We start from the raw sequence: 72,089 nt of genomic DNA on the forward strand, positions 1-72,089 counted from the left end.
GTAATATTTACCTGCTTTATCGACCAGCTTTGCAGTCCAGCCTATTTATCAGGGATGAGAAGGCGTTTGGATGCCCCATGTGTAGGCTGCCCTGCATGAAAGGTATGTTTGTGTGGTGTCAGTGTGCTTTATTGACCTGCTTTGCATGGCAGCCTATACATCAGGGACTAGAAAATGGTTGCCAAGCCCCTGATATGTATGGTGTCCTACACAACAAGTGTGTTATGAGATTAGTACGAGCTTGCCTTATGGATAATTTTCAGTGGCTGCAAATGCTAATGCGAATGGCAGAACAGAGAGAGGGTGGATAACACTGACAATAAGAAAGAAGATAAGGTGGATAGAGAAATGGAGAGGAGGAGATAGACAGATAGAGAGTGGGGAGGAAGTGTTGTACAGAGAGATGGGGAAGGAGGAGGTGGATATAGATAGAGGGAAAGATGAGGTGGAGAGAGAGAGGGTGGGGAGGAGGAGATGAGCAGAGAGAAAGAGTGAGTTGATGAACACAGAGAGGAGGGTGGGAGGAGGAGATGTGTGTGTAATATGTGTGTTGAACAAGGACACAAGTAAAACTCTGGGGAAAAGGCTAATAATGTATAAAGTTTTAATTTGCCCATGTTATTGAAATATGTTTGCCATTTAGGTAGCAAAGTAATCTTCAATCAAAATACTATGCAGGTAACTAAGAATATTTTGAGATTCAGTAGTTTTTGTGTACATCTTGTCAAAGTTAGTTATTGGGTCATCACAAGTTTTCATAGTCACTAAATCAGTTATAACAAAACAGGTAAGTTTAGCTGTGGTCTGTCATTAGCCTTATCTTGCCTCAACGATATCCATGGGGCGGTACATGGTGGGCTCAGGAATATTTCTGCAGTCTAGATTCACCCTGTAATACTCGTTCTTGAAATTTTTCCAAATAGGCTTTCCTGCGATTGAGCCTATGTGATCACTTCACTTCATATGAACACCAATTGTTACCACTGGGTATTTGTTTGTGCCGCCTAATTACAATTGTGACTCCCTGGTGTAATAGTCATAGACAACCACACAATTGTAAATATCCGAACATTTCAACAAATTGGCAATCTTTGTACTATTTTGAAAACATATCAAAATCTGATAAGATATTTGTGCAGATTTTTCCAGATTGTACTTCTCTAAATGAAGATCATTCAGTACGTAATGCCCCAAATTTTAGCAACCTTTAATACTCATATGAAAAATTCCTTTTAGGCGCTTCAAATTTGATCTGTTTTGTACACATGTGAGAAGTTTTGAACAATTCCGAAGGGCACAGGAGCCACAGCCATCGTAATGGCGCCCATGCACGACACTCGCTTCAAGCAACGTACTGTGAGTGAATTCTTGACTGTGGAAAAAGAAACCGTGATGAACATTCATAAGCGCTTATGCGTAGTGTATGGTAGTCGCGGAATTCGTAGGATTACTTGTGGACGATGAGCAGAGAGTTAAAGCGTCAGTAAGTGCAGAAACTTTTTTCCGTGATCGGCCAAGTTCGGGCCTTCCTGTAACAGCCACTGCGGCCGACATAGCGAATCGCACGATGCCATTATTGGTGGAGAACAGCGCATGACAACTCGCCAATTGGCTCTAGAGTTATCGGTGTTGGAAGTACGTGTGTAATGATTGAGGCTCTTGGATGTTCAAAGTGGTGCTGAAGACGGATTCTACGAACGCTCACATCAGACCACAATATTCAGCGGTACATTCAGTTCATCTGAACTGCCGCAATAGTTTGAGGCCAACGGAGAGTTCTTCATGTCACCAACCGCTACAGGTGACGAAACCTGGGTGCATGCCTTTGGTGCTGCAAACAAAAAGTCAGTCACAGGTGAGGCATCACCAGCAATCATCAAAAATGAAGAAATTCAAAGCAGCTCTTTCTGATGGCAATCTCATGATGACTTTCTTTTGTGGCACTAATGGTGTCATTTTCATGGATGTGCTGCCAAAAAGGTTAACTATTTATTGACAGACATATGTGATACGCTGAACAAACTCAAGAAACGTTTCCGGCGTATTCGATCTGACAAGAATCCAAAGGAACTATTGCACTGACACGACAGTGCATGCCCACGCAAAAGTCACAGAACCCGCAAACATATCGCCAAATGGGGTTGCACACCATTGCCTGATCCACCCTGTAGCGTAGACCTGGCAGCCTCACACGTCTCTCTGTTTGGGCCACTTAAGGATTCTTTACTTTGGACACATTTCGAAGATGATGAGAGTATAATTCATGCGGTGAAAACGTGGACAGGACCAGAGCTTTCAACATGATGAAACATATGCTTTTGCACAACCCTGACATAGGGCCATAGAACGTGATGTACATTATGTAGGAAAACAGTACGTATAAAAGAAATGTTGACTTATACTGCTACAAAATTTTAATTCTTAAGCAGAAATATGTTCTGAGATAAACGTTGTGGGTCGTTATTTGTTAATCGACCGCAGTAGATAACTGCATCGTGAGTATAAAAGCGTCAGCTCGTTATTGATATTGTCTATTCCTTAATTAAAATACACTCCTGAAAATTGAAATAAGAACACCGTGAATTCATTGTCCCAGGAAGGGGAAACTTTATTGACACATTCCTGGGGTCAGATACATCACATGATCACACTGACAGAACCACAGGCACATAGACACAGGCAACAGAGCATGCACAATGTCGGCACTAGTACAGTGTATATCCACCTTTCGCAGCAATGCAGGCTGCTATTCTCCCATGGATACGATCGTAGAGATGCTGGATGTAGTCCTGTGGAACGGCTTGCCATGCCATTTCCACCTGGCGCCTCAGTTGGACCAGCGTTCGTGCTGGACGTGCAGACCGCGTGAGACGACGCTTCATCCAGTCCCAAACATGCTCAATGGGGGACAGATCCGGAGATCTTGCTGGCCAGGGTAGTTGACTTACACCTTCTAGAGCACGTTGGGTGGCACGCGATACATGCGGACGTGCATTGTCCTGTTGGAACAGCAAGTTCCCTTGCCGGTCTAGGAATGGTAGAACGATGGGTTCGATGACGGTTTGGATGTACCGTGCACTAATCAGTGTCCCCTCGACGATCACCAGTGGTGTACGGCCAGTGTAGGAGATCGCTCCCCACACCATGATGCCGGGTGTTGGCCCTGTGTGCCTCGGTCGTATGCAGTCCTGATTGTGGCGCTCACCTGCACGGCGCCAAACACGCATACGACCATAATTGGTACCAAGGCAGAAGCGACTCTCATCGCTGAAGACGACACGTCTCCATTCGTCCCTCCATTCACGCCTGTCGCGACACCACTGGAGGCGGGCTGTACGATGTTGGGGCGTGAGCGGAAGACGGCCTAACGGTGTGCGGGACCGTAGCCCAGCTTCATGGAGACGGTTGCGAATGGTCCTCGCCGATACCCCAGGAGCAACAGTGTCCCTAATTTGCTGGGAAGTGGCGGTGCGGTCCCCTACGGCACTGCGTAGGATCCTACGGTCTTGGCGTGCATCCGTGCGTCGCTGCGGTCCGGTCCCAGGTCGACGGGCACGTGCACCTTCCGCCGACCACTGGCGACAACATCGATGTACTGTGGAGATCTCACGCCCCACGTGTTGAGCAATTCGGCGGTACGTCCACCCGGCCTCCCGCATGCCCACTATACGCCCTCGCTCAAAGTCCGTCAACTGCACATACGGTTCACGTCCACGCTGTCGCGGCATGTTACCAGTGTTAAAGACTGCGATGGAGCTCCGTATGCCACGGCAAACTGGCTGACACTGACGGCGGCGGTGCACAAATGCTGCGCAGCTAGCGCCATTCGACGGCCAACACCGCGGTTCCTGGTGTGTCCGCTGTGTCGTGCGTGTGATCATTGCTTGTACAGCCCTCTCGCAGTGTCCGGAGCAAGTATGGTGGGTCTGACACACCGGTGTCAATGTGTTCTTTTTTCCATTTCCAGGAGTGTACAATATGAACAGCAAGGGTTCTACACTATTCTCTGGAGCACACCAGAAGTTGCTTTTACTTATGTCGATGACTCTCTATTGTAGATAACATGCTGTGTTCTGTAATCCAGCCGGCCGCTGTGGCCAAGTGGTTCTATGCGCTTAAGTCTGGAACCGCGCTGCTGCTACGGTCGCAGGTTCGAATCCTGCCACGGGTACGGATGTGTGTGATGTCCTTAGGTTAGTTAGGTTTCAGTAGTTCTAAGTCTAGGGGACTGATGGCCCCAGATGTTAAGTCCCATAGTGCTGAGAGCCATTTGATCCATTTCTTCTGCAATCCAGTCATAAATTTCCTTTGATATCCCACATAATCGTCATTTTCTTAATAAATTAGTACTGAGTCAAATCCTTTTCGGAGGTCAAGAGCTACTACATCCACACGACAGCGTGGAACCATGAATTTCAGGATTTCATGCGAGAAAAGGACAGGTGTATACATCTGAATTTAATGTATTCGGTCAGTTCAAAAAAATAATTAATCATTTTTTGTTAGTCGTCACTATATCAAAGTGTGCTACACTGCTAGAGTCTCGTTTGGTTTTCCAGGTCGTAAAACTTAAATGAAAGATGGTACAGTGGTTCAAATGGCTCTGAGCACTATGGGACTTAACATCTATGGTCATCAGTTCCCTAGAACTTAGAACTACTTAAACCTAACTAACCTAAGGACATCACACATGGCCCAGTCATCTCGAGGCAGAGAAAATCTCTGACCCCGCCGGGAATCGAACCCGGGAACCCGGGCGTGCGAAGCGAGAACGCTACCGCACGACCACGAGCTGCGGACGATGGTACAGTGTTCGTGATAATTTTAGTATTATTTGTTATACGGGAGCAACGATACAACTTGAAATTTTTCGTGGCAGTGGGATAAAACATTTACAAAAATTTTGAATATCAGAAGGTCGAATGAAGTTTGCGAATGATGGTCGTGATTCAAAGAAGCCATCAAAGAATCGACCGAAGACGACTATAGAAGGAAGATCTTCGACCTCAAGTTCAGAAAATCAAGTAACTTATCTGTTGGACGCCAGGTGTCAATTAAGTGTCTGATGACTTGGAGAAGATGTCGAACTCTCAACGTGAACCTGTCGTGTGAATTTAGCTGAAATATTTATCATGCATGAAGTTTCTGAAAATTGTATCCCCGTTTAATGACCAGAGATAAAAAGGAAAATCGATGATCGCTTGTCAGGATCTCCTTGAACAAACTGAAGGTGACGAGACATTCGTGCAAATCATCGTCTCAAGAGCCGGGAGCTGGGCTGCAACGCCATCACGATCGATTGGAAAAATATCGCTGAAAAGAAAAACACGACTGTCTCATTACAAGGTAAAGTGATGCAAACAGTTTCTATGTACCAATATAATTGCGCAGTTGGAAATTTTTAATTTGGATCGAACAATCTACTGCATTACTATGAAAAGAGCCGAAACCAGGGAGGGTAGCGATATTGGACGCTGAGGTATTGTGCGAAATAGCCATTCTAATTCATTCCAAAGGTGTTCCATTGGGCTCTTATCGGGACTCTGGGCAGGCCCATCCATTTCAGGATCTCACCGGCCACTAATCGTCCCTTACAGATGCTGCTTTCTGACAGGGTGCATTGTCATGCTGATACATTCATCATCTCCCAACTGTTCCTCTACTGTATGCCGCACAGAATGCTGTAAAATATGTTCATATACTTCCATATTTAACGTTTTGTTTTTGAAACACTGTACGGGGACCACACAGTGACCAGGCACCACCTTCTCCATACTTCACTGTCCTCTCGACACTTGATGGCAGATAATGTCCTCCCGGCACTCGCCAAACCCAAACCTCTGTCGTACTGTCACGGAGGACGGCGTGATTAATAGCTCCAAATCACTCGTTTCCCGTCGTTCACTGTGCCATGGCGTAGCTCTTTACACCACCAGTGTCGTTTAGCACTGAGTGCAGATGTGTGGCTTATTAGGAGCCTATCGGCCATTGTTAACTCTCTATGCACCGTAATTGTGCAAGATGGACTGATGGTAACACTTTGAAATTCCTGGGTGTTCTTCGACTGATTTCATGTGGTTTTTTTTACAACCATCATCCGCAATGATCGATTGTTCTTGTCAATCCATACATAATGTCATCTGCTCATCGTTTAGCTGTGATAATTCTTTCGTGTTTCCATTTCACGAGTAAATCATTAACAATCGACTTGGGGGACTTAGAAGCTTAAAATATCCCTGATGGATTTGTTACTCAGGTGGCATCCAACGACTAGTCCACGCTCAGAGTAAATGAGCTCTCCTGACGGAGCCATTCTGCTGTTACGACTTTTCTGCAGGCAACACAATATGCCATAGCCTACTTACTGGCACATCTGCTTTTCATGACATCTAGTGGGCAATTCCTCATCACATAAGGGTGTCCAGATACTTTCTACATCTACATTTATACTCCGCAAGCCACCCAACGGAGTGTGGCGGAGGTCACTTTACGTGCCACTGTCATTACCTCCCTTTCCTGTTACACTCGCGTATGGTTCGCGGAAGAACGACTGCCGGAAAGCCTCCGTGCACGCTCGAATCTCTCTAATTTTACATTCGTGATCTCCTCGGGAGGTATAAGTAGGGGGAAGCAATATATTCGATACCTCATCCAGAAATGCACCCTCCCGAAACCTGAACAGCTAGCTACACCGCGATGCAGAGCGCCTCTCATGAAGTCTGCCACTTGAGTTTGCTATACATCTCCGTAACGCTATCACACTTACTAAATAACCCTGTGACGAAACGCGCCGCTCTTCTTTGGATCTTCTCTGTCAACCCGACCTGGTACGGATGCCACACTGATGAGAAATACTCAAGTATAGGTCGAACGAGTGTTTTGTAAGCCATCCCCTTTGTTGATGGACTACATTTTTTAAGAACTCTCCCAAAGAATCTCAACCTGGCACCCGCTTTACCAACAATTAATTTTATATGCTCATTCCACTTCAAATCGTTCCGTACGCATACTCCCAGATATTTTACAGAAGTAACTGCTACCAGTGTTTGTTCTGCTGGTATATAATCGTACAATAAAGGATCCTTCTTTCTAAGTATTCGCAGAACATTACATTTGTCTATGTTAAGGGTCAGTTGCCACTCCCTGCACCAAGTGCCTATCCGCTGCAGATCTTCCTGCATTTCGCTGCAATTTTCTAATGCAGCAACTTCTCTGTATACTACAGCATCATCCGTGAAAAGCCACATGGAACTTCCAACACTATTTATTAGGTCATTTACATATATTTTGAAAAGCAATGGTCCCATAACACTCCCCTGTGGCACGCCAGAGGTTACTTTAACGTCTGTAGACGTCTGTCCATTGATAACAACATCCTGTGTTCTGTTTGCTAAAAACTCTTCAATCCAGCCACACAGCTGGTCTAACATTCCGTAGGCTCTTACTTTGTTTATCCGGCGACAGTGCGGAACTGTATCGAACGCCTTCCGGAAGTCAAGGAAAATGGCATCTACCTGGGAGCCTGTATGTAATATTTTCTGGGTCTCATGAACAAATAAAGCGAGTTGGGTCTCACATGATCGCTGTTTCCGGAATCCATGTTGATTCTTACAGAGTAGATTCTCGGTTTCCAGAAATGACATGATATTCGAGCAAAAAACATGTTCTAAAATTCTACAACACATCGATGTCAGAAATATAGGCCTATAGTTTTGCGCATCTGCTCGACGACCCATCTTGAAAATTGGGACTACCTGTGCTCTTTTCCAATCATTTGGAACCTTCCGTTCCTCTAGAGACTTGCTGTACACGGCTGTTAGAGGGGGGGGGGGGGGGGGGGTGGGGGGGGGGGGTCAAGTTCTTTCGCGTACTCTGTGTAGAATCGAATTCGTATCCCGTCAGGTCCAGTGGACTATCCTCGGTTGAGTGATTTCAGTTGATTTTCTTTTCCTTGGACACTTATTTCAATGTCAGCCATTTTTTCATTCGTGCGAGGATTTAGAGAAGGAACTGCAATGCGTTCTTCCTCTGTGAAACAGCTTTGGAAAAAGGTGTATAGTATTTCAGCTCTACGCGTGTCATCCTCTGTTTCAATGCCATCATCATCCCAGAGTGTCTGGATATGCTGTTTTGATCCACTTACTGATTTAACGTATGACCAGAACTTCCTAGGATTTTCTGTCAAGTTGGTACGTAGAATTTTACTTTCGAATTCACTGAACGCTTCACGCATAGCCCTCCTTACGCTAACTTTGACATCGTTTAGCTTCTGTTTGTCTGAGAGGTTTTGGCTGCGTTTAAACTTGCAGTGAAGCTCTCTTCGCTTTCGCAGTAGTTTCCTAACATTATTGTTGAACCACGGTGGGTTTTTCCCGTCCCTCACAGTTTTACTCGGCACGTACCTGTCTAAAAAGCATTTTACGATTGCCTTGAACTTTTCCCATAAACACTCAACATTGTCAGTGTCGAAACAGAAATTTTAGTTTTGATCTGTTAGGTAGTCTGAAATCTGCCTCCTATTACTCTTGCTAAACAGATAAACCATCCTGCCTTTTTTGATATTCCTATTTACTTCCATATTCAGGGATGCTGCAACGGCCTTATGATCACTGATTCCCTGTTCTGCGCTTACAGAGTCGAAAAGTTCGGGTCTGTTTGTTATCAGTAGGTCCAAGATGTTATCTCCACGAGTCCGTTCTCTGTTTAATTGCTCGAGGTAATTTGTTCAGACAGTGCGTATGTGCTGCACGAATTCGTCTATAGATGTCGTCCCCATTCACAAACCACATCAGACACTAACTGAAGCCCATCCGATCTTACCTCTTTTCCGCCACACCACCAACAGACTGAGAAAAATGACGACCAGAGTCTGCTTTCACTTGTTGACCCACAGTTTTTGTTAGTCTTAAAGAGCTTGCACTTCCTTTAGGAGAAGGGAATTAAGCGTTAGAAGTAACTGATGCTACGATGCCACTGCTATCGTTGAGAATCCAGCACCACAAAGCAATTTTTCTGGCACGCTGGTTATTCGCAGCACAGACACGTGGACACGGTCGCTCTCAGGACGCTGGCACGGTCGCCAGTCCCGAACGTCTCCCCGCCTCTTAAGATGCCGCCACGACCCTGCCAAGTCTGTCTCCTGCAGCGCGTACTTCACACGCGGGTGAATGTTTGCCGCGTTAACGCATTCCGCCGCGGCTTTAATGATGTGACAAGCACCGGAATCGCTCATTCAGACTCTCCCGCCAACTGGCTCGCCGCCAGTGCCGCGATATGCGTTCCCACATACTGTCCCCGCCTCTACATATGCATATGCACACTGAGGAGGAATAAATTGAACAACTACCAAGAACCTGCAAGATGCACATCATAAGTCACTCGACATTATACAAGTCGGTTAGCCACACTGAAGGCTTAAAGCTACAATTGTAAAACCACCATGACCTACAGTAACAGCACTCTGATTCTTCTGCCATTCATGGATTTGGCTTTAAGACCGTCCCATTTTCGCAGACTGACTGCTACCTCTTCTCCCTACATGTCTTCTACATGATGACTGTAAGGCTTGGCTTGTTATGAGTGTTGTATGAGGGTCATTCCGAAACAAGTTCCTCCTGCTCTTTTGTGATGATTCCCAGTGACCAAGTGAGTTTATGTAGGCGTAGCGCCCATTTTAGAATTTCCTACTAGTCTCCTGGCGGCGTAATTTTCGTGTGCAGCCACCAGCACCACGGGAACGTTCCAACACAGCGTCGAACATCGACTTGCGTATAACGCAGAAACATATCATTGAATTCCTTACCACTGAACAAATTGCGCCAATTGGGTACTCCGTTTCGGCAGATGAAAAAGATGTGCACAACAAGCCACGTCCAGTCGACCCTGCTCAGGTGTTATGGTTCGTAATCAACGGCGTCTCGATCAACTCGTCCGTCACAATCGTCAGACAATCATCTAGGAACTGTGTGCACAGTTGAATGTCGGCTGTATTGCCTAAGATGAGATGTTTAGCAACTTCAGTTATTGGAAAGTATATGCGGTATGAGTTGCCTGGTGCTTATAAAAGAGCAAAAAGAAATCATGGAATCGAAATTTGTCGTTACTGATAGACCAATAAAAGGTACAAGGTGACAGCCTTCTGAACATCGTCGTCTCGGAACAGTGAGACGTGGTGTCACAACTGCGAACCAGAATTCAAAAGCCAGAAAGTCCAAGGCTCGACGACATGTGAATTCTCCAACGAAGAGAAAGTTCAAGACACCGTTATCTGCATTTTTAAATGACGCGACGTGCCCAGTCATTTGGGATAGGCAGGGTGCGGATGTTTTAGATATCTTGGAGCCTAGAGCAACTGACAGTTCAAATCGCTACAAGACAATACTGACTAGAGGCAAAGCGCGAATTTTCAGAGTCATGTCACAGTAGAAGACGTACTTCCGTTTGCAGCACGATGACTTCAGCCCCCACAACAGTGCTTCGACAGTTATCCAAACAAGCATGGACCGTCTTACCACATCTACCGTGTAGGTGTGATTTAGCGCATATGGACTTCCAACTGTTTCAGCTGACTTAGATTACACATTTGCTGTGTGCCAGGCATTTAATAAAATTGGGTAAGGAATCAAAGATTTTGATTGCACCCTTATGCACCCATTTGCGACCTAACTTCAGTCTGTTTATTTCGTGTCACAAAATATTTGATAAGGCGAACATCTGCAACTGACGAACATAGAATAAATACCACTTCAGTTGCAAGTAACTACCTTTTTCTACGACCGATTTCGAAGCTTTAAGTTTCATCTTCAGGCGTTATCAAATATTATGAGAACAGAAATGTCTGACGGTCGGGCCAGTCAGTCACGCGGGATCACACCCACATCAACGCATGGGAGCGCAGGACCAGCAACCACAGCGAGGTCTAGGCAGCACGACACGGAAGCGACTAGTACAGACTGGCCCGGAAGCCGGCTGACCGCGCTGACGGAAGCGAATGACTCCCTCAGAAGAACATCCAAAAACTCTGCCAAGTAATGCCAAGCCGAATAACTGCTTTCATAAGAACTAGATGTGAAGCAATGCTGTATTGACTTGCTCAATCTGTGAAGCTTTTTCTCTTGAATAAATCATCCAGTTTCTTGTGAAATTGTAGTCATGTGTTTATCGGCACGTGTACATCACCTCTGCCGCTTTCCGTTCCATTCGGATAACTCCTCCGTGGTACTTGGTTTTTCGTCTTAAGAGCGTATATCACAGCAGGTGGCACAACAGAGAGAATGTAGAAAATACGAGTTACCTCGACATCCGTCCATAACGCATGGTGTCAGAAACAAGAGTAAAATCAGGATGCACCCTCAATGTGTCAATAGAAAAAGGTGACACGGGTAAATGTATAAGTTACAGAAATGAATACCTTCCAATGAACATAGGTTCGCAAACTTCTATATGAAATATTTTTCTAGTTGGCAGAAATGAATTTAAAAAGCAAACTTTTTACCCGTGGACCGTGCGTAATGTTTGGAAATGTGCAAGGTGCATTGAGCCTCACTGGCACATTTTGTAGCTGATGTAAGACGACATACTAACATGCTCCAAGATGGGTAGGTCCAGCAGGATTTCCACCTTGGCCGCGAAGTTGACGTGACAACATTATCAGAATTTTTCGTCTGAGGTCACCTCAAAAGATGAACTGCGTAGCGCTCGTCGTTTATCCGGTTGTAGAACTGTAGCAGTGAACGATACATCCCTGTCAAGCTTTGCGAGGAGATTTTAGGGAGGAGAGGTTTGAAAAAATCATAACTTAACGCAAAGACGGGTGCAGTATTGCATTCAAGTGCGAGGACGACACAGGGAAAGCCTTCTTTAACACTCACGAGTGAACAGTAAGTTGTAAACGTAACGTGCTGCAGTAATATTGTGTTCCTTTGAAGGTAGGCTGTGGTTGGTATTTCAAGCTATACAGGTTTATATCTCATCGAGAAGTCTAATCTTCAAATACCAGTAACCAGCTACTGAATGACGACCAGTGTGGGCTGTAGTCATTGTATGACAACCAAACTTGCTAGACATTCTAATGCGTTAGTGCAGAAGAGATTAAAGCGGGGAAAATTGGCCTCAAGGCGCAAATCAGGCTCTGTGAATGCAGAAAGATGTCAAGAAATGTTTGCATGTGCAATGAATTAGTAGCGGGAAGTGGGCAGGAAAGTTCAAACAACGGAGACAGGCATAATGTTGATTTTATTACTAACCATCGCCTACATAATTTGTTCAATACGAGCACAGGAGACGTCGACGAGATGCTACATCCGTGAAACGATCAATAGTGATTTAGTGCAGTACCGGAGAGATTACACTACTGCATACGTTTTAGCACTTTATTTTCTGCCGTTTTGACAGATCACCAAAATTCTACAGCTGTCTTTCCGTATGGGTCGAAGCAGGGGGACTCCGTTGATGCTCTGTTGTTTTCCCAGATCGTGTCCTCAAGATCAGACTGCCTCGAGACTACGCGGAACTGTATGCGATCTCGCGGGCACTGGAGCAATGAGGCGTGCTTCGAATTCCTTGTATGTTCTCTGAGTGCCCTTCACTCCCTACAGCGCTTGTATCCAGAATATCCAGGATGCCCTTCTTCAACAAAAACGACTGTTTAAGGAGGTGTCTTTCTGCCGAGTAAAAAGTGATTCAAGTGGCTCTAAGCACTATAGGACTTAACATCTGAGGTCATCAGTCCCCTAGACTTAAAACTACTTAAACCTAACTAACCTAAGGAAATCACACGCATCCATGCCCGAGGCAGGGTTCGAACCTGCGACCGTAGCAGCCGCGTGGCTCCGGACTGAAGTGCATAGAACCGCTCGGTCACAGAAGCCGGCCTCTGCTGAGTACCAGGTCTAATGAGTGTTGTCGGGAACGAAACAGTGGATGTAGCAGCAAGGGGGTGTAGCTTCGTCTAGTAAAGCGCACGACGCGATCGGGGCGTAATTTCTTACAGCCTCGAAGACAGGACCTCGCCTTTCTTACCCGTATCTTTCTTACTGAGCATCTGTACACAAACATGCCTCTATCGACACGAATTAGTAAAATACTAGTCACTTAGATTTCGATTGGGTCTGTGTCTGACTGGTATGCTGTGTCATACTCAAGAGGTATGCAAATGTGGCCTTATGACACAGGGCTTCTTGCTACTATGGTGACCCTCCAATGTGTGGTGCTTGTGGCGCACAGTTCACCGTGCGCCACATTTTGCTGGACTGTGTTTTATTTTCGGACCGGAGGGCATCGGTGGATTTGCCGGCATTCCTACCCTTTATTTTAACTGACACTGAAACGAATGCTGCTCGAGTTTTGAGGTTTTGTGATCTGCCCAACTTGTTTCCATAAATTTTTGGGAGATGGTCTTAATGTGTTAGCAGGGAGCCGGCCACTGTGGCCGAGCGGTTCTAGGCGCTTCAGTCTGGAACCACGCGGCTGCTGCGGTCGCAGGTTCAAATCCTGCCTCGGGCATGGATGTGTGTGATGTCCTTAGGTTAGTTAGGTTTAAGTAGTTCTAAGTCTAAGGGAGTGATGACCTCAGATGTTAAGTCATATAGTGCTTAGAGGCATTTGAACCATGTTTTTGTTAACAGGGTGACTGGTTCACCTACGTTTTTTTGTAAGTGGTCATCCAGTCACATTCCCTGTGCCTTTCTGTAAGCTCTTCTGTGGTGTTTCTTCTGTTTTATTCCCATGAATGGCAGCACATTTCACCCTTCTCTTTTGTATTAAGGCCTATGAGTGATTGTGTGAGTTTGACAACTATTTAAGTTATTTTACCCACATTTGTTTCTTTTAACAAGCGTAAGGGCTCTGACAACCTCGGCGTTTAGCGCCCGTAAGCAGCAAACTCGCACATGCTAGCGCGCGCACACACACATACCCACGCACGCACGGACCCACACACATGCGATCAATAGCTTCTCGCAGCAGTATTGGTGGAATCAGAGCAACATGGTGCTGTATACTGGCCTTCAGATCAGGTAGAGAGCGAACGTATCCGTGGTAGACGCGTTCCTATAGATATTCATAGAGGCAAAAGTCACATGGATTCAGCTGATATGAACCCCAGGTGATCTTGCAGGCCATGCATCTGGGTTATCTCTGTAGATAACACGTTCTTGGAAGGTTGCATTAAGCAGACCTTTTATTGGACGAGCAATATGAGGTATTGCCGCATCTCGCGTGTAAACTGTCGTTTCAACAGAGTTGCGCTCTTCCAAATCGGGAATCATTTGCTGTACATGGAGATCTCGATAACCCGCAAACGTCACGGTATATCTGACAGGCCATCTGGATGTATTCTGTTCAAAGAAGAACGGACCGAGAATAAACGGGTTTCTGAATCCATACCACACAGTCACATAGGGCGAGTGCAGTGGCTCTTCGTGCGCAACCCGCAGTTTAACAGTATCACAGTTTCGGCAGTTCTGCGTATTCTCTGCACATAATGTGCAGGTAAAATGTGCATCGTCACTCCATAGAATATTTCCCGGCGACCTGTCATCAACTTCGATCCGTAACAGAAAACGAAGAGCAAATTCAGAACATTGTTGCACATCACGAGGTTTCAGTTCCTGGCCCTTCTGGATCCAGTAAGAGTTCCAGTGTAATAGAGACCGCAAAACTTTCAGTGCTGTTGACCCTGAGATGGACAACCCTTGTGGTACTGCCCGGGCACTAGCACTGCCCATGGAGCGTGCTGCATAGTCAGTTACAGCAACAGCAACCTTTCCAATAACTTCCATCGGGTAGGACGCCTTCCTTTTCTAGGTGCCTCATCAAGTTCATGCGTGTTTTTTAATTTCATTTTCGTCTTCTTTAAAAAGTTTAATGAAAGCGGGCTCCTCCTTTCAGTCGGCGATACTCTCTCAATGCAGCTCTGTAATTGCTGCCGCTCACGTAAAACAGTTCCACTAACAGCGGACGGTCTCCCCTGTTCTCGGTAGGCAGACCGTCCACCCATTTTATGGCAGCGTGGATGTCGTACCGTCGTGCAAAGAGTGTAGGGTGTTAGATTTGCAGCTAGTGGGCACAATTTGAACTATGAATTTTCCAGGTTTAATTGGTTCCGCAATAACATTTCCATCAAGTTTCACTACCATACGATAACTAAAGCCCACATTGACCACTGTCGGTAGCTGTACTTCAATTATAACCACTGGTACATGGTACCAACTAGTAGAATAATTCACACGGAATCCTGTGGTGGTCCCCAACCACACTTCCGCAATTATCTCGCAAACCTCTCGTCTAGGAACCTACGTTTATTATAAGGGGCAGTCAAATGAAACCCGGTCACTAGTGTAAAGCAACAGTAATGATTTTATTAACTCAAAAATTTAATTATACACAGTACACACACTCAAAAATAGTCACCAAAACTGTTGGCACATTTATCCAATTGCGACGCTAGCCGGTCGATTCCATCCTTGAAGAAGCTAGTAGGCTGCTGTCGGATCCAGGTCTGGACCCAATCACACACTTCGTCGTCCGTTGCTAATCGATGTCCTCAAATAGCTTGTTTTAGGGGTCCAAACACATCAAAGTCACACAGTGATCAGTCGGGACTATATGGTGGATGTTTCAGCGTCTCCCAGCGAAACTGCTGCAATGTCGTCTTCTCCCCATTGGCCGTGTGTGGCCGGGCATTATCATGCAGGAGGATAACGCCATTGGACAACATGCCTCGTCGTTTCGACTTGATGGCTCGTCTAAGGTTCTGATAACGCTAGCCATTGATAGTGGTTCTCCGTCCCAAAAACTCGACAAGCAATGGGTCCTTGTAGTCAGAAAAGGACATCATGACTTTACCAGAGCTGGTTCGCACGGTCTTTGATATCTTTGGAGGCGGTGAAGTCGAATGTTTCCACTGCTTGCTCTAACGCTTGCTTTACTGTTCAAAATGGTGACACCATGTTTCGTCACCTGTGACAATACGGGACAGAAAGCCGTATTCCTCCTCGTGATAACGTTGCAGATGACCCAAAGACAGCACCATTCGAGTATTGCGCTGTTCTTTGGTGAGTTGGTGGGGAAGCCACTGAGCACAGATTCTTCGAGAGTTCAACTGTTGACGCATTACGGTGTGGGCGGAGCCGATGCAAATACCTAATAACCGATGAATCTCGCCCACGGTGTTTCTGCGGTTGTCCAAGACTAAAGCATTCACCTCGCCAACCATTTCCGGTGTGATGACACGACGAGCTTGTCCAGGACGAGCATCGTCTTGCAGTGACTCGCGCCCCTCAGGGAATCGTTTGCGCCGTTCCGCAACACTTGAACGACTCAGACTGTACCCACCGTACACAGCCTTCATCCGTCGATACATTTCACTGCCTCAAACTCCCCCCGCCGCCAAAAATCGAATCACTCCTCGCTGTTCCTGCTTACTCGCCTGCATGTTCGGTAGTGGACGATAACTTGTGTGACCACCATCTCTTCGTCGTGAAACCACACTGGCGCTATGCAACATCAAACGGTGCGCCCGCGTCAGTCTCTCTGCCAGTAGACGGCGCCACCATACCCGCAGTTACGTGGTCCCACATTACGTGAAATGCAGAGGTAGACGCACTGACCTCGTTTCATTTCAATGAACCTCATAAACAGTTTCACGTATAATGTCGTCTACTTTGATCTGTATCAGATTTCGCTCTTAATTATGATATACCCTGTATATTTCGTGAACAGTACTGGCCATGTCACACTCCATTGGGCTACTCCCGAAGTTAGTTTTACGTCTGGAGATTGATCTCCTTTCAGAATAACATGCTGTGCCGAATATCCTAAGAACTCTTCAGTCAGAGAGCTGGAATGATTCGTATTTTATTCACTGGGTGACAATGCGAAACTGTTCGGTACGTGACTGGTAAAACCTGATGCGTCAGTTCCGACGTTATTCCACTACAGTGCTTGCACATTGCAATGCCAGGTTATGTAGGATGGAGGTGGTGAATACAAACATTCGAAGTAATAACTGGTTGCAGTGGCGAGACAGAGAGGGTGAGATCCTGTCTTCTGAGCATGCTGTGAACTCTGCTGTGTGCACGGAGGTAGCGACAAATGACGATAACACAGAAGACGTCAGAGCAATAATGATATTGGATCGTTGCTTGGCGACAGACTCAGGCTGTCTTCTGTTCGTCATGGCGGCTACACGAGCAAGGCGGCTGTAGGAGGGAGTCTGTTCTCTCCAACACCGCTACAATATAGATCAGCTCGGCTTTGACATGCTTGCTCACCACAGTGTAATTCAAAACCAGCGACGACGCAGTTGCATCTGGTGTAAATCTTCATGGTTCATGCAAGCAATGGTACGACAGTAGAAGATGGACGTGGCAGTCCAATGTGACAACTGTCGTGTTTAGAGGTAAGGAAGTACTTCTAAAAAATGCTCAAATGTGTGTGAAATCTTATGGGACTTGACTGCTAAGGTCATCAGTCCCTAAACTTGCACATTACTTAACCTAAATTATCCTAAGGACAAACACACACACCCATGCACGAGGGAGGACTCGAACCTCCGCCGGGACCAGCCGCACAGTCCATGACTAAGAATTTCTCACTTGCTGGTAATGAGCGTGTTAAACTGCTTGTCTCGAATTGTTGGCTCGTTTAGTTTGCCACTAAATGTGCCACATTATTAAAAATTACTCATACTTGCAAACTACATATGTTTTGTTGAGATAGACTTAGAGTACAACGTAAATAAGTTAGCACATAAGATAGCCAGTGACTTGAGCATCTGGTGTGCAGAAAGCAGGTGGTGACTTAGAAGAAACACGCGCGTGTAAATTCCGACACAGAACTACTTCAAAGAGACCTTTTACTGCAATTACACTGTGCTATCGTCAGTTACGCTGATCGTTTACTGATTTCTTCTGCATGGTGCTATTTTATACGATAACGGAGTGCAAGCAATTCATGCAAAGAATTTAGTCACCCCCAGTCACGATAGTACCTCGCAACATGATTTCCAGCTTTGATAGTGTCCACAAGTTTCTTCACAGTGTCCACAAGTTTCTTCAGGTATGGCACATCCAGTCTAAGTCACTCATTAATAATCAGGCAGCGGACAGCTACCTGATTGCGGGAATGTTGGTTGCTACGTTGCACCCACTGCTCCAAATAGTCCTAGACATTTCATATGAAGATGAGGTGATTTATCGGGTCAGTGGAGCTGCCACAGGTTGCCTGAGTGTTCATCAAGAGGAACGCGTGTTGGATGCTAAAGAAACTTGGTAGGGTACTCAAGAATATATTTTTGGTATCCTACACATTTGTGTTTTTCACAATATATCCTGTCAACTCACCAATTTACAGATTTTGTGTCCTACCAATTTGTCTGTTTTACAGCCAATTTTACGACCTATTCTGCCAATATGCCAGTTTCCGGATTGGTTGTTCTACTAGTTTATCAATGTTACAGATGGTTTTACAACATATCTTGCCAGTTCGCGACTTTAATAGCCAGTACTACAAATCTCACGATTTGACACCACTGGACTAACTTTTTCTGCAATTTTATAGAACATCTAACATCTCCTAAGAACCAAATTTCGTTTGTCGTGTATATGTCTCCGTATTCCACCTTACTGCACTGATTTTCCACCGTTTTGCAGAATATGGCTAAATGTCATTTATTTAGACACACACCGCAATGTCAAAATTTTAGTGTATGTTAGTGTTGGTTTAGATAGTTAGCATTGTGCACTGGATTCTAAAGAAACTTGTAGTGTCGAGACAAAACTGTGATATTCCCTTACAAGTGGGAGATACTGTATTAGCAATATGTGTACTGTAAATGGCCAAGTCACGTAAAGAGGCTTGGCTCGACATTGTTCTAATTAATCAAGTGCCAGGACTATAGCATCAACTTTGTGTAGGCCGTTGTCACTTTATGGATGTGCAGATAACGCAAGACTTTTCTTTAATTTTCCACCGAAATGAGGGACCTGTAACTAGCTAACAACGGCTCACAATTTATGTGTGCAAAAGGAGGGATAGTAGTGGAAACAATATTCTAAACAGCGCTAAGAGTGTTAGATCTTCTTTGGCTAAAGATCATGGTATTACCATACTAGACACTACGGCTTCTAAGTATGGAATGGATTGTGTGTTTTACCCTGTGAAGGCCTCTCTGTATTTATTAACGGCTAACGATTTGGGGGTGTTATATTAAAGCCAAAGAGACACTTTTTTTCAATCCAGAGCATTGTTCGCCGTAATACCATCAAATATAGGGATATTATCAAATTATAAAATGGATGCATGTGACTATGTAAGACTGAGCCACAACTTATTTGTGCAGTGATACGGATATGTCATAATAACCAACAGAAGGCTGTTTAACGTGAACGAGATCCACTTAAAGAGAGGCTTACAAAGTACTTTAAATACGGATTATGAAAAAAATCTGAATACAGCAGAGGATGGTTTTCAGACAAGAGCTATGACTGAATGTGGCAGTTGTCATTTATAAAGGGCTGTATGGAGTAAAGTGATCAGGTTGCGGAAAGATAGCAATTCATACCCATTTATGACGGTTTCAAATTAATTACACAAAGTCAAAAAACAAAAACTGTTAGGGTCTCCATTCATCACACTCAGTCACAATGCTTTATCCGACGTACAAGTAAGTAAAATGGATATCACCTTTTTTAGCTGGATATCCCGTCAGACTAAGTTGGTGGTGGTCAGGATGCGAGATTTTGTAAGAATCAACGTTGCTTACAGGATGGTTAACTGCCTACAGCAAACGAATGACCGTTAAATGTAGTAATTCATTATGTTTTAAAACTCTGCAAATTGTTTTGCAGATTTTAGACACAAACTGGAAAAAATATCAGTTCTATAGATGACCAAGAATTTAAAGTCCTGGTAACACAGAGATGTAAATATATAACCTGCCCAAATGTACCGGTTCTGTTTCTAGAAGCCATTTTACTCAAATCACCGCTAGGACAAATATCCAGCCGGAATTGCGACGTTCTGATAAGGTAGACATGTAATTGTAAAATGATCAGGATGCAACTGTACTACATATAGGGAGACGTAGGTGATAGGGAGACAAGAGTGTGGGAAAATGTGTTGTATCACATATCGATACCACTCTATGGGTGTCAAAGTTGTCAACAGAATTATGCATTGAGTGTGCTAACATGAGGCCGTTGAGATACTCGCCATTTACTGGTTTACACACAGTAGTAGATGCAATGTCCGCTGCAGTTTCTTATCGACTAGTTTTAACAAGCTGGTGAAACATCACTTAGTGAGTCAATACTTTAGCCCTCACGAACTCACTAGAAATGCATTTGTGCTTTTTGTCAGGACAGGTTCAGGCTTGCAAGAAAGCGTAAGTATATCTAACATTAAAAACTTCCTGACAGATTAAAGCTGTGTGCCGGACCGAGACTCGAACTCGCGACCTTTGCCTTTCGTCGGCAAGTGCTCTACCAACTGAGCTACCCAAGCACGACTCACAACCCGCCTTCACAGCTTCAATTCTGCCAGTACCTCGTCTCCTACCTTCCAAACTCCACAGACTAGCACTCCTGGAGGAAAGGATATTGCGGAGACATGGCTTAGCCACAGCCTGGGGGATGTTTCCAGAATGAGATTATCCGCGAAAGGCAAAGGTCCCGAGATCGAGTCTCGGTCCGGCACACAGTTTTAATCTGTCAGGAAGTTTCATATCAGCACACACTCCGCTGCAGAGTGAAAATCTCATTCTCGATATCTAACATTACATTGACAGATCGTGAAGTTTTTTCCATGGGTGTAAGAAAAAACCTGCAATATTTGCCCACCGCCACTCGGTAGTATATGTGAATGGGTGTTATAGAGACGTCAAGGCGTAATAAAAATAGATAATATTGCATTTTTCTATATGGAGACAAAAGTATCGTGATGTGAAACTGCCAGCGCATGTCGCGTGCTGCTTTTTGACACCTGATGATAACACTCTTGTCTGTTTCTGATTCGAAGTCTGCACGCTGGACCCAGTTCGTTGTGGCAGTTCCTGGGGGAAAGTGTTTCAGATAGTAGTAGTCCCCCCGTCAGCCATCCAAGGTAACAATAAAGGAGGTAATGTGATCATTCATGAGTGCACTTACAAAAGGCTGTATTTGTCTTCCGTTTTTTCCGATATGTCTATTCCTGATTCAATATGGTTCACGTGCTCATGTTCGTCTGTAGAACTGCATGCTACCACTCACACCCACGTGTGAGAAAAACTGCTTGGGTGTTTCCTCCAGACCAGTCTTATGATGGTGATGAACACAAAAAGAATTTTAGGGGAATGTTTGCTCGTAGCAGTAGTTTTATTTGTTATACTTAGAGAGGATATTGTGGAGTGCTCACAGAAAAATACCTGATACTCTACTGCTAATTGCATTGGTTAAGATACAGCACTTGAAAGTGGGCATTATAGTAATACTGGCTACAATTTTTAAGTAGGGTAGCGCCCATTCTCTCACAACTCGAATAGGAGATGGATGGAATAACATTTTTCGCCATTTTGTAGAATATGAAGTGAAAAAACGTCTAATAATTTTCAAGAACCAAATTTATAAGCAATGTGATGCTTTGTAATGAATATTTGGAGTCTTCTACATTGCCAGACAAATTTGCCGCCATTTTGCAGATTATGGCATGTCTCTCTCTCTCTCTCTCTCTCTCTCTCTCTCTCTCTCTCTCTCCATCCCTCCCTCCTCACACACACACACTCACACACACACACACTCGCGCACTCGCGCACTCGCGCACGCACAAACTGGTAATAGAGGGGGGGGGGGCGTAGATTAGTAAGTAGCAAGAGTTTATTTGTTTAAATATCGCTTTGTGCTCTGGCAGATCAATTATACTTACACGTTTTCTTACTCTTTTTTTATTCTACCTGAGAGCACTGGCTGGCTGCATGCAATCGCATTTGCACACTCGGCGTTAACTGGTCTTTCACATAGCGGTTGGTGGAATATGCCTCTGCTAAAAAATCTTAACAAGCTGGGGCTTAGCGTGTCAGTACTTCAGCAATCGCTTACTTGGCAAAAATCCATGTGTGCTTTGCTCAGAACAGGGTAAGGCTTGCAAAAATACGAGTTCATCCTTGCTGCTACCTAACTGACATGTATGCCATATTACTCCAAACTAATATTTTCTTCAAACTCATGCTCTAACATACCCATATCAGCAGTTCAGTCTGTCTCGCTAACACACAGTTTAGATTACAGAACTCAAATATTTAATATAAATGCACACAGAATATAGAGGACAGAGATCTTTATGGCAATGATTCAGTCGTCGTACTTAGAGTGGGTACATGCGTAAATATGTAAGTTACAGTTACACCACGTTACACAAAATGTCCAGTACTTTGCTTGTAATTTTATTAATTAAGTTATGAAACTTGAAGGTAGCCATTAGCTATGACAATAATGTCTAGCATCTTTAGGTGGAATATCCCGGAGTAACACAAAATTAGCCTACACTTTTGTAGAACGTACCATGATATCGTATACTTAATGGTCAAAGTACATAATATTAAAATTTGCTGCCAGTTTACAGAATATGCTATGATGTAATTAATTTATACTATCAAAATGTCTTACCTCGTAATATTGGCAAACATTTTTTAGGTCTGCTGTTAATGTTCCTCTCACTACAGTGAATAATATGACTCACATAATTAGAATAATAGTAATAAATGATCCCCTCACTAGACCTAGACTGGAAAGCAAACTGCATGAGAACAGAGGCCTCTGTGCTTACCCGCCAAGCCCAGCAGTGCATGATGATTCGTACATATAATTCAGACTGTTTAGATGCTTTTGACGACAGGCTACATTGTGACTCGCATGTGTTTGAGAGCAGTTGGGCGAAGACATACACCTAAGGTGAGATAGCTAATTAAACACATCGAAAAAAAGGTTTGCATCACCTCGATTCCGAGAGTTCCAGAACCTGTACAGAAAACTGGAGCAGAGATCAACACAAACATCATTTACACCCTTTTTATTGCTCATGAAAATCACACATTGCATGTTGTACCACCATACAGCGAGACCTTCAGAGGTGGTGGTCCAGATTGCTATAGACACCCCTAATACCCAGTGGCACGACCTCTTGCATTGATGCATGCCTGTATTCGTCGTGGCCTACTATCCACAAGTTCATCAAAGCACTGTTGGTCCATATTGTTCCACTCCTCAACGGCAATTCGGCGTAGATTCCTTTTCAATCTATCCCAGGCATGCTCGATAGGGTTCATGCCTGGAGAACGTGCTGGTCACTCTCGTCGAGCGATGTCGTTATCCTGGAGGAAGTCATTCACAAGAATTGTCGTCCATGCAGACGAATTCCTCGCCAATATGCTGCCGATATGGTTGCATTATCGGTTGGAGGATGGAATTCACGTATCGTTACGGCGCCTTCCATGACCACCAGCGGCGTACTTCGGCCCAACATAATGCCACCCCAAAACATCAGGGAACCTCCACCTCGCTGCACTCGCTGTGCAGTGTGACCGGGTTACCTCCAAACAGGTTTCGACGATTGTCTGGTTGACGGCAAATGCAACACTCATCGGTGAAGATAACGTGAGCCAACCCTGAGCGGTCCATGCGGCATGTTGTTGTGCTCATCTGTACCGCGCTGGATGGTGTCGTGGTTGCAAAGATGGACCTTGCCATGGACGCCGGGGGTGAAGTTGCGCATCACGCAGACTATTGCGCACAGTTTGAGTGGTAACACGACATTCTGTGGCTGGACGAAAAGAATTGTTCAACATGGTGGCGTTGCTGTCAGCGTTCCTCCGAGCCATAATGCGTAGGTAGCGGTCATCCACTGCAGTAGTAGTCCTTGGGCGGGTTGAGCGAGGCATGTCATCGACAGTTCCTGTCTCTCTGTATCAGCTCCACGTTCGAACAACATCGCTTTGGTTCACTCCGAGACGCCTGGACACTTGCCGTGTTGAGAGCCCTTCCTGGCACAAAGTAACAATGCGGACGAGATCGAACCGCGGTATAATTGAACTACATACAACACGAGCCGTGTTCCTCCTTCCAGGTAGCATGACTGGAACTGATCGGCTGTGAGACCCCCTCCATCTAATAGGCGCTGCTCATGCATGGTTTTTTACATCTTTGGGCGGGTTTAGTGACTCCTCTGAACAGTGAAAGGGACTGTGTCTGTGATACAATATACACAGTCAACGCATGTCTTCAGGAGTTCTGGGAACCGTGGTGATACAAAACTTTTTTGGAGTGTGTATTTACAATGTGCAATTTCACTTTCTTTGCCAGCATCTTTTTCTACAAGACTGGATGCATTGAACATATTGGGCAGATGCACACCTGCATTAAGCGTCATGATGTGATGTGTCACATGCATGTAATGTTGGTATGACTTGTGTGACATCAGTATGATATGGGCGCAACGTTGGTACGACTTAGATATGAAGCACATCAACATAAAGTGTTCAATGTTTGGACAAGTACATCAGCATTTCTTTGCCTAAACTGCCCATTTTAGAAAAAATTAATAAATTAATTATGGTCTCCTCGCTACAGAGGATAGACCTAGAATAGAGCACAAATTGTCTCAAGGTAGTGGTGCTCCCCTGGCAATTCGCCGTCAGCACGATGATGTTAACATTTCACAATTGGCCAAGAGCAAAATAAGGAGGCCGAGGCCTTGAATATGCCACGTACACCTACCTCAGCACCAGAAATGTTGATACAGTAATGTACGCACATCACGGGTCTGTGGAATGTTGTCAACAAAAAGTGCTTACACCAAAACACAACGGCTGTATTTGGAGTGGTGCTGTAACCGTCAATCAGGGACTGCACATAATATCATCGCACTATGTTCAGCAATGAATCGCTGTTCCAAGGTAATCACTATCTTTGGGGAGCATGGAAGCGACCTGGAGAGAAGTCCCGTTCTTCCAGTGTTTTGGAGAGGCGTCGTGTTGTGTCGTCGTCAGATATGACTTCACGTACAGGTTGGCTATAGGTAAGAGAATTCTGATGGCACAGTAGTATGTCATGGACATACTGTGTCCTCATGTGACACTTCTTATGTGACAGCATTGTGGTGCCATTTTTCAATAAGGCAGTGCTTCTCCGCATATGAATTGTCTCTATGAGCTGTCTGTGTGAAGTTAAAATAATCCTGTGTCCATGAAGATTCCCAGGTCTGTCTCTGACACACCACATGTGGGACTGGCTTGGAGGTCAACTCCTTTCCAGCGCCATTACCCAGGATATCAAGCACCAGTTAGAACAGTTGTGTGGCAGCTTGACTCATGAGAGGATGCAGTGGCTTTACGACACTCTTCCTAACCAAATCAGTGCATGCGTTCAGGCCAGAGGCGCTAAAATGTTGTACTGATAAGTTGGCTCATAGTGCTAAGTTCTGTGTAAAGTAGCCTCGATGTTGTATTCACTGAAGTAACATCACATAGCATCTATACCAGTGGTGTTTCGTTTTGTTTTCTTCTCCTCTTCTGGACGCTTCACTCTTTTTGTCGAGCGATGTGTGTTGCCCGACTGTTCTTGCAACGTATGCTATTTCAATGGCAAACGTCTCCACGATGCACAACATCTCTTTGTAGCATCTGTCGCTGGAGTTTGTTGAGCACCTTGGCAATGCTCTCGCGCGTACGAAACGCTGCCGTGACGGAACACATCGCGCCTCGTTGGATCTTTTCTATCTGTTCTGTTAATCCTGCTTGTAAAGGGTCGCAGTTTGCTGGATAGTACCAAAAAGCGATGCAACGAGTGTTTTGTAGGTAACTTCTTTTCTTAAGATTCTTCGAATGAATGTCTGCCTGGCACCTGCTTTTCCCTGCAGTTTGTCTTATGTCGTTGTTCCATTATAGGTCGGTCGGGATGATTGTTCCTAGATATTTCATGGCAGTCAGTTGTTTCCAGTTATTTGTCACCAATAGTATAATCGAACAGTATTGGATCTCTTCCCCTTTTTATGTGCAATATGTTACGTTTATTTACTTTCAGAACAAATGTAATTCCCTGCACCAATCGTCCGTCCTCTGCAAGTCTTCTCCGATTTTACTACAGTTCTCTTGCGTTGCAAATCGTCCGTCCTCTGCAAGTCTTCTCCCATTTTACTACAGTTCTCTTGCGTTGCAGACTTCCTTTAGATTGCAGCATCGTCCTCAAACAGCTTCACGGATGCCTTAACGTCTAGATCACTAGCTGGTACGCATGAGAGGTTCTCTGCGTTTTCCTGTCGTTTTCATGTAACAGGAAATTTTAGTTGATCGAGGACCGTGACCACATAGTGAAACGTACACAATGGTGTGGCTAGAGACCTTGTCTTAGGAAATTGACACATATACACTCCTGGAAATTGAAATAAGAACACTGTGAATTCATTGTCCCAGGAAGGGGAAACTTTATTGACACATTCCTGGTGTCAGGTACATCACATGATCACACTGACAGAACCACAGGCACATAGACACAGGCAACAGAGCATGCACAATGTCGGCACTAGTACAGTGTATATCCACCTTTCGCAGCAATGCAGGCTGCTATTCTCCCATGGAGACGATCGTAGAGATGCTGGATGTAGTCCTGTGGAACGGCTTGCCATGCCATTTCCACCTGACGCCTCAGTTGGACCAGCGTTCGTGCTGGACGTGCAGACCGCGTGAGACGACGCTTCATCCAGTCCCAAACATGCTCAATGGGGGACAGATCCGGAGATCTTGCTGGCCAGGGTAGTTGACTTACACCTTCTAGAGCACGTTGGGTGGCACGGGATACATGCGGACGTGCATTGTCCTGTTGGAACAGCAAGTTCCCTTGCCGGTCTAGGAATGGTAGAACGATGGGTTCGATGACGGTTTGGATGTACCGTGCACTATTCAGTGTCCCCTCGACGATCACCAGTGGTGTACAGCCAGTGTAGGAGATCGCTCCCCACACCATGATGCCGGGTGTTGGCCCTGTGTGCCTCGGCCGTATGCAGTCCTGATTGTGGCCCTCACCTGCACGGCGCCAAACACGCATACGACCATCATTGGCACCAAGGCAGAAGCGACTCTCATCGCTGAAGACGACACGTCTCCATTCGTCCCTCCATTCACGCCTGTCGCGACACCACTGGAGGCGGGCTGCACGATGTTGGGGCGTGAGCGGAAGACGGCCTAACGGTGTGCGGGACCGTAGCCCAGCTTCATGGAGACGGTTGCGAATGGTCCTCGCCGATACCCCAGGAGCAACAGTGTCCCTAATTTGCTGGGAAGTGGCGGTGAGGTCCCCTACGGCACTGCGTAGGATCCTACGGTCTTGGCGTGCATCCGTGCGTCGCTGCGGTCCGGTCCCAGGTCGACGGGCACGTGCACCTTCCGCCGACCACTGGTGACAACATCGATGTCCTGTGGAGACCTCACGCCCCACGTGTTGAGCAATTCGGCGGTACGTCCACCCGGCCTCCCGCATGCCCACTATACGCCCTCGCTCAAAGTCCGTCAACTGCACATACGGTTCACGTCCACGCTGTCGCGGCATGCTACCAGTGTTAAAGACTGCGATGGAGCTCCGTATGCCACGGCAGACTGGCTGACACTGACGGCGGCGGTGCACAAATGCTGCGCAGCTAGCGCCATTCGTCGGCCAACACCGCGGTTCCTGGTGTGTCCGCTGTGCCGTGCGTGTGATCATTGCTTGTACAGCCCTCTCGCAGTATCCGGAGCAAGTATGGTGGGTCTGACACACCGGTGTCAATGTGTTCTTTTTTCCATTTCCAGGAGTGTACGTTACACGAACAAAATGTGAAAAATAGTGGGTACAAAGAGGTAGTTGAAACGCCCCTAGACAGTATTCCAACTGTGTACTAAAGTGCGGTAAAATCTAAGATACGGAATTGAAAATCAAGTTTCAGAAAAGAGATAGAACGATGTGCGACTACATTGATATTATTTACACGGAGGATACAGAAAATACGAAAGCCATGGTGTGCAGAGTGTTTGTATAGGAAAATATTTATTTTCCGTCATGTAGAAATAGTTGTCTTAATTTAAAACAAAACCAAGTTTTCTATGTAAAGATCCACTTAACAACTTATGAAAAATAATTTTGCATTTACAATTTCGCTCTATTATTTGTACCTAAAACTTAATTGAACAGAGGGGAGAAAGGTTTTCACGTGATGATGGCCTAAGATACTGAAGGCTTGTTGGTGAACAAATAAATATAATTTTACAGAACATTAGGAAGTGTTTCTTATTTAATGTTATAATCATGTTGTACCAAGCACCGACCAAAAATTCGGTTAATATTTCATAAAAGAAGTCAGAAGGGTCCATAACTCTCAAAACAACAGAAAAGGCAGTGAATTGTGTAAAGCAACACCATGGTGCTGATAAAAAGTTAGTTTTGCTGTGGTCATCATGTCCGCCTGGCTAGCGGCGCCGTCTAACGCTCTGCTTCACGAGCGGGAAGGTGTGCCCCTGCGCGGCACGAATCAGCCCGACTTATTAGTGTCGAGATCCGGTATGCCGGTCAGCCTGTGGATGGTTTTTAAGGCAGTTATCCATCTACCTTGGCGAATGCGGGCTGGTACCCCTTACTCAGCCTCAATGACACTGCGTCGGCGATTGATGCACAAGCACTGCTTCCACGTACGTGTACACCATAATTATTGCACCACGCAAACATTTGGGGGGGGGGGGGGGTGGAGGGCTCCACTGGAGGCCGAACCCCACAATAACCCTGGGTTCCGTGTGAGGCTGTGGTGGGGTGGGTGGACTGCTGTGGCCTGCTGCGGGGTTGTGAAGCACTGAGGGCTACGGCGAGACGAAGCCTCTCCATCGTTTCTAGGTCCCCAGTTTAATACATAGATACATGGTCATGATTGTATTACCCATGACTGCGTTACATCCATTATTGTACCCGTATTACGAATTACTTCGGATTTTAGAGATAGCCCTCTTCCTAGTATATCGACCCTTCGCAATTCTCGGAGAAATTCCCACGATTCTGAATCAGATCTACAAGTCTGGAATGTTGCATTTCGTCAATCCATTTTTTGATCTATTTTGTGCGATTTTTTCTTTCGAAAGATATACGGGTGCAGAGCGTAGCAAAAGCCAGCGTCTTCCACAGTTTTCCTCCTACCCCTTAGGGCCGGCAACCGATATTACACCACAGAGGGCGGGGTTGTCTATCCAAGGCGTAATAAAAGCTCCATGGTAAACACCAGCTATTTACATAAAGAGATAATGGAAACAGACATTCCGAGCACTACTTCCTGCAGGGGGAGCTCGAGCCACGGCCTGCAGGAAGTATCACTACGCCAAAACCTGATTCGCTGGAGACAGCTGTTTAGGGGCTAGAACCAGCCCTGAAGTTCAGTTCACTCCGGAACCCGACCTCATGGACTTCGACCGCGGAAGATAACATTTTCGTCTCTGAATTGGACTTTTCCTAGTGTGTGTGTGTGTGTGTGTGTGTGTTACCACGAACCTTTGTGGAAAATTAGAAGTAAACTTCTGTTTGCCTCAATTAGGAGACTTTTACTGGCATCGTTATTGTTACCTTTCTTTTTGTTGTTCAGTCATCTACCTTGTTAACTTACATAAATAAAAGTTGTGTTTGTGAGAAATTGCGAATTTCCAGTCACAACACATCCTGTTAACGATATAAATGAATTTCAAAATCTTAAACTGCAACAAAATAATATTTAAAAAGTCCTCATCTTACAATGCACATCCCGTGACAGGCCGAAATCCGTCACCTGTGGCCTGTCGAGCGTGCACCACAGTCCTTAGTCCGTGGATAATTCACAAATATTCGTGATTTACCCCACGCACACGAAAAATACCCGGCATTGGGGCATATCTGAGAAGCTATATCTCATGGGCGTATCCTGTACGTCATTGGGAGGCGAAGGGCCTGAAATCAGAGGGTCGGATCTGTCAAAAATTTCCGCATAACTGGCCCACAGTTCTGCCCCACCACAAAAATCAACTGCTCGTGTACTGTAACCAATAACGGCCCTATAAGACTTAATTCGGGTATTCCCTGAAATTACTCTTACATCTTAGATTTTTTTTCTCTGATATACTGATCACTGACGTCTTTGAGCCACTCTACATGATTGGCGGCTGGTTCACATGCTGAGACATGACGTGTGCCTGGCATGTGTAGTCGTTTTTGAGCAGAAAGTCGTTTATGTGAATCGTACTTTGTGCAGAGCTTTACTACCAGTTACGGCGCGGGTAGCTTCTAGACATCACCAACGGAGCGAATATGAGTGTAGTGTTGAGGGTTGCTTAAACAGAAAATCAAGACGCCCCTGTCACGTCAGTGCTATACAGGCTTCCCTCCCTCCCGCTGTAGTTCCTCGAGTATGGCGATTCTGAGGAAAGTGATGCTGCAGTTCCATCCTACTCATCGACTGGTTCTCCTTTACTGAGGCGTGCTGGAGTCAGCCTAGTCGTGATTCATGATGCTGCTGTTAAGTCCCACTGACAGAGGGAACCGACCTGTTGTCGGAATCCGATGCCCTCTATTGAAGCTGTGTTGTGTGAGACTGTGGAGGGTATAAGACGAAAATTAACAGATGCAGAACTACGATAATGCTTCAGAACAGGAAGCGTGATGTCTGAAAAAAGCTTGATGCTATAGCCCATGCTTCAGAAGAAAAACACACAACGTTCGTCCAGTGCAAACAAAATGGTTGCATTCCTGTTTACTTCGCATCCGCCGTAAGAAAATAAATGTGCTCCATGTAACGAAACTGATCACATAGCAACGTCACTGTTGTGTTCGCGAGACCAAAAAGCCGGCCGCGGCGGCCGTGCGGTTCTAGGCGTTCCAGTCCGGAGATGCGCTGCTGCTGCGGTCGCAGGTTCGAATCCTGCCTCGGGCATGGGTGTGTGTGATGTCCTTAGGTTAGTTAGGTTTAAGTAGTTCTAAGTTCTAGGAGACTGATGACCACAGCAGTTGAGTCCCATAGTGCTCAGAGCCATTTGAACCACTTGAGACCAAAAAGCGCTCTATTTGTGTATTGGTTTGGTCGTGACAAATTTAGTTTCTGGGCTAATAGCGAGTTGTGTAGCTTATCACTCGTTTCTGTAACATTTATCAAGGCTGCTGGAGAGTTCCTCCCTCGGACCTTGGTGTGTGTGTTCTCCATAGCTTAAGTTAGATTAAAGAGTACGTTAGCTTTGGGACTGATGACCTCAGCATTTCGGTCCCATAATATCTTACCACAAATTTCCAAAGACTGCTGCAAGTTTATTGTGATAATCAGTCACCACATAGGGAATACACTTCATCTTCATGTCCTGTTTTCTGGTACTGTTGGCACAGACTCGGTAACGTGTCGAAAGTGTCCATACATCAACATATTTAAATTCTGTCTGAGTAGATATTAAGTACTAAAATAGATTTACAACAGTTTTCGAAAAAGTTATACATGTACAGATACATACATGTATACATACAGGTTTGTCAGAAACAGGCCGGAAAAGTTCTAAGAGTGCTGCAGAGGATATGATGCTGAGAATTTATTGTTAAGAATAAAATTTAATACGTTGCGCCATTTCAACTTACTTAGTTTTAAAGTTGGCCAATCAGGCGTGCGCAAATTCAAGCACTTACACGCGCTAAAATGAGGCAACGTACAGTCAACATTGGGTCCATTAGTTACCACGTCCTCCCCCCATGAACCATGGACCTTGCCGTTGGTGGGGAGGCTTGAGTGCCTCAGCGATACAGATAGCCGTACCGTAGGTTCAACCACAACGGAGGGGTATCTGTTGAGAGGCCAGACAAACGTGTGGTTCCTGAAGAGGGGCAGCAGCCTTTTCAGTAGTTGCAGGGGCAACAGTCTGTATGATTGACTGATCTGGCCTTGTAACATTAACCAAAATGGCCTTGCTGTTCTGGTACTGCGAACGTCTGAAAGCAAGGGGAAACTACAGCCGTAATTTTTCCCGAGGGCATGCAGCTTTCCTGTATGATTAAATGATGGTGGCGTCCTCTTGGGTAAAATATTCCGGAGGTAAAATAGTCCCCCATTCGGATCACCGGGCTGGGACTACTCAAGAGGACGTCGTTATCAGGAGAAAGAAAACTGGTATTCTACGGATCGGAGCGTGGAATGTCACATCCCTTAATCGGGCAGGTAGGTTAGAAAATTTAAGAAGGAAAATGGATAGGTTAAAGTTAGATATAGTGGGAATTAGTGACGTTCGGCGGCAGGACGAACAAGACTTCTGGTCAGGTGAATACAGGGTTATAAATACAAAATCACATAGGGGTAATGCAGGAGTAGGTTTAATAATGAATAAAAAAATAGGTGTACGGGTAAGCTACTACAAACAGCATAGTGAACGCATTATTGTGGCCAAGATAGACACGAAGCCCACGCCTACTACAGTAGTACAAGTTTATATGCCAACTAGCTCTGCAGATGAAGAAATTGATGAAATGTATGATGAGATAAAAGAAATTATTCAGGTAGTGAAGGGAGACGAAAATTTAATAGTCATGGTTGACTGGAATTCGTCAGTCGGAAAAGGAAGAGAAGGAGACATAGTAGGTGAATATGGATTGGGGCTAAGAAATGAAAGAGGAAGCCGCCTGATAGAATTTTGCGCACAGCATAACTTAATCATAGCTAATACTTGGTTTAAGAATCATGAAAGAGGGTTGTATACATGGAAGAACCCTGGAGATACTAAAAGGTATCAAATAGATTATATAATGGTAAGACAGTGATTTAGAAAACAGGTTTTAAATTGCAAGACATTTCCATGGGCAGATGTGGACTCTGACCACAATCTATTGGTTATGACCTGTAGATTAAAACTGAAGAAACTGCAAAAAGGTGGGAATTTAAGGAGATGGGACCTGGATAAACTAAAAGAACCAGAGGTTGTACAGAGATTCAGGGAGAGCATAAGGGAGCAACTGACAGGAATGGGGGAAATAAATACAGTAGAAGAAGAATGGGTAGCTTTGAGGGATGAAGTAGTGAAGGCAGCAGAGGATCAAGTAGGTATAAAGACGAGGGCTAGTAGAAATCCTTGGGTAACAGAAGAAATATTGAATTTAATTGATGAAAGGAGAAAATATAAAAATGCAGTAAATGAAGCAGGCGAAAAGGAATACAAACGTCTCAAAAATGATATCGACAGGAAGTGCAAAATGGCTAAGCAGGGATGGCTAGAGGACAAATGTAAGGATGTAGAGGCTTATCTCACTAGGGGTAAGATTGATACTACCTACAGGAAAATTAAAGAGACCTTTGGAGGAAGGAGAACCACTTGCATGAATATCAAGAGGTCAGATGGAAACCCAGTTCTAAGCAAAGAAGGGAAAGCAGAAAGGTGGAAGGAGTATATAGAGGGTCTATACAAGGGCGATGTACTTGAAGACAATATTATGAAAATGGAAGAGGGTGTAGATGAAGATGAAATCGGAGATATGATATTTCGTGAAGAGTTTGACAGAGCACTGAAAGACCTGAGTCGAAACAAGGCCCTCGGAGTAGACAACCTTGGGAGAGCCAGTCCTGACAAAACTCTACCATCTGGTGAGCAAGATGTATGAGACAGGCGAAATACCCTCAGACTTCAAGACGAATATTATAATCCCAATCCCAAAGAAATCAGGTGTTGACATATGTGAAAATTACCGAACTACCATTTTAATAAATCACAGCTGCAAAATACTAACGCGAATTCTTTACAGACGAATGGAAAAACTGTTGGAAGCCGACCTCGGGGAAGATCAGTTTGGATTCCGTAGAAATGTTGGAACACGTGAGGCAATACTGACCCTACGACTTATCTTAGAAGAAAGATTAAGGAAAGGCAAACCTACGTTTCTAGCATTTGTAGACTTAGAGAAAACTTTTGACAATGTTGATTGGAATACTCTCTTTCAAATTCTGAAGGTGGCAGGGGTAAAATACAGAGATCGAAAGGCTATTTACAATTTGTACATAAAGCAGATGGCAGTTATAAGAGTCGAGGGGTACGAAAGGGAAGCAGTGGTTGGGAAGGCAGTGAGACAGGGTTGTAGCCTATCCCCAATGCTATTCAATCTGTATAGTGAGCAAGCAGTAAAGGAAACAAAAGAAAAGTTCGGAGTAGGTATTAAAATCCATGGAGAAGAAATAAGAACTTTGAGGTTCGGTGATGACATTGTAATTCTGTCAGAGACAGCAAAGGACTTGGAAGAGCAGTTGAATGGAATGGACAGTCTTGAAAGGAGGGTATAAGATGAACATCAACAAAAGCAAAACGAGGATAATGGAATGTAGTCGAATTAAGTCGGGTGATGCTGAGGGAATTAGATTATGAAATGAGACACTTAAAGTAGTAAAGGAATTTTGCTATCTGGGGTGCAAAATAACTGATGATGGTCGAAGTAGAGAGGATATAAAATGTAGACTGGCAATGGCAAGGAAAGCGTTTCTTAAGAAGAGAAATTTGTTAACATCGTGTATTGATTTAAGTGTCGAAGTGGTTTCTCAAAGTATTTGTATGGAGTGTAGCCATGTATGGAAGTGAAACGTGGACGATAAATAGCTTAGAGAAGAAGAGAATTGAATCTTTCGAAATGTGGTGCTACAGAAGAATGCTGAAGATTAGATGGGTTGATCACATAAATAATGAGGAGCTGTTGAATACCAGAATGAGATTTTCACTCTGCAGCTGAGTGTGCGCTGATATGAAACTTCCTGGCAGATTAAAACTGTGTGCCCGACCGAGACTCGAACTCGGGACCTTTGCCTTTCGCGGGCTAGTGCTCTACCAACTTAGCTACCGAAGCACGACTCAGGCCCGGTACTCACAGCTTTAGTTCTGCCAGTACCTCGTCTCCTACCTTCCAAACTTTACAGAGTCTCGGTGGGGCACACAGTTTTAATCTGCCAGGAAGTTTCATATCAGCGCACACTCCACTGCAGAGTGAAACTCTCATTCTGGAAACATCCCCCAGGCTGTGGCTAAGCCATGTCTCCGCAATATCCTTTCTTTCAGGAGTGCTAGTTCTGCAAGGTTCGCAGGAGAGCTTCTGTAAAGTTTGGAAGGTAGGAGACGAGGTACTGGCAGAAGTAAAGCTGTGAGTACCGGGCGTGAGTCGTGCTTCGGTAGCTCAGTTGGTAGAGCACTTGCCCGCGAAAGGCAAAGATCCCGAGTTCGAGTCTCGGTCGGGCACACAGTTTTAATCTGCCAGGAAGTTTCAGGTATTGAATAGATTTGGGGAGAGGAGGAGCTTGTGGCACAACTTGACTAGAAGAAGGGATCGGTTGGTAGGACATGTTCTGAGACGTCGAGGGATCACCAATTTAGTATTGGAGGGCAGCGTGGAGGGTAAAAATCGTAGAGGGAGACCAAGAGATGAATACAATAAGCAGATTCAGAAGGATATTGGTTGCAGTAGGTACTGGGAGATGAAGAAGCTTGCACAGGATAGAGTAGCATGGAGAGCTGCATCAAACCAGTCTCAGGACTGAAGACCACAACAGTAACAGTTACCACGTGTTCAAATGCTCATTACCAGATAAAATGTGCGTTTTTCGGAAGTTATAAATTCGGTCGGTTTGAGAAAAAACCGAAAGAAGAAAATGTCTGACGACACTGTCTCTGACAGGCTGCTTCAATTTGTGCGCGCAACGACCTTATTGCCTCTCTTCAATGCTATATCTCTCGGAAACAACGCAACATATCACATTTTTTCTGATTTCTCGGCACAGTCTCCCCTGAAATATCGCTACAAGCTTTTGAGACTGTTTCTAATCACCCTGTACACACACACACACACACACACACACACACACAGTCCTGAGTGACTCATCATCGCCCATCCGCAGCCGCTAAGGGCGGAAATTTGAAATTTGGCGTCGTTGTTGATCTTATACTGTAGGCGTAGTTTAAGAAAGGAGTTTTCGAAATTGCACCACTAAGAGGATGATTTTTTTTAATGTCGCTATTACGGCAGTTTTAACGCTACATCTACCAAAACTGATACTCGAGTTCTTGGTAAGAAATTAAAAAAAAATACATATTTCAATGTATTTGGAAATCTACAGATTCAGCGAGTGAATTTTAGAGATGATAAGTTTTATGAAGTTATCTCATTACGAAAAAATTTTCAAAGGTAAATGTATGAAAATTTGTATTTGGTTTGTCTGTCAGAAATAAGTACATGTTTCACTGTTTTTTTAGAAATTCACCTATAAGGAGCGAAATAGAGGATATAAATTTTAATAAAATATTTTGTTACATTAAAAAAAACATTAAAGCTAAATCTATGAAAACTGGTATTTCACTTCTCCGTTAGACATAAAGAAATGTGTGTTAAGGGATGAAAGTTTCTATGGAAATACCATCACAAGAACACAAAAGGCATGAGCAACAAAGACCTTGGACTACAGCTACCGAAATCGCTTTTGGTCAGTATATTCGGAAGAGTCCATGCTTCTGTCACCTTATTTAGTGTGCAAAGTGTATGATATGTTGCAGTTTGTGAACAACACAATAATTTGATTGAAGAAAAACAAGGAAAATCTTCGCAGACCGTAGAGTCTACGAGAGCGAAGCAGCGTTCACAGAAAAGTATTGACCGCTAACCGATCAGTCACTTCATGGGTATATAAAAATCACCATGCCAAACGGTTGCGTGTGTAGCGGCAACACCCACGAGTCCTCGGTTATACTTGTGAACTCGTGCATTCGCCCTCCTTTCTACGCTGCTACCGTACGCTTGGGCCCGACAACAGACTCGTGCGACAAGTTGTTATTTGAATGGGCAGTTGCGGAGAATCGCGAGTCGAGTTTGGACATGGCGTCGTAGGACCCGCTGGCGAATTTAAAGAGAGCGTTCGGAGGTGATTTGTGACCCCTGGTGGGTTCCCCGGCAGCAGCAGCGGGCGGCCACACGCGTGCAGCCGCGGCTGCGTGCCTCGACCTCACGCCGCTGCCCGCCGCCCGCCGCCTCTGCGTCCGCCACCATAATTACGGGCTGATTAAACAGTGCGTGGCCGCGATCAGCCGCGTCCCCGGACCATGAAGCGCTCCTCGGGATAGCCGCAGCCGCAGCCGCCGGTCGCTCGGCAGCCGCCAGGAGTCCGTGAATTACCACCCCCTCTCCCCACCCCCTGCAAATACCGCGCTCCGACTCAATTTAAACACCCGTTAGCTTCCTTTCCGAATCTCTCCTCTAATTATAATTACGCAGATACCATCTACGACCGACTAGAAAATTGTTCGTCCGCCAGATCCGGTCGAGAAAATCCTAATTTATAAGGAGGGGACGTCCTTCTCAACCGTGGAGGATTCCTCTTAAGCTCGACCCGCGTCGCTTGAATTTTTGTCAAAAGTAATTAAAACATTATTTGTGTACAACTGGAACCTATGCGTGAGGTGCAGTGCTCTGGTAATGTTTCATAAGAAAAAGAAATAAGAAGCCTCATTGGTGACGAAACAGGATCTGATTCTGCAGCCTTAATTTTCGTTAATGATTTGCGTGGAGAGCCCGGTGTGGGGATTTTTTTATATTTTCCAGCGTAATAACCGTCGATAGGTGGCAATTAGCGGAGCAGGCCGGAATGTTCCACATCACGCAATGAGGTCGCCTTGCGCTCCCGCATCAACCCAATGGTTGGCTCGTTAGCGGAAGCGCAATGGGATTGCTAAGACTTTAATAACTTTCCACTTCTCCGCCGAGCGGGAAAAATTGAAATTGCATTTTTATAAACGATGTGCTTCCAATATCATGGTCAGACGAAACCGTGGGAAACAATATCTCCAAGAATTTTGGAAAAAAATCCGCCTTATGCAAGACACCGTTAGTTAGTTTTTACTTCATCCAAACATAGTCCAGCACTTCAAATTCTGTCTCCAGTGAGTGTCACATGACGTTGTCAGTTTTTTTGTGCTGGTAATTTTATACATTGCGTTGGGAAACTAAAGGGCCAGATACAAAAAGTAACATAACATGCTAACAACTGGTTGGAAATGAATGAAAGAGCAGGAACATATTGCCAGAGGTCTTCCAATCGTAAGCTAGACGTCACACAACGTGAGGTACGCGTGACTACAGTGCCAAATGGGAACGGCCCTGAACAGGAGGCAGTTGGAGGAACGGGGAAAGACAGTGTCTGTCAATTAGCGAGCAATTACTGTGCCCTCTGGTTGTTTTCTTCATTACAGCATGGCCCACATGCAATACTTGGATGAATTCACACATACGAGAATCATTGAGAAACTGCTAGAAGAATAAGTGTGAGGAGAGTAGTGAAGGAGATCGTTATTGCTCACATAATCGTTTCACATGTATGGGGAGCATTCCGAACACAGGCACTGCTGCCCAAAGCAGATGAGATGGTTGGCCATGGGCAACTACAGCAGCAGATGACCGCTACATTGTGCAACAGACAGGAGGGCACTCACGTCACACAGGTTAATAGGTTTGCAAGGCACATAACCTCACACTCCACAGTGGCACGGCAAGTGCATCGAGATCGATCATTCTGCCCGATGAGTAATACATTGTTTTCCGTTGACAGCCGCCACACGTCAGTGGCATCATTTGCGATGATGCCAAGAGCGCGGAGACTCAACCAGCTAGAAGCGAGGTCGCGTGCACTTCTCGGATGAGAATAAATTCAATCTGAGAAATGATTCTGAACGTATCCTCACGTCGCGAGAGTGGGAACACGTAATGCGCCCACGAATGTTGCCAAATGCTGCACCGGAAAAGCGCTCGGCAACCCTTCGGGCGCCTTGGCCACGCGTGCTGCCTATACTGCCCCTGCACGCCTCAGCGTCATAACACAACCTGTCGCAGTAACGGACGGACACCAGGCGGCGGTTCCAGCGCTAGCAGAGGCGCCACGTCCAAAGGAGCTACTCACGTCCGCCATACACTTGACCAGAAAACAGTACCACGAGTATTCCGCCGCCGGTCGCTGTAAAGGTCGGCGCCAGAGGTACTTGAGTCAATTCTTCCGGCTCCGAGAGCCTCTCACAGCCTCTGGGCGTATGCTACGCACAGTATCGTCTTAGGAAGCTCTACAGTTTCATCATACGCACCGACACCACTGTATTCAGCTTTCGTCGTTGTTTCCCTTACTGAATCCAGGATAGACTTTATGCTTATGTTGTTCAGGACAGCTTCATTGGACTTAGTATATCTTCCATACAAGTGTGTTTGTCTATGCAGATTCTAATTGTTTTGCTTGTCAGCCTCTAGAGTCACCATACTGTCAAGTCTTCATACCTTTAGGACACTGTAATTGTGATTTTGTTATCGTTGTCGAAGCACACATTTCTTTCCTTGGTCAATAAACATTTGTAAACTTCAATCACTATTTTTCCTATGACGGTGTGAGTGACACATCATCAAACATCAGCATTTTGGTGCTCGGGGTGTTATGGTGTGGAGAGGCGTAATGATGCACAAGTGCACTGACCTCCAAATCTTTGAACGCGGTACACTCACTGGTCAGTGACACTCTACTCCTTCCCTGTGTGAATCTTTTCGGGGGTGGACTCGACTTCGACTTCATTTTTCTGGATGACAGTGGGCGACCACATCGAACAGTGGATGTAGAGGAGCTCTTGGAACGAGAGTATAATCGGCGAATCCTGTCGAGCATGTATGGGATGTGATGTATTGTAGCACGTACACATGCAACAACGACCGCCCGACAGTTGCAGCTGCACTGGTGGAAGAATGGAATGTCCAACCCGGGAACTCCATACCAACATTCCTTGTGGTCACTACGGTGTCACGTTTCTGAGCACGCATTACCGCCAGTGGTGACCAAACACCCTGTTAAGAATCAAATCCCGAATTTTTATGTCCAGGGGTCCTTATTAGTCACGATGACTTCAATAAATTTGTTGTCTTTGAAGAAAAGTAATTTCGTCTCACAGCGTATTTCTTTCAGCACCTCGTGAACTTTACTGTAGCTGTTATTTGTATGTACGGTCCAATTTTAATCGAGCTGTGTTACTTGGTAGTTACACATCGTGCGTAACTTACATTCGTCCTTAAGCGCTGCACACCAGTCTGCCTGCCACACAGTCTACAGATTGTAATGGTTTCTGATTGTATAGTTTTGCTTTCCATTCTTTTAAACTTGTTAAAACACTTATATGCTTTGCTACTGCTATTTTCAACTGATGCACGTGCATTTTATTTACTTTGTCACAAAAAACAGGGTTTCTGCCGTCAGCTTACGCGCAATTGTAGCTAGATTTTGTGCTTTCATGATAAATAAAATTAGCAAGCAGCAGCTGAAAACACTAATAGTAAAAAAATAAGAGTTGCAACATATTTAAAACAACGGAAAGCAAAACTGTAGCATTAGAAATCATTCCAATCTGTAGAGTGTGTGCCGGCCGCGGTGGCCGAGCGGTTCTAGACGCTTCAGTCCGGAACCGCGCGACTGTTACGGTCGCAGGTTCGACTCCTGCCTCGGGCATGGATGTGTGTGATGTCCTTAGGTTAGTTAGGTTTAAGTAGTTCTAAGTTCTAGGAGACTGGTGACCTCAGATGTTAAGTCCCTTAGTACTCAGAGCCATTTGAACAATTTTTGTAGAGTGTGTGATAGACATAAAACTACAATGAAAAAAAAAATTATTAGCGTCATTTGAGGCAGAATAATGAACAAAACTACTCAAGGTATCACAGGAAGCGCTTACAAATGTTTGAGTCAACTATAACTAAATTAAAGGAGTCTTGCTTGTGAACTAAATGTAAATAAAAGGAGTGTTACTTAAGGCGAAAATTCTATCTAACATTTCTTAGTAAGCACGGAACCTTGCTTAATTTATCATTCCAGCTTTTCGATTTGCAATTTCCTATACTGTCGTTAAATAATAGCAAACACTAATCAAACTGTTAACATTTTAGTGTGGCTTACACCTGTTGAGTTCTCAGTTGCAGGTTAATTATTCATAAGGATTTTCGGATTGCCACTTCTGGAAATGAAAATTGCTACTCGTGTTTACTCTGGATGTGGTTCAAACGGCTCTGAGCACTATGGAACTTAACTGCTGAGGTCAACAGTCCCCTAGAACTTAGAACTATTTAAACTTAACTAACCTAAGGACATCACACACATCCATGCCCGAGGCAGGATTCGAACCTGCGACCGTAGCGGTCTCGCGCTTCCAGACTGTAGCGCCTAGAACCCTGGATGTGTGCCACTTCTTACTCAACAACCTTTTTTAGCGGCTTGAGATTACATTATACCCATAATCCCATGTTCATGTTATCTAATATCGGCCGAGTAGAGAACCGTTTGCATAATATCCATGACAATGTCAATCCAAAGGGCCCAGATTCGATTCCCGGCTGGGTCGTATATTTTCTCCGCTCAGGGACTGGATGTTGTGTTGCCCTAATCATCATCATTTCATCCCCATCGACGCACAATTCACCGAAGTGACGTCAAATCGAAAGACTTGCACCCGGCGAACGGTCTACCGACGGGAGTCCCTAATCACACGACATTCATTCAATATCCATGACGCCTCTTTTCCTCTATAGGAGGAGGTACGGAGGTTTCATTCTGTTGTAAATCGCAGCATCCTGACTGAAGGCGTAGTTACCAAGCATTTTCTGTTGTCGTCTGCCACTAACCATACAGCGTAGCCGAACCAACATCGACGCTACGTCGATGGCCGAAAATTCTCTAGACAGCCAACGATCGGACTGAAAACAACGTGAGCCCAAATAAGTACCAATGAACAAAACCAGAATCGTTTTGTACAAAACCACATACAGTTCCAAATCAAAGCCCAGGTCCATAAAAGTGGGCTATGTTCCAGAATCGGCAGTGAAAGCACTGGACGAGATGCGAACTGACGATCTGGCCACCAAGCTGAGTACTCATTCCCCGTAGAGGGCCCAGGGACATCCCCATGTGGCGCTGGACTCGTGTTCAAACCTGCGTCTGACCATCCGCATTTAGGTTTTCCGTGGTTTCCCTAAATCGCTTCAGGTGAATGCCTGGATGGCTCCTCTGAAATGGCACGGCCGATTTCCTTCCCCATCCTTCACACAATCCGAACTTGAGCTCCGTCTCTAATAACCTCGATGTCGGCTGAACATTAAACCCGATCATCCTTCCTTGTGTTTAAAGGTGTGCAGATGGTGGAAAATTGCCAGAAGGGTGTAGAGCAGAGACGTGGATGTGTTATTAATCAGGGAAGAGGAACGCAGATTTCGATTTCGTGCACATACTTAAACATTCAAAAGTATAATGGGCAACTTGGGAAGTAAAATAATTATTCGTTTGCAATATTGAAAATGACGCTATTTCTCTTTATAAGCTCTTGCGTTCTCATTCGCATCGATTTCACCAGAGCTTCTACTGTTTATATTGTAATTTTGCGCCATTCCTCTAGTAGTGCGTTCTTTAGATCAGTTTTGTTGGATATCTGACGATTCGTCATATCTTTGTTAAGTATATCCAGAAATTTTATGTTGGAATAATGTGTGTGGATTGCAGTGGTGTCGGCATCTAACAGGGAGTGGTACACAACAGCCACAGACTCATAGCTAACGCTGTAAATTTTGGAAATTTATCTTGTGTAAAAAGGCCCATATCATTCACACTTCAGGACAGATGTGGTTTTAAGATGTTTACGTAAATCTTACGGTTCATAATTCCTTAAGTAGATGTCGTTCTTTTATCTGGGGTAAAACTGTAGGAGGATCGATCGGTAATTGGTTTTCGTACGTTTCTGTTTCTGATGAAAACTGTATATAATACACTCCTGGAAATGGAAAAAAGAACACATTGACACCGGTGTGTCAGACCCACCATACTTGCTCCGGACACTGCGAGAGGACTGTACAAGCAATGATCACACGCACGGCACAGCGGACACACCAGGAACTGCGGTGTTGGCCGTCGAATGGCGCTAGCTGCGCAGCATTTGTGCACCGCCGCCGTCAGTGTCAGCCAGTTTGCCGTGGCATACGGAGCTCCATCGCAGTCTTTAACACTGGTAGCATGCCGCGACAGCGTGGACGTGAACCGTATGTGCAGTTGACGGACTTTGAGCGAGGGCGTATAGTGGGCATGCGGGAGGCCGGGTGGACGTACCGCCGAATTGCTCAACACGTGGGGTGTGAGGTCTCCACAGTACATCGATGTTGTCGCCAGTGGTCGGCGGAAGGTGCACGTGCCCGTCGACCTGGGACCGGACCGCAGCGACGCACGGATGCACGCCAAGACCGTAGGATCCTACGCAGTGCCGTAGGGGACCGCACCGCCACTTCCCAGCAAATTAGGGACACTGTTGCTCCTGGGGTATCGGCGAGGACCATTCGCAACCGTCTCCATGAAGCTGGGCTACGGTCCCGCACACCGTTAGGTCGTCTTCCGCTCACGCCCCAACATCGTGCAGCCCGCCTCCAGTGGTGTCGCGACAGGCGTGAATGGAGGGACGAATGGAGACGTGTCGTCTTCAGCGATGAGAGTCGCTTCTGCCTTGGTGCCAATGATGGTCGTATGCGTGTTTGGCGCCGTGCAGGTGAGCGCCACAATCAGGACTGCATACGACCGAGGCACACAGGGCCAACACCCGGCATCATGGTGTGGGGAGCGATCTCCTACACTGGCCGTACACCACTGGTGATCGTCGAGGGGACACTGAATAGTGCACGGTACATCCAAACCGTCATCGAACCCATCGTTCTACCATTCCTAGACCGGCAAGGGAACTTGCTGTTCCAACAGGACAATGCACGTCCGCATGTATCCCGTGCCACCCAACGTGCTCTAGAAGGTGTAAGTCAACTACCCTGGCCAGCAAGATCTCCGGATCTGTCCCCCATTGAGCATGTTTGGGACTGGGTGAGGCGAGGTCTCACGCGGTCTGCACGTCCAGCACGAACGCTGGTCCAACTGAGGCGCCAGGTGGAAATGGCATGGCAAGCCGTTCCACAGCACTACATCCAGCATCTCTACAATCGTCTCCATGGGAGAATAGCAGCCTGAATTGCTGCGAAAGGTAATATACACTGTACTAGTGCCGACATTGTGCATGCTCTGTTGCCTGTGTCTATGTGCCTGTGGTTCTGTCAGTGTGATCATGTGATGTATCTGACCCCAGGAATGTGTCAATAAAGTTTCCCCTTCCTGGGACAATGAATTCACGGTGTTCGTATTTCAATTTCCAGGAGTGTAGTTTTTGCTGAGTTGGTATGTCTACGAACGGTTTCTTCTATTTCTTGTACATATTCTCTTTTTCGAAACAACCCTGAAACAGATTTCATTCTCTTCTTTTGTAGTTTCACTACCTTTTCGTCCTATATTCCTTAAATACTGCACATCAGCTAAGAAAACAGAGACATCTACAGTGGATGAAACACAAGTTCATAAGAAAATGGAGAGGGATGGGTGTCAGAGCGATAGCATTTCCGGGGTCTAGTTTACTTGACGAATGTTTGTTTGAGATCAACTGTGGATGCTTTTAAATAACGTGGATTTGTTCACAAATGAAGCAACATTTGAAATCGAAGAGCGTTTTATTTCTAAATATAGCTGCTAACCGGCGTAAAAAGTAATTATTGTTCGTTTTTTAGCTATGTTTTTGTCACTGTGCTTGTTATATTCTATGCGCTAAGGTCGGACGAGTACCTTTGGGAATCATTGTATGCGAGATATGTCGCCACCATCCTCCGTGTGGCTAAGTTGTAGTGGCGGGATGGGAACCAGTGGCCTCGTAAGAGCTCCGTCCCCACGTTGGTCAGGTACGTCACTTATGAGGAGGCCAGTCAGGGCTGTGCGGGGGAGAGGGTCGCAGCAAACATGTGAGAATAAACGTCGGAGTTGTAGACTAATCACCCGTCCATTGCGAACTTCCACCCAGCCACGGGACAAAGCAAGACCAGAATTTTTACCTCGCCTTCGCATCACACACTGAAGAGCCTCGAGGATCACATGTACCTGGCATCACTAAAACACAGCGACTTTTTTAAACTCAGTGTTGTTTGTACGCTGAGGCGAGGGCATTAAACCATTGGCTGAGGGCGTGCGTTTCATTTTATGAGAAGATTGGACGAAAGTAGTACCGTTTTATTTTTTAAAAAATTTGCGATGAATCAGTCACATGAATCTGAGGAAAAGTTCTAATGTCTCTTATCTTCATTTCACGAATCATTATTTTGTGTTAAACTACCCTAGTTTTAATGATAGGAGGCGAAAAAATAAATTAAAGTTTGTGTTAAAGCTGGGCCTTGAGCTCGGGTCGTTTGCTTACTAGGCAGATATGCTAACCATTATAACACTGTAGCAATATGGCTAAAACAGCTGCACAGACTACATCAATCCAGTGCGTCACAGAATCTGAAAAAATGAACTAAAATTTGTGCCACAGCTATGGCACAAAAATTAATTTCTTTAGCTTCTATCTTTATTGAAAATTAAGTAGAGGCTGAAATGTCTCAAAGAAAATGCAGTTCTACCTTAGATTTATTTACTCGGAGAACATATACTTCAGCGTGCGTGGCCACACACATACAACAATGCACTGCGCTTTTTATCTTTTTCTTGACCATCTAATATCATGTAACAACTTCAGTTCCACTTCTTTCTTTTTTTCCATTTTTCCCAGGAAACCTCTGTTGTTTGTGTTACATTTGTTATTTTTCTAGTAATCCGTCTTTCAAGTATACGATTCTGTCTAGTTTATAATCCATTGTTAAGCGTTCACATGCATATAAATATTTCCGTGTTATCATTGTGGCAGTATGTATTTGTTTTACGTTTCTAGAGTTGCATTTCTTGTCGTGCAGATTTTAGTTAAACGATATTCTCTTTCCATTTTGGGAACTCTTACATCTCTGAATATCGTGTAATCGTTGTCGGTGGTCGTCAAATATACGAGAGGAAGTCATCATCTTTCGGCCACCTGCGTAGCTGAATGGCCTATGTGGCTGACTACCATGTGAAGAGCCCGTGTTCACTTCGCGCCACTGCCAGGGATTTCTTCCTTGGCGCGAAGACTGTACCGGGGTGCGCTCAGGAATTACTTGACTGAGAAGCAGCGGCTCCAGCGTCTTGTACGCTGATAACCGCTGGGAGAGCGGGGTGCTGATCCCATGGCCTCCCATACCACATACAAATGACGCCAGACGGCACAGGATTGCACAGCACTGATCGGTATCGCATGTTTCTCTGGACATGATCGCGGAGCTACTTTACACGTATTCTACCTCTTTCTTGTCCATTCTACTGTACAGTTTCTCCGGGATACACTCTACGACAAAAAAAAAAGACGCACTATGGAGAAATTATCCGAATGGGACGAAAATCTGTAGATGTCATGTACATGTACTAACAAACAATGATTACAATTTCAGAAAAGTTGGATGATTTGTTCAAAAGAAAGAGTTTCAGTAAGTGAGCAAGTAAATAACACGTTAGTCCACGTCTAGCCCTTATGCAAGCCGTTATTCGGCCGGAGGGACATCGTGCCAGGTTCAACTGCGGCGTTAGACCGAGATCCCGAAGTTGGACCAACATGTCACTGACTTGCACAATAATGCCTTTGTGATGCGTGTATCCAGCGTTGCCTGGGTATGTATTTGTTCCAGTCTTCTACTAGTCCATCTCTTCCTACCCCTCTCTTTGTCCATTGACACCATCCCCTCTCTCGCTGCATCTCCTCCTCCTCCCTCTGTCTGTCAATCAGCTCTTCCACCCTCTGTCCCTCTTTCCATCTGCTCCTTCCTCCTCCGTCCATTCCCTCCTTTGCCCCCCCCCCCAATTCCATCTTCTTCTCCCTCCCTGTTTATGAATCTCCTCCTCCCTTTCTGTGTCATCCGAACTAGTCACAGCCAGGGCAAAAGCACCACAGACGCAAAGACGAGAGCTGGTGCCAGTGCCATAGAGACTCGCCACATGCACGAGTTCCACCAGCGCCACGGGCGGCGCTGATGATGAAGATATCGACATTACCTCGCTCAATTGCCAACCGAGTACAATCCGCCAATGACCGAACGACAACAGAGAGAAGTATACTCGGAAGATAGAAGGGCAGCTCTTGCCAATTTGTTTATAGTTTATCATGCAGTAATGATTTAGACAGGGACTGTAAGTGAACAGAAAGTTCTTGTAAATTGCATTTGCTACATACTGTGGAGTTTACCTACTATTATTTGCACTTAGCCATTGAGGGCCTTTTTTGTGTTATATTACATGCAGTGTTGGGGGACTTCATTCTTCGCCAACTCACAAACATAAGTAAACCATTTTAACTCATTTGTGTGACTTGTTACTAATTTGGTGGAGTGTTGTAGAACCTTCGTTCTCCTATCCTTGTATCTGACCCTGGGGCATAGCTGTGTAACAGTGGCAGGAAGAAACTGTCACAGAGCTGTACAGCACCAGAAACCGTTTCACGATCTCAGAAACTCGCCCTGCCGTAACAAAAGTGGCAACTGGGCTTTCACAGCAGTAGTAACAACGCCTGTACAAAACTGGCGATGAGGGTTTACACAGTCCCCTTCTCTCCTACCATGTCTTTCTTCCCCTATCTCTCTCCATCTCCTCCACTTCCTCTCCCTGTCCGTCTCCTCCCCTTTCTTTTCTGTTTCCACCTCCTCTCCCCTCCCCTCTCTCTCCCCATCTCCTCCTCTTACCTTTCTCTGCCCATTCCCCCTCCCCCTCTGCCTGCTAATCTCCTGCCCTCTGCCTGTCTCTTCCTCCCCTGTCCATGTCCATGTGCTCCTCTTTCTTTTGTCTTTGCATTTCCTCCTCTCCTCTCCCTGTGCCCATTTCTTCCTCCCCTATCTCAGTCCATCTCTTCCTCCTACTATGTGTGTCTCTCTCGCTGTTTCTCCATCTCATCGCTTTGCCTTCTCTCTCCTCATTATCACACTCACCCCAATAGGAAACTAGTGGTTCTTAACCCTACAGAATTTTTTTACAGAGTCTAAGTAATGTGTGTACCAAATTTGAATGAAATAGTTCGAGGGATTTGAGATGAGCTTTTTACCCACATATGCACATGTCACACATATTTCATACAAATTTAACATATTTAATCTGTATGTCTAGTGAATTTTACCATGGAATTTCATTTTCACGCAGCTTAAAGTTTATGAAGTCACATCTCCTGAATTACGTGCTGTGCAATGATATAATTTTGTAGATACATCCAGTGGTATACGTGTATAGTGTCTCTGAAATACGTTATGAATAGAGTGAGTATAAATAAGTAATTAATTAAAACCTCATGAATGATGCGGTAGTTTCTCACGCATCTCAGTGTTTATTACGTCATATCTCCTTAAATATGTGTCATACAATCATATTTTTATAGGTGCTTTCAGTGGCATATGTGGATACTGTCTATGACATGTATTGTGAATGGAGTTAGCAGCAAAGGTCTAACAAATATAAATATCAAGAACAATTCGGCTGTTTTGGACGCATCTCAGTGTTTTTGACGTTATATCTTCTTAACTATGTGTCCTACAGTGATGTACTTTGTCTGGTATATTCAGTGATATATGTGAGTTAACGCACAACAGGGAATCAGCGATCATAAAGCGGTTAATGCATCGATGATTTCAGCCGTAAATAGAAATATTAAAAAAGGTAGGAAGATTTTTCTGTTTAGCAAAAGTGACAAAAAGCAGATTTCAGAGTACTTGAAGGCTCAACACAAAAGTTTTGTCTCAAGTACAGACAGTGTTGACGATCAGTGGACAAAGTTCAAAACCATCGTCAATATGCATTAGATGAGTATGTGCCAAGCATGATCGTAAGAGATGGAAAAGAGCCACCGTGGTACAACAACCGAGTTAGAAAACTGCTGCGGAAGCAAAGGGAACTTCACAGCAAACATAAACATAGCCAAAGCCTTTCAGACAAACAAAAATTACACGAAGCGAAATGTAGTGTGAGGAGGGCTATGCGAGAGGCATTCAATCACTTCGAAAGTAATGTTCTGTGAACTGACTTGGCAGAAAATCCAAAGAAATTTTGGTCTTATGTAAGCGGTAGGTGGATCAAAACAAAATATCCAGACACTCTGTGACCAAAATGGTACTGAAACAGAGGATGACGGACTAAAGGCCGAAATACTAAATGTCTTTTTCCAAAGCTGTTTCACAGAGGAAGACTGCACTGTAGTTCCTTCTCTAGATTGTCGCACAGATGACAAACTGGTAGATATCAAAATAGATGACAGAGGGATAGAGAAACAATTAAGATCGCTCAAAAGAGGAATGGCCGCTGGACCTGATGGGATACCAGTTCGATTTTACACAGAGTACGCGAAGGAACTTGCCCCCCCCCCCCCCCCTTCTTGCAGCGGTGTACCGTAGGTCTCTATAAGAGCGTAGGGTTCCAAAGGATTGGAAAAGGGCACAGGTAATCACCGTTTTCAAGAAGGGACGTCGAAGAGATGTGCAGAACTATAGACCTATATCTCTAACGTCAATCAGTTGCAGAATTTTTGGAGACGTATTATGTTCGAGTATAATGACATTTGTGGAGACTAGAGATCTACTCTGTAGGAATCAGCACGGGTTTCGAAAAAGACGATCGTGTGAAACCCAGCTCACGCTATTCGTCCACGAGACTCAGAGGGCCATAGACGCGGGTTCCCAGGTAGGTGCAGTGTTTCTCGACTTTCACAAGGCGTTCGATACAGTTCCCCCACAGTCGTTTAATGAACAAAGTAAGAGCATATGGACTATCAGACCAATTGCGTGATTGGATTGAAGAGTTGATAGATAACAAAATGCAGCATGTCATTCTCAATGGAGAGAAGTCTTCCGAAGTAAGAATGATTTCAGGTGTACCGCAGGGGAGTGTCGTAGGACCGTTGCTATTCACAATATACATAAATGACCTTGTGGATAACATCGGAAGTTCACTGAGGCTTTTTGCGGATGATGATGTGGTATATCGAGAGGTTGTAACAATGGTAAATTGTACTGAAATGCAGGAGGATCCGCAGCGAATTGACGCATGGTGCAGGGAATGGCAATTGAATCTCAATGTAGACAAATGTAATGTGCTGCGGATACAAAGAAAGAAAGATCCTTTATTATTTAGCTACAATATAGCAGCTCAGCAACTGTAAGCAGTTAATTCCATAAATTATCTGGGAGTACGCATTAGGAGTGATTTAAAATGGAATGATCATATAAAGTTGATCGTCGGTAAAGCAGATGCCAGACTGAGATTCATTGGAAGAATCCTAAGGAAATGCAATCCGAAAACAAAGGAAGTAGGTTACAGTACGCTTGTTCGCCCACTGCTTGAATACTACTCAGCAGTGTGGGATCCGTACCAGATAGGGTTGATAGAAGAGATAGAGAAGATCCAACGGAGAGCAGCGCGCTTCGTTACAGGATCATTTAGTAATTGCGAAAGCGTTACGGAGATGATTGATAAACTCCAGTGGAAGACTTTGCAGGAGAGACGCTCAGTAGCTCGGTACGGGCTTTTGGTGAAGTTTCGAGAACATACCTTCACCGAGGAATCAAGCAGTTTATTGCTCCCTCCTACGTATATCTCGCGAAGAGACCATGAGGATAAAATCAGAGAGATTAGAGCCCACACAGAGGCATACCGACAATCCTTCTTTCCACGAACAATACGAGACTGGAATAGAAGGGAGAACTGATAGAGGTACTCAAGGTATCCTCCGCCACACGCCATCAGGTGGCTTGCGGAGTATGGATGTAGATGTAGATGCAGAATACTGTCTGCGAAATGTCACTAATACAGTTAGTAGTAAAGAAGTGATAAATCAAAACGTCTTGCTTCATGTGGTAGTTTTACTGCATGAACAGCGAATTTATAGTAAGAGAAAAACTTTTTTCCCTTCATAATTTTGTGGGGGTCGTGGGCGAGGAAAAGTTTCGTAGAGGATTGAAATTGTGCGTAAATCTTGTTTAAAAGTCCTTAAGTGCTTTCATTCTCAAATTCTGGATGACTAAACTATAGGTACTCTCGAGTTGTGCACGACACTGCTTTTTAACCCCCGTTACTCTCACAGTGATTCCTTCCAGACCAGTAATGTGTGTACCCAATTTGACTGAAATCGGTTCAGTGGTTTAGGAGGAGATACGTACCTACATCCATTTTTATACAATGAGGTGACAGAAGTCATGGGATAGCGATATGCACATTTACAGATGACTGTACTACCGCATACAAAAGGTACAAATGGGTAGTGCATTGGCTGAGCTGTCGTTTGTACGCAGATGATTCGTGTGAAAAGGTTTCCGATGTGATGATGGGCGCATGACGGGAATTAAAAGACTTTGAATGCAGGATGGTAGTTTGAGCTAGACACATAGGACATTCCATTTCGGAAACAGTTAGCGAATTCAATATTACAAGATTCACAGTGACGACAGGCATTACCGATCATCACAGATAATGCAATGGCCAACGGCTTTCACGTAACGACCGAGAGCAGCAACGTTTCTGTTGTCAGTGCTGACAGACTAGCACCACTGCGTGAAATAACTGCAGAAACAAATTTGGGACATACGCCGAACGTATCTGTTAGGGCAGTGCGGCGGAATTTAGCGTTAGTGGTGTATGGCAGCAGATGAGCGACGCGAGTCCCTTTGCTAGCCGCACAACATCGCCTGGAGCGCCCCTCCTGGGCTCGTGACCATATCGGTGGACCCTAGGTGACTGGTAAACCGTGGCCTGGTCAAACGAGTCCCGACTTCAGTTGGTAAGAGCTGATGGTAGGTTTCGTGTGTGGCGTAGACCCCAGAAAATCATGGACTCCAGTTGTCACTAAGGCACTGTGCAAGTTGGTGGTGGCTCTACAATAGTGTTGCCTGTATTTGCATTATCATTGACTGGAAATGGTCCTGTTCGGGAACCATTTGCAGCCATTTATGGACTTCATATTCCCAAAGAACAATGGGATTTTTGTGGATGACAATGCGCCATGTCACCGGGCCAGAGTCGATCGCGGTTGGTACGAAAAACATCTGGACAACCGGGGCGAACGAGTTGGTTACCCAGATCGGCCGACATGATTCCCATCGAACATTTGTGAGACATAATCGAGAGATTAGTTATTGCACAAAATCCTGTACTGCCAACAGTTTCGCAATTATGGCTAGCTATAGAGGGAACATGGCTCAATACTTTTGCATGGGATTTCCAAAAACTTGTTGAGTCCATACCACGTTGATTTGCTGCACTACGCCGGACAAAAGGAGGTATCCTGTGACTTTTGTCACCTCAGTGTAACTTTTAGGAGCATGTTCTTTGATGCTTCGGCGGATATTTGCAATTTAGTTATCCAGTGTGCCGCTGGCGTTAGCACAAACAGATATTTCATGTGATGCTCAGTGCCGATGGAAAGCATCGGTTTCTTTCCCATTACAAAGAAAATGATTTTAAAGTGGATTCTTAGGTTCCCTTCGATAGAGCGGTCCCGAATTAGTCCAGTGCGATATTCGTTCTACCGATATGTATCAACAGGGATGGGGTATTTCAGAATCGACTGAGTACCGCTACTGAATGGCGATGCAGTCAACGTAGGCCAGGCAGGTGCTGGCCCTGCCGGAGTATCGATTGTTCATCTTGTATTACTGTCGCCATTTATACATATCGATAAAAGGAATATCGCACTAGACTAATTTATGACTGCTCTATCAAAAGGGCAGAATAAACATATGGGTAGCACTACAACACATGTACCTTACTCTCAGATGACAATCGTTGTGGTGATAAGAACTATGGCAACTAAAAGAGTGCGGATGAAAAACTCCAGAAGTTATTAATTGTGTAATTGAGAATCACACCACTAAGTGACTTACAACAAACTTTGCGTATAATTTAAAACCTTCAAGAAACTTTTTCTCGGTGACAACCCCTCTACTATTTCGCTGTTCGTGCAGTAAGAGTATAGCATGAGGCATGAGGTAATAATTTATTACTTCTTTACCACTAACTGTACTCGCGCCGAATTTCATAGATAGTATGCACATATAACACTGAATGTAAGTGCAGAACTATGTCACTGTGCGACACATAGTCCGGGAGATGTGACGTCGTAAACAATGAGATGCGTGAAAAACTGCCTCATAGTGCATAACGTTTAAATTTATTAGATCTTTGCTACTAACTCTGTTCGCAACACATTTTGCAGACAGTATCCACATATGCCGCCGAATCCTCTACGAAACTATACCATTGTACGACACGTAGTTCAGGAGTAACGACATTATAAACAGTAAACGCAAGGCCAGACGTTGCGTGGTACGGTTGTGGATGTACAGCTATAAATCAATGCGTGGTCAACGTCGGGTTTCTCAAAAAAATGATTCAAATGGCTCTGAGCACTATGGGACTTAACATCTGTGGTCATCAGTCCCCTAGAACTTAGAAATACTTAAACCTAACTAACCTAAGGACATCACACACATCAATGCCCGAGGCAGGAGTCGAACCTGCGACCGTAGCGGTCACGCGGATCCAGACTGAAGTGCCTAGAACCGCACGGCCACACCGGCCGGCTCGGGTTTCTCGGCAAGTGCATTAGATACACAAACCTTCCTTGTGCATCAGCCTATCTGCTAGTAATAACGATTCAAAAGGCTGTAAGCACTATGGGGCTTAACATCTGAGGTCATCAGTCCCCTAGAACTTACAAGGGGAAGGCCTCAGACACGGCCAACTGATTCGGCTCAAATTTGGCAAGTCGGTTGTGTACAACCTAAAAAAAAGGACACTAAGATATTTTGGGTCAACACATCCTCAATTTCAAGAAAATCACCCCTAAAGGTTATGACGAGCAATCGACTCAAAATTGGAGGATCGATAGATTGCAAATACAGCATTTTTCATCATCAGATATGGGGTCTACAAACGCAAACTTTTCCAGAAATCGAGGAAAGAAACTTTTACAAGTGCCGCTTCTGTACCCACATGGTAAACGCTTTTCGCCGACAGCGCCGATAGCGCAATGACCAAATGCCGGCACGGTAGCTCAGCGTGTTCGGTCGGAGAGCAGGCTGCTCTCTGTAATAAAAAAAACTGAGTGAAGGGATCAACAATAAGAACTTCAACGGATGTCATGCGACGTCCGCTATGACCAAACACAACGAACGCCAAGGAACAAACCGTAAAAAAAGGTAACTGGCAGGGAATCGGAAAACCCTGGTTCGAATCTCGAAGAAACCTAGCAGATGTTATTGTTTTCTTTCGTCTTTTTCCATATCTCAATTGATAGGGATAGGAGGGTAAATAAGGTAAGTAAATTAATAAGGAATGATAATAATAAGGTAGGTAAACTAATTTCCCAAACGCCGAGAGTTAGTAAAGTATTAAACTTTTAAGTCTTGTCACATGAAAACAACTCCGAGTAAGAGTGCTACGAATTCCTCAGGAAGGATCACAGATAGCCAACCGCGCGCGCTTGTTTACAGCGAGGCACAGGACAGATGCACGCGCGGAGATTTATGTTGTCTCGGTTGCTTTTTCGTCATATCATTGTTCTGAACCTGGAAGAGTGAAGGTGTCCAGAACGAGCCTTACAGAAGTCAATCTGACAGAGTTGTTTTCCGTCATTAGGCTGCCGCGAACCTCGCGGATACATGTAGTGATTTTTCCATCGTTAATGCGCCGAATCGAATACGTTTTGTGAATGAATACAGTGTACTTCTGTAAGTAACATACGACGAGTACTGTATGTAGTTTGCAGTAATCAGCTAGTCTGTTTATGCCTTAGTAACTAGCTATTGTTTGTTGTGTCATATTTTTCAGGTGCATAATCTGAATAATGGAGGATGTACACTCTTCGACTAGCGCTGTAATATACACTACTGGCCATTAAAATTGGTACAGCAAGAAGAAATGCAAATGATAAACGGTTATTCATTGGACAAATATATTATACTAGAACTGACATGTGATTACATTTTCACGCAATTTGGGTGCATAGATTCTGAGAAATCAGTACCCAGAACAACCACCTCTGGCCGTAATAACGGCCTTGACACGCCTGGGCATTGAGTCAAACAGAGCTTGGATGGCGTGTACAGGTACAGCTGCCCATGCAGCTTCAACACGATACCACGATCTGGAGAATGTGCTGGCTAGGGCAGCAGTCGATCATTTTCTGTATCCAGAAAGGCCCGTATAGGACCTGCAACATGCGGTAGTGCATTATCCTACTGAAATGTAGGGTTTCGCAGGGATCGAATGAAGGGTAGAACCACGGGTCGTAACACATCTGAAATGAAACGTCCACTGTTCAAAGTGCCGTCAATGTGAACAAGAGGTGACCGAGACGTGTAACAAATGGCACCCCATACCATCACGCCGGGTGATACGCCAGTATGACGATGTCGAATACACGCTTCGAATGGGCGTTCACTGCGATGTCGCCAAACACGGATGCGACCATCGTGATGTTGTAAACATAACCTGGATACATCCGAAAAGAAGACGTTTTGCCATTCGTGCACCCAGGTTCGTCGTTGAGTACACCATCGCAGGCGCTCCTGTCTGTGATGCAGCGTCATGGGTAACCGCAACCATGGTCTCCGAGCTGATAGTCCGTGCTGCTGCAAACGTCTTAGAACTGTTCGTGCAGATGGTTGTTGCCTTGAAAACGTCCCCATCTGTTGACTAAGGGATCGAGACGTGGCTGCACGATCCGTTACAGCCATGCGGATAAGATGCCTGTCATCTCGACTGCTAGTGATACGAGGCCGTTGGGATCCAGTACGGCGTTCCGTATTACCCTCCTCAATCCGCTGATTCCTTATTCTACTGACAGTCATCGGATCTCGACCAACGGGACCAGCAATGTCGCGATACGATAAACCGCAATCGCGATAGGCTACAATCCGACCTTTATCAAAGTGGGAAACGTGATGGTACGCATTTCTCCTCCTTACACGAGGCATCACAACAGCGTTTCACCAGGCAACTCCGGTCAACTGCTGTTTGTGTATAAGAAATCGGTTGGAAACTTTCCCCATGTCAGCACGTTGTAGGTGTCGCCACAGGCGCCAGCCTTGCGTGAATGCTCTGGAAAGCTAATCATTTGCATGTCACGGCATCTTCATCCTGTCGGTTAAATTTCGCGTCTGTAGCACATCATCTTCGTGGTGTAGTAATTTTAATGGCCAGTAGTGTATATTTGGGAGCCTGTCACAGACGATGGCAAGTTTGAAGTTTCTGACGTTGTGTTTTGGTTTGTAAAAGCGTTGCAAGACACATGCATTATCAATGAACTACCGGAAGCAGGCAGTTCTGTTTCTCGGCGTTCCAGATTGATGGGAGCGGCTATCGTCGAGCGATTTTTGGAGCTGACGAACGAAATGACTTTTGTTGATACTATAGTACTATACCATGAAGACGAAGCAGAAGGTGATTCAGTGGAAGATATCACGACTAGTGAATCGCAAAATGGTCATAACCCTTTGGAAATCTCCACGTCACTGGGAATATGTGTTTCATCTCTTCTCGATGAGTATCACGAACCGGTTACTAAACGATTGAAGTACGGCGCTATACCCTTTGAATTAAAAGTAAAGGCGGTAGCGCTAGCCGGGAATCATCCAAATTGGAACTTACAAACACTGCAAAAGAATGGAGCAACAACAGCCCTGAAAAGGAAGAAGGACTTGAAATTGTGGGAAAGCGATATAGTTAAAGGAGGGACAAGATACGACAAATACCAGGCGATAAGTGGTCATACGACCGGTTTGTCGAATCTCGCTGTCGTAACGAGAATGTAACAATGAGAATACTTCAGGAGTGGGCTGCAGGTGCAGCGCTTCAATATACGGACAACAAGGATTTTACGTTGGCTGCATCATTATCTTGGGCAAGAAATCTCAAATCGGAGTATAAAATTCGTCAACGGCACGTCACTAAATCGTTTCTCATAAGGAGGTACAAAATATAGAAGATATACAGAAAGTGGCGGCTCTTTTCAGCACGCAAGCGGCGTCACTTATGACCAGTTTTAATCGTGATTACGATGTCAACACCGATCAGCCTCTGGAAAAGTGTTGCTTAAGGTTTTCCTGTGTTTACAAGAAACGAATGTTACATTTGGTCCTCGGGTTATAGATGAGGCCAATCGTTGAAAATGTTTACATTACTTACTCCAAATCCGGGAAACTGACGAATGCGATTTACAGAACATTTCTTGAGAATGTTTTAAAACCATACGTTTCTGATAACAAGTTTTGTCTAATACTGGATTCCTGGAGTGGACAAATTAATACTACAATATATGACAATGTTTATAGATAGCGAGGGTAAGGCGACGTGCACAGTAAAAGTAACACCGCCAAATTGCACACCTGTGTGCCAGCCGTGTGATGTTTATTTCTATCGCCAGGTTAAAAACTTTGTTTCCAGGCTCCAGAATTGCAGTGTGCTTATGGAAACACAGCGGAAATTGCCCAACCGTGCGGATGCAATAACTATTCACAGCATAATTCATAACCAACTTTCAGCACCGATTTTTCAGGCAATGATATCGTATGCGTGGTAAGCATCAAAATTAATTCCCAAAAAAGACATATTTTTAAATGTAAACTAAGTCTGTTTTCCGCCGACTCTTCGGAAGGAACAGTGTAGCTGTCGAAAGATTGCATTCATTAGATGATCTTGGTGCGTGAGTATATTTGTTTCGAATGTTTATATGACAGGTACCATCCATCTAGTTGTTCGAAGAAAAATGAGGACAGGTAACAGTGACTGGAAGAGCAATTGTAAAGTGACCAGGTGTAACATTTTATTTATTTACCATCCCAAGAGCTTTGAGAAATTTATTTGCCTACCTTATTATTATCATTCCTTATTGACTTACTTAGCTTATTAACGCTCCTATCCCTATGAATTGAGATATGCAAAAATACAAACGAAAAGAAGAACATACGCAAGGTTTATTCGAGACCCGAACCCAGGTTCTCCCATTCCCAGCCAGTTACTTCTCTTTTTTTGCATTTTGTTCGTTGTGTTTGGTCGTTGCGGACGTCATACGACTTCCGTTAAAGTTCGTTTTGTTGATCCTTCCACTCAGTTCTTTTTTTTTTTATCACAGAGGCCAACCTGCTCTCTGACCGAATACACTGAGCTACCGTGCTAGCCGAGAAGAGAATATGTAACTCCCTGGCAGATTAAAACTGTGTGCAGGACAGAGACTTGAAATCGGGACCTTTGCCTTTCGCGGGAGATTGCTCGTCATAACCTTTAGGGGTGTATTCTCAAAAACGCGGCGGTGTTGACCCAAAGTATCTTAGATTCCTTCGTTTTAGGTTGTACACAAGCGACCTGCCAAATTTGAGCCGAATCGGTTGGCCGTGTCTGAGGCCTTCCCCTTGTTAGAACTACTTAAACCTAACTAACCTAATGAGATCACACAGATCCTTGCCCGAGGCAGGATTCGAACCTGCGACCGTAGAGGTAGCTCGGTTCCAGACTAAAGCACCTAGAACCGCTCGGCCGCACCGGCCGGCTATCTGCTAGTAAAAACCGTAACAAAATCCTTACAGTAATTCCTGATATTAGTCTCCACATACAGACAGAAAAGCACAGCAGGGGAACACTTTAATTTATATCTATAGATAATCGTCTCGCCCAGCCATTGTGTGTGTGTAGCGGCGATACCGCGAGTCTTCGGCTACACTCGCGAACTCGTGCACTCGATCACCTACTCGCGCTGGTGTAGTTCACTTGCACCTACCAGCAGGCGCAAATGCCGTGTTGTCGGTTACTTGGGCAGCGGAGGTGACTGAAGAGTCGAGTCTCCGAACATACGGAGAGCGCGTGTTCGCAGAAAAATGGTTCAAATGGCTCTGAGCACTATGGGACTCAACTGCTGAGGTCATTAGTCCCCTAGAACTTAGAACTAGTTAAACCTAACTAACCTAAGGACATCACAAACATCCATGCCCGAGGCAGGATTCGAACCTGCGACCGTAGCGGTCTTGCGGTTCCAGACTGCAGCGCCTTTAACCGCACGGCCACTTCGGCCGGCCGCGTGTTCGCAGATGACGTCATAGGACCCGCTGGTGAGTTTGAAGTGAGTTTACAGAGTTCATGTCTGATCTCTACTGTGCGCGTCCGCCAAATGAACATGGATTGTTGTAGCGTTGTTTCCCTGCAGATGCTGAAATAGAATTACTGCGCGGTACTGCATTTTAACAATGCTCTACACAGCTCCTCTACTGCGTTCTGCGGTGTTGTGACACGGGAATTATTAATTACGTAACTGTATTTTCTCAAGGACCACCAAACTCGCTTCGACTCACGAAATGTCATAATGGTCACTTCTGTACACCTGCACCAGGGATGTAAGCACTGCGGTAGTCTATAAATATCTAAGAGTGCATAAAAAAACAATACAGACACACTTAAATCGACGAGAAGGTTTTATCGGGAACCTAGTTTAGGATAGAAACTAATGTCCAGGAATATCATACAAAGACGGTCCTGCGTATCACTGCAGCAGTCATTTTTTTCCATAATTTCCACGCCATTTAGCGTCACTGGAAGACTGTTCCTGACATTGGCTTCCTATCCCAAGTTTTAAAGCAGAATCTTACGTGCAAAACCAACAGAGTTCCCATTTTGGCCAAAAGGGCGATACCGGTACTCGGTTAGGCGATGTGCATTAACATGGACAGCAAAAGACGAAGAATAGGAAGTATCTCAGCACCGACAGCGACTGCATACCAGTACATAGAAAGCCTACATAGACAGAGAGCGGCCAGTGATGAAGTCGTTTGTGATGGACTGAGAGATCAGGAAACCATGTTTTTACCAGCGATGCCTTTACTTCTGCTAATATAATGCATGTAGGTCTGTTGTGTATAAATATCGTTTCCATGATACATTATCAGTAAATGCGGATCTGGTACGTTTCGCTGCATCATTGCTAGTCTTTTTCATTTCATTTTACTTAGTTGACCCTCATGCCCTAACTCGAGTCAGGTAGCTATAGTTTGTGATTTAAATATTCTCAGTTGTTTTGGTTTAATTTACAACTGACGGTAACTTCCCGTTCGCTGTAAAAAAAGAAGTAAAGGAAAGCTTCATTGTGTTGACATTTCCAGCAACAGAAAGGAAACAGCAGAGAGTCGTTGTTTACCTGTAAGATGGAATTCATACCACTGGCTTGTGGAAACCTGCAAATAATTTCTTTCACAATGACACATTTTGTCCTGTGATACGGTATTAGAAACGTCCAACCACTAATATTTCATAATTTATGTTTTTCAATAATTGATAAAGTTGAAGTGTAAAATTAATATCTTCGAACAAAGAATAAAAAGTCACATATTTTTACTGGCAAACAGCCATCAAACAAGAGGAAGATCAATCCTTAAAGCAACTCACCTAACGGCACTGGCGGGGTGTATATTTTACCTCCACTGCGAGCCCTTTTTTGTGTATAAATCTTGCGCAGGGAGCACATGCTTGTTAGGCGATGTAGTATAGTGTACTGAGTTAAAGCATTTCATCTTAAATGGTGAAATACAAGTATTCTATTCGCCAAAGAATATTCAAGTATGATTCATACGTGCGTACAGAATCAGTGCGTGCAGTAAGGAGATTATTTCAAGAGGAATTTTCTGATGTTCAAGTTCCTAATCGGAGTACGATTCATCGACTGATAAATGAACTTCGTGAAACGGAAAGTATTTTTGGCAGGAAACAGACAACTACGTTCAGTACTCACAGAAGAAACTCTGGATAACATTGGGCATAGCCCAGAAAGGCCTCCTAGAAAATCAGTTCGACGTCTTTCTCAGCAAATGGGAATTTGCTATGGCTCTGTTCTAATAGCTACAAAGTTACTGACGTTTGCAAAATAACTGTAGAGCAAGAAGTTAAAACGGATGACGCTGAAAAAAATGTTATCGTTTTGTGAATGAATTTTGAATAGGACCCATCATAGTGAAGTTGACACTTACCTAACTTATTTTGTGACGCATCATGGTTCCAGCTAAGTGGATACGTAGATTCACAAAATAACTGTCACTGAAATTCTGAAAAACCTAATGTAGTTCCCGAGCGCCTCTGCATGACCATAAAACAGGTGAGCGGTCTGCTATTAACTGTGAGAGAATAATAGGCCCCACATTTTTCGAGGGAACAATTGACAGTGAGACACATGAGGAAAACATTTCGCGGCCTTTTCTGGCCAATTAACTGAGAGAGAACGTCATTTCACGACCTTTCAGCAGGACTCTGCGACGACACGTACAGCCAACGTCTCATTACAGGAAATAGAGTTATTGTTAACAACATACGGTCTCCTCCTGCCCCTTGTTTAACCCCTCGCGATTTTTATCTCTTGGGGCAATTAAAAGAGAACATGTAGAAATCAAACTCACATACTTTAGACGAACTTAAAACTAAAAATCGTCAAGAAATTGCTGCCATTTCTCACAGGGAACTGCAGACTGTAATGAGCAATTTCCCAAGCAGTCGTCAGAAACGCAGTTTCAGCACCTCCTTGCACCTGAGTAATTTACTTTTGGGTTTAAGTGTTTATGTTAGAAATAACTTAGGCGGCAAATCGTGCTGCATTCACTGCGGACCTCCTGTCGCAGCAGCCAACACCGCCTGCCCGCGGTTGCGCTAACGATTGATCACCCTGCACAATCTGAGTAGCACAAAGACCTTCAAAATTGCTTCTCACCTACTGCTTAACACTGGGGACACGGGATACTTTATGTCACAGGAGAATGCCTCATCAAATCACATTACAACTTTCTTAGTGTTTCCATGTCCGAACCGTAATTCTTAAATATATGACTTTTATATGATATGACTGTTGCTTTTTGTCGCCTTTGATGATGCTCACGTATAACATAGATTTATCAAGATTTTAATTTTTCAATGATTCGAATTCTAAGTACAGGAAAACGTACTCTGAATTCCCCCAGCGGGCCGGAGTGGCCGAGCGGTTCTAAGCGCTACAGTCTTGAACCGAACGACCGCTACGGTCGCAGGTTCGAATCCTGCCTTGGGCATGGATGTGTGTGATGTCCCTTAGTTTAGTTAGGTTTAAGTAGTTCTAAGTTCTAGGGGACTGATGACCTCAGAAGTTAAGTCCCATAGTGCTTAGAGCCATTTTGAATTCCCCATTACAGCAAAAAGTTATTTGAGCAATAATAATACATCGTGTGGGATTAAAGCTTATTAGCTGCTACAACGTACGATCCATCAAGGAAAGATGAAATCTATTCAGCCCATCTGAAATAAAATAAACGAAATTTTTATTTTATTTTTGGTTCTTGTCATTTCCAGATCATGCAGTTATGTGACTAAGTCTTCCATTAATTGGACATTTTGTGCTTCGTGTGAACTTTATCATTTACTTCCGTGTTGTTTAATCTATTGTTGAACAATGGATTAGAATTGCCGCTGTGGTATGACTTACCAACCTCATGTCTTTGTATAGTCAGTAAGTAGATTAACAGTTTAGTTATAGGCTTGTTCTCCACAGAATCGACAGCAGACCAACGCTAACAACAATAGCCCGCCTATCTGACAAGTGGGAGGAGAAGAGAAAATATGTCAGTTCACTGAACAAGTGATTCAGCACGTAAAAAGAGATGGTAATGTAATAATCATGGGCGATTTGGAACGCTGTAGTATGAGAATGAAAGAAAACAAAGTTACCGGAGAATATGAGATTGTTAGTGGGAATGAGAGAGGAGAAACAGTAACTGCAATAAATCTGAGATGGTAATAGCTAACACTGTCCAAAAATCACAAGAGGAGAAGGTATACTTGAGAAAAAAAACCTGGAGACATGGAAATATTCCAGCTGGATTAAAAAATATTCAGATGGATTTTTCTGAAGTCGGATACCGAATTGTAAGGTATACACGGGGGCATTCAGATGACAATTTTGTACAGCTCAACAGAATGCTCTGGAAGAATCAGCGTAAAAACAGGTGAGATACTGAACTGGTGCTCTGATGCCATGTTCGGTCACATCCCAGATATGTCTGATCGGGTACAGATGTGGCGAGTTGGGGCCCAGCAAATAAACTGGAACTCGCCACTGCGTTCCTCGAATCACTACATCACACTTCTCATGACGCATTACCTTGTTGAAAAATGCCACTGCCTTCGGGAAACACGATCGTTATGAAGAGCTGTACGTGGTCTGCACCAGTGTACGATATTCCTTGACCGTCATGGTGCCTTGCGCGACCTCCACTGGACCTATGGATGGCCACGTGAATGTTCCCCACAGCATAATGGAACCGTCTTCAGGAGAACTGTTCCCCTGGAAGACGACGGATTCGCGCCCTCCCATCGGCATGATGAAGAAGGTATCGGCATTCACCAGAAAATTCAACGGTCTACCACCGCTCCAACGTCCAGCGCCGATGGTCATGTGCCCATTTCAGTTGTAATTGCGATGTCGTGCTGTTGACGTGGGCATATGCTTGGGCTGTCGGCTGTCATTAGGAGTGTGCGGTGCACTGTGTATCCAGACACACTTGTACTCTGCCCAGCATTAATGTCTATTGTCAGTTCCGCCACAGTTTGCAGCCTGTCCTGTTTTACCAGTCTGCCCAGCCTACGACGTCCGACATCTGTAATGAGGGGTAGCCGCCCAACCCCACGATGTCTGGACGTGGTTTCACCTTGGTTTCGCCAGTTGCTGAAGACACTCACCACAGCACTCCTAGAACACACTACAAGTCGTGCAGTTTTTGAAGCGCTCGTCTCGAGCCTCTGGGTCACCACTGTCTGCCCACGGTCAGACTCAGATCGCCCACCGTCCCAATTCTACACACGGACAGACCGCTCACTGACACTACAAGCATGGCGCGTGTGTCTGACTAGCACTCATTCCGCGCCAGTGATGCTGCCATCGCCTCGGCGGGTTTATATTGATAGTACGTTGAGCCGTGGTAAAAATGGCTGTTTTGAAGAGCGCGCCGCAGCGCATAGTGTGAATTTGTCGCCCTCCGTTTCTGGCGGTGGCGCTGCTGTGGCAATCGCAGCTTTGGTGTCTCCCTGTGGTGGGAAAGGGGAAAGGTTGCCTGTTAACGTGCATTTAAGGGGCGCTGTAAGCTCGCCAGTCGGTTAGTCTGGGTCAGTCTCTCGTCCCCATCTTGCTAGTCTGTCTCTTGTCCGCGTTTGCTAGGCAATTAGTGTCTGTCTGTCGTTCGGAGTGCTAGTATGTCTGTCGTTCAGATCAACTTTTAAAGCTGGCAAAATGAGAGTCTTTCCACTCCGCCAGTAAGAGAACTCAGCGAGTGGTCGCCCGGTCGGGCCTTAGTTCCTGCATCTGAGTCTGCGCGTTAGGCCGCCAGTTTGCTCGAGTTTGCTTAGGCAATGGTCACTGGCGGTTGGATAGATCGGTTGGACGGCCACGCACTGAGACACAAGTTGACTTGTCCGTCTTGAGCGTCGGCGCATGTGAGGTCGCCACGTGAGTCCAGTGGGCCGCGCCGTATAGAGAGGGGTAGTGACCTCGCGGTCGACACGAGAGCAACAGGAGTCAACCCACGACATCTGTCTGATCGGCGCGAGCTGCGACGCCGTGAGACGGGAGATCGGCGCGCCTTCTTGCGTCCGTTGAAGCGGCTGGCAGCGGACGGTTCGGGAGAGCGGTTTGGGGGTGCTGCACCAGGTCTTCTCGAGAAATCGCAGTTTATTAGAAGTTAAGTGATTGGTGATATGTTGTTTGATTTACTCTTGTTATATTCTACTTGTTTTCTTGGTGAGGTCACCAGCCGTTTTGCTTTGGGGTCGTCCCACCATTCTTCTCCGTTTGCCCACACGCGCGAAGGAGGTTGTTTATAAATTGGGTGGTCCGTTTTTCCCTTGTGGAGTAGGGGCGGGTTAGAATAACCTGCGGTTTTGGTTGTTCGGCATCTCCCTATCAATCTACCGTACGTTAGTAGCTGCCTCTGCCACGTTAGTCGGATTTGGTGGGTTAATGAATTTATTGCTTGGAGTGTAACGGCCTAATACCTGAAATATGTTTTGATGTTTGGAAACTTTGATACTATTGCCTATGATCTTGAGAGGCGGTATCTGTATACTGTAGAGCATCTTAACTATTGTTTGGCTAACCTTGTAGAATTTTATATAAGATTCCATTTCATGGGCTTTTATTTAAATGATCATTTTAGTATATCAAGTTGCCACCCTTTCATCGTAAGACTTTTCTTAGAAGTTAAAATCGAGTTGCACCTTCGGTGGCAAGGTAGTATTTTAAATGTTAGTGTTTTGTACCGTTTCCATCCCTCCTACGGGGTGGGGAGGGGGTGCGTAGTTTGTGTGCTTGTGTAAATTGTTAAAACTCTTAGTTTAAAGTTATCACGTGTGTTGCAGATTTCCACCAGTGTAGTCTTTCAGACGCTGTTGTGAGCGGTCGTTACTACGGCCGTGTCAAAAGGGAGCGGCAAGGTTCTCTGCCCCAAAGCTCATACAGTCAAAACTTGTTTCTTTCTGCCTCTGAATAAATTGTAACTTTGATACTTAGAGGGTGCTTTCTGATTATAATTTTAAATCTGTTTCTTTTAAAAAATGCTTTTAGGCATTATTAAAGTGAATAAAATTCCCATTTGTTAAAAGAAATTTGGTTGTGATCTCATCAGTTACTCTCTGGCAACTACTTCCATGCTTACATAGTGTGATTAAATGTGTTAATGTTCTTGATGAATCGCTAGTAAATAAAATAAATTCTAAAGAATATTCTTTGAAAATAAATCACGGTTCATACGTTGCTGGTCATAATGTGTTGGCTGATCACTATATGACAGTATACAAAATTCTTGGAAGCTGGCTGCATATGGAAAGGGAAGAGCACTTGTCGCCCACACACATCTGATTGATAAGTGTCGAGCGCATCCGAGATGCGTTTATACGAGCCCTCGGAAGTACACAAGACGGCAAACCAGGAACTTCAACTTCATCGAACAGTGGCGTAGCGTAAATTTCCTTTATTTTACGTCTATGGTCACAATTTTTATCATCAGACTACCGGTTTCGGTCTATAATGACCATCTTCAGACCTGTTTTATAAAAACGTATCCTAATATACTGGAGCCATAGTTCATTCAGGAAATTAGGACATGTTTTATAAAACAGATCTGAAGATGGTCGTTAGAGACCGAAACCGGTAGTCTGATGACAAAAAACGAAAAGAAAATTGTGACCATAGACATAAAGTAAAGGAAATTTATTCTATATTCACGTCACTGTTTTATTCGCGACCATGTCGCAACTTGTGCAACTGTGTAGCGTGTTCTGAACACACATTTTTTTTAAGGCACACGCATGTTTTTTCTATGGAAGTGAAAACTAGAGGTACAGCTAGTGATGGCAGACAAGTTTTCACTGCTCTGAATCTCATACCTTGCGGAATACGCAGATTTTAAAGGATGGAAACGGTGCCAAAGTTTGTGTCGTAATACGCGAAGCAAGGGTTCTTTCTGTACAGTAGGCTTCAGGCCGGTGCACCGGTGTAGGCAACCCGCATTACGCCAGAAACTGTGGCACTGTATCCATTACTGAAAGTCGAAGTATTCCAGACGGTACAAGGTTTAGAACAGTGGAAGAAAGTCTGCCATCACTAATTTGACCTCTAGTTTTCATTTCGGTAGAATAAACATGCAAGTAACATTAAAAAAAAGTAACTTTGTATTGAAAATTATATTTGTTTACTTTTGGGGACGGTGCATTCTTGCCCATTGTGTGAGCCTCTGAAGTATGTGCGTCCCTGGCCAATTTCATTTTTCGTATTTTTGTTTCATTCCGGAAATGTAAGAGATGGCAAAGTTACATTTTCTGGCATCTGTTGCTCATAATACGCATGTGAGCTCCAGAGAAATTTGTGAGTACCTCTGTAATAGGTCAACACAGCATGATTTGCATTTTGCACGCAAGCTGCTGCGATACATGTTGTGTGTTCCAGTAGTCAACATATTATTTAATGGGACTGCAGAAAACGCATTGAATTCTGTCACTTGGTTCTGATGCGACATCAAGGCAATTGGATCGCTCTTCAAGTAACTGTCTTAACCCGTGAAGCTACTTTCACAAATCATGGAAAGCGGAATGTAGGATGCGTGCCTTATTGAACCGCTGAGAATCTGCTTTGACCGCGGTAAGTTGAACGTCAGAGCCAGCAGAGTGTGAACGTTTGGTGCGGAGTTATTGGGGCTACATGACTGGTCCTTACTTTCTTGAAGAAACCTTAACGGGTAAAGGTACCTACAATTTCTCACTGACAAGGGAACCTCCCCATCGCACCCCCCTCAGATTTAGTTATAAGTTGGCACAGTGGATAGGCCTTGAAAAACTGAACACACATCAATCGAGAAAACAGGAAGAAGTTGTGTGAAACTATGAAAAAAATAAGCAAAATATACAGACTGAGTAGTCCATGTGCAAGCTAGGCAACATCAAGGAAAGTATGAGCTCGGGAGCGCCGTTGTCCCGTGGTTAGCGTGAGCAGTTGCCGAACGAGAGGTCCATGGTTCAAGTCTACCCGCGAGTGAAAAGTTTAATTTTTCATCTTCAGACAATTATCAAAGTTCAGGCACTCACACATAATCAACTTCGCTCTCCAAAATTCCAGGACATGTTCAGATTTGCTTGGACATATGCAGGATTTGACGGTCTACACACGGAAAAATTTGAAAACGTTAAAAACATATGTTTTGACAGAGCATAGGGAAAACTGTGCGACTGTGAAAATGTTGCATTCATTTGTTGCAGTTTATGTGACAAACTCTTATGTTTTCATCACTTTTTTGGGAGTGATTATCACATCCACAACAAAACCTAAATCGGGCTAGGTAGAAGCATCTTTTTACCCATTCGCCAAGTGTACAAGTTAGGAGGGTCGACAACATATTCCTGTCATGTGACCCACATACCGTCACCAGTGTCGTATAGAATATATCAGACGTGTTTTCCTGTGGAGGAATCGGTTGACCTATGACCTTGCGATCAAATGTTTTCTGTTCCTATTGGAGAGACACGTTCTTTCTTCTACTAATCGCACGGTTTTGCGGTCGCAAAACACAGACACTAAACTTATTTCAGTGAACAGAGATGTCAATGAACGAACAGACAGATCATAACTTTGAAAAAATAAAGAAAGTAAACTTTTCACTCGAGGGAAGACTTGGACCAAGGACCTATCGTTCCGCAGCTGCTCGCGCTAACCGCGGAACCACGGCGCTCCTGAGCTCTCAGTATCCTTGATGTTGCCTATCTTGCACATAGACTACTCAGTTTGTATATTTTGCTTATTTTTTTCATAGTTCCACACAACTTCTTCCTGTTTTCTCGATTGATCTGTGTTCAGTTTTTCAAGACCTATCCACTGCGCCAACTTATAACTAAATCTGAGGGAGGAGGTTCCCTTCTGAGGAAAGACACACTCTCCTAGATGAAGTACTGTGTTATCGTCCAATGGTCGCAGTCCGCAACGACGAATGGAGTGGCTGAAGAAGGCACGCCTTCTCTTTCAGCACCGTAGCGCCATCACAAGGAAGCCGAGACGGAGCCGAGAGTGGACTCGATCGGCCCAGTTGGTGACCTCCGATGAAGCAGGCAACATTATCTGCACTCATGCTCATAAATTAAGGATAATGCTGACACGTGGTGAAACAACGCTCTGGTGGGCGGTTTGTGGGTTGACCATGCGGTGTATTTGACCTGCGGTCGTGGCACGGTGGCGCTGGCAGCAGTTCACATACGCAGAGGTGCGTTGGTGCATGTCAGAGTACGGTGCAGCGAGTAAGTGTGCAGACGTTTTCAGACGTGCTAATAGTGACAGTGTGTTGAAAATGGCTCAAAGAACACATACTGATGACGTTATGAGGGGTAGAATACTAGGGCGACTGGAGGCTGGTCAAATACAGCAGGTCGTAGCAAGGGCCCTCCGTGTGCCACAAAGTGTGATCTCAAGATTATGGCAACGATTCCAGAAGACAGGAAACGTGTCCAGGCGCTACAGTACGGGACGTCCACAGTGTACAACACCGCAAGAACACCGATATCTTATCATCAGTACCCGCAGACGGCCACGGAGTACTGCAGGTAGCGTTGTTCAGGAACTTAAAGCAGCCACTGGAACAGTTGTCTCCAGACACACAGTCTACAGACGACCGAACAGACATGGTTTAGTCGCTCGGAGACCTGCAAGGTACATTCCACGGATTCCTGGTCACAGGAGAGCCTGTAAAGCCTGGTGTCAAGAACACAGTACATGGCCACTTGAGCAGTGGTCCTAGCTTATGTTCATGGACGTGTCCAGGTATAGTCTGAACAGTGATTCTCACCGGGCTTTCATCTGACGTGAACTAGGAACCAGTTACCAAACCCCTAAATGTCCATGAAAGAGACCTGTATGGAGGTCGTGGTTTGATGGTGTGGGGTGGGATTATGATTGGTGCACGTACAACCCTGCATGTCAGATGTATAGGGACGTCATTTTGCACCAGTATGTCTGACTTTTCAGGGCTGCAGTGGGTCCCACCTTCCCCCTGATGGGTGATAACGCACGGCCCAACCGAGATGCCGGCCTGAGTAGCCGAGCGGTTCTAGGCGCTACAGTCTGGAACCGCACGGCCGCTACGGTCGCAGGTTCGAATCCTGCCTCGGGCATGGATGTGTGTGATGTCCTTAGGTTAGTTAGGTTTAAGTAGTTCTAAGTTCTAGGGGACTGATGACCTCAGTTAAGTCCCTCAGTTAAGTCCCATAGTGCTCAGAGCCATTTGAACCATTTTTTTCGAACCAACCGAGCTGCCATCGTGGAGGAGTACTTTGAAACAGAAGATATCAGGTGAATGGAGTGGCCTGCCTGTTCTCCAAACTTAAATCCCATCGAGCAAGTCTGCGATGCTCTCGGTCGACGTATCGCTGCATGTCTTCAGACCCCTAGGAAATTTCAGGAGCTACAACAGGCACTGGCGCAAGAATGGGAGGCTATATCCCAGCAGTTGCTCGACCACCTGATCCATAGTATGCCAACCCGTTGTGCGGCCTGTGTACGTGTGCATGGTGATCATATCTCATATTGATGTAGGGGGAAATGCGCAGAAAACAGTAGCGTTTTGTAGCACATGCGTTCCTGGACGGCTTTCTCAACTTATCACCAATACCGTGGACTTGCAGATCTGTGTCGAGTGTGGTCCCTATGTGCCTATGCTATTAGCGGCAGTTTTGTGTAGTGCCACGTTTTGTGGCACCACATTCTGCAATTATCCTTAATCTATGAGCACGAGTGTAGTTAGGAGACCAGTGCTATTCAGGTCTCAGATGGAACTTGTACTTTAGGAGAGAGGACTGTGACGCTTTACTGTTCAATGTCAGTTGTAAATATTCGACACACTCATGTGGCAGTGGATTATATAAAGTTAAGTAAATCTTTTTATCATTCATATAATAAAGTGAAGTAATGAGTCGTGTCTTGCAGTTAGGATCAGCCAACTGGCACAACAATCAGAGAACCCGCAATTATAACCGAACAATTGTAGTTTAGTTAGGTCATAACAAGTAGCACGTAGATGTACGTGGTACCAGCGCGATGAGTGACTCGCTCACCACTCGCTTTTGCGGCAAGGACAGCGCTCACCCAGCTCTTTAATGCTCGCTGGACAGTTGGCCTGTACGTTTGCCTGATTTGATGTGAAAAAACTTTTTATCTGTGGTAGACCTAAAGATGATGACTATGCAAAAGTACCGACGACCCAAGAGGAATTTAAACACCACATTGTTGCAGCGTGTTCAATGGTATCAGAGGAAATTCTTTAGTCCGTCCAGAATTGATTACATTAGCGGCTGCAAACGTTTATTGCAATAGACAGTGGGTACTCAGAACCCTTGTTCACATAAATGGGATTTTAAGGAAGTGTTAACGACGGCATTGTTTTAATTTTCTTTCTGTTGCTGATTTTGATGTAATTCTGCAATGTAAAGGTGTATCTTGGCATTAAACTCATGATTTAAAGCTATTATTCAGTAATTTTACACTTCAGTTACCTGTTGCTCGAATCCAGTCAATTTTTGGCGCACACATTTCTTTGAAGGCTCTCACAGAAACAAAAGCAGAACTCTTACCGTAGTTAACTGCACTGCTGAATGGCGACTCCTTTGCCGCCAGAACAGCCCGACGCCACAGTTCCGTGTAACAACACAAACTTCCTGATAAGACAGTAGTTGGTTTCAAGTTCAAAGCAGATAAACGACAAGTTCAAAATATTGCAACTACTCCGAAACTACGAGGAATTTTGATATGTGGAACTTCGCTGAATTCCATTGTTAAAGTACTACAATACTAGCAGCAGGAATAAATGTAGTTCTGTTTGAGAAAGCGAAATTGGTGTATATGTGATTGATATAACTTTGAAAAACAACACCATGCTTTATTTGATGAGAAGTTTTTGACAATTCATCTGGATGAGAACATAATTAAGTTGTTTTAAACGGTGCAGAAATATCTGCGTAGTTGTAGACTCAGTAGTGATATGTAGGTTGTTCCACAATTCCTATTAGGGGCTTGTAGGAGTTGTGGAAGGAACTTGGTAAAGTTTTGATGAGAAACTAACGTCCGAAAATTTACTGTTTGGATGTAAAATGACTTTGAAGGTAAGACAAGACCGCTTTCACATCACTTGCTTCACGGTGCTCGGGAAGAGTAGACACCTCTGACCTATACTCTACGGGAAATATTTCCTACAGGCACTTACTAAGAGGATCAAAATATTTTTAAAAACGCGTGATGAACAGAATGCTGTCTTGTAAATTATTTATTCAAAACCGATTTGGTCACAGACCATCTTCAAAGTGCAAAAATACCCGCAAAATACAGTCTGCGGGGGAAAAAAATACGCACCGCGAAGGAATTATCCGAATTGGACGGAAATCGTTATTTTTCATGTACATGTACAGACAAGCGAACGATTACAACTCCAGGACAGGATGATTTATTCAAGAGATAGAGCTACACAAATTGAGCAAGTCAGTAACGCCTTGGTCTAATTCCGGCCCTTATGCAAGCAGTTAATTCGGCT

Source organism: Schistocerca piceifrons, chromosome 8 (assembly GCF_021461385.2).
Source record: "Schistocerca piceifrons isolate TAMUIC-IGC-003096 chromosome 8, iqSchPice1.1, whole genome shotgun sequence".
Taxonomy (NCBI): domain Eukaryota; kingdom Metazoa; phylum Arthropoda; class Insecta; order Orthoptera; family Acrididae; genus Schistocerca; species Schistocerca piceifrons.